This window comes from Pholcus phalangioides, unplaced genomic scaffold (assembly GCF_987345545.1).
Source record: "Pholcus phalangioides strain wild (caught in Gottingen) unplaced genomic scaffold, Ppha-v1.0 ptg000042l_1, whole genome shotgun sequence".
NCBI lineage: Eukaryota > Metazoa > Arthropoda > Arachnida > Araneae > Pholcidae > Pholcus > Pholcus phalangioides.
In genome coordinates this window covers 37,333,680-37,387,149 of record NW_028301628.1, presented here as the reverse complement: position 1 = coordinate 37,387,149, position 53,470 = coordinate 37,333,680, and the positions used below count along the sequence as shown (strand labels likewise).

At 36.7% G+C, this 53,470-nt stretch overlaps 4 protein-coding genes across 4 annotated transcripts; 3 read left to right on the top strand and 1 right to left on the bottom strand.

Moving 5' to 3' along the window:
- The first annotated feature begins 826 nt into the window (after positions 1-826).
- On the top strand, positions 827-3,691 carry LOC149064986 (uncharacterized). The gene has a single exon (XM_089254855.1). The coding sequence runs from the start codon at positions 1,107-1,109 to the stop codon at positions 3,171-3,173; it is 2,067 nt and encodes a 688-aa protein (XP_089110981.1). The 5' UTR covers positions 827-1,106; the 3' UTR covers positions 3,174-3,691.
- A 333-nt stretch (positions 3,692-4,024) lies between these two features.
- On the top strand, positions 4,025-9,254 carry LOC149064985 (uncharacterized). Its single transcript, XM_089254937.1, has 2 exons — positions 4,025-5,108; positions 5,861-9,254. Exons 1-2 carry the CDS (start codon positions 4,164-4,166, stop codon positions 6,128-6,130), a joined length of 1,215 nt encoding a protein of 404 aa, XP_089111063.1. The 5' UTR covers positions 4,025-4,163; the 3' UTR covers positions 6,131-9,254.
- A 9,896-nt stretch (positions 9,255-19,150) lies between these two features.
- On the bottom strand, positions 19,151-30,115 carry CysRS-m (cysteine--tRNA ligase-like protein, mitochondrial). The gene is made up of 5 exons (XM_089255180.1): positions 29,831-30,115; positions 26,015-26,065; positions 23,510-23,627; positions 22,023-22,200; positions 19,151-20,718 (listed from the first exon to the last, which is right to left on the bottom strand). Exons 1-5 carry the CDS (start codon positions 30,037-30,039, stop codon positions 19,364-19,366), a joined length of 1,911 nt encoding a protein of 636 aa, XP_089111306.1. The 5' UTR covers positions 30,040-30,115; the 3' UTR covers positions 19,151-19,363.
- Positions 30,116-30,679: 564 nt separating this feature from the next.
- Positions 30,680-52,484, top strand: LOC149064983 (ELMO domain-containing protein 2). The gene is made up of 7 exons (XM_089254912.1): positions 30,680-31,024; positions 33,197-33,365; positions 41,801-41,930; positions 47,484-47,617; positions 47,827-47,895; positions 50,705-50,838; positions 52,078-52,484. Exons 1-7 carry the CDS (start codon positions 30,874-30,876, stop codon positions 52,236-52,238), a joined length of 948 nt encoding a protein of 315 aa, XP_089111038.1. The 5' UTR covers positions 30,680-30,873; the 3' UTR covers positions 52,239-52,484.
- The last annotated feature ends 986 nt before the right edge of the window (positions 52,485-53,470 follow it).

The window sequence follows — 53,470 nt, the reverse complement described above, 5'->3', positions numbered from 1 at the left end:
CTAATAGCGAAGTGTTTTAAGCAAGACATTCGCACTTCGCGATATAGTAATATCCGTAACTGACGGGGTGACCATACGTCCCGTATTTCCCGGGACATTTCCGTAGTTTTGACGCGATTCTGACGCTTCCGATTTTTCACGTATTTTTAGGGAATACTAGAATTTTTATTATTTATTGAAATTATTTTTCAATTCAAATTATATTTCGGAAATTACAACTATAAGAATATTCATCTCACAAATTTGTCATGGTTAAAGTTTTGTTCATGGAATTCCATTGCAATTTGCAGTAATGCGCAATTCTTTGTCAGTAGCAATTTTGAAAGTAATTTATGCAATATTTGCAACATTGCTTACCTTTAGCATCATTTTTGGCGGTAATTGGCGATGTCCACATTTGAATCCCAATTTCTTGTATTTTTCTTAAGTAAATGTGGCCAGCCTAGTAATTGCAAGTCAAAAATGTTCTGGAGGTGAGAGTGAACAAGGCTGCAACTAGGGAAAGACTGGATTCTGGTGTCCCGGGCGCTAGACCAGAAGGGGCGCCACATGTACTTTTTCCATTCAAAATAATGGGGGAAGAGGGGGGGTGAAAAAAAATGATACTAACTCCACGTTACAGTGAATTTCCATTTCTAGTTGCGGCACTGAGGGTGAACGTTAACCCCTACCCTTGGCTGTGAAAGTCACTAGATTTTATGCTTCTTTTTTTCCTCTCGAAAATATACTGTGGGAGCAATTGTTCCTTTCCGCCTTCCCCCCTGGTTCTGGCCATGTGCTTGCAGATTATATGTTTAGATACATTTCATTCAGTTAATGTATAACTCTTTTTAAAAGAGCATATTCTCAAATGTTGTATTTATGTTGCAGGAAGAAGCACAGAGTTTAATCCTTCTGTGCTGGATGAGATTGACAGTAATGGGGACTGTATTCGCAGCTGGTGTTTGGCTGGATTCAAGCCCGGAGAAGCACAGTGCAGGATTTGTAATGTCATAATAAGTTGCAAACAACATGGCATATCTGCTGTAAAACGTCATGCACTTGGAAAGAGACATGTTGAGCTGTGTAGTAAGGCGAGGGGTGACAATGGTAAACTCAAGATTTGTATGCAGCAGCAACAACTCTCTGTGAATTCATGGAATAACTTGAAAAATCCGAATCAAGGCAAAGATGATGTAATTGCTGCAGAAACCAGATTCGCTATCATGATTGCACAGAAAGACCTTCCATATAGTCTTGGGGATGTAGCAAGTGATACTTTCTATAAAATGTTCCCCGATTCTAAAATTGCAAAAGAATTCTCTTGCAGTAAAAAGAAAGTTTCGTACATGATTTCTGATGGAATTGGACCTTATCTGAAAGAGGAAATGATAACAGATATATCAAAATCTGAAGCCTTTTATTCTATTCAAATAGATGAGACACCTGTATCTGAAAAGAGAATTCAGCAGCTTGATATTCTTATCCGCTACTTTAGTGAGAAGTGTCAGCGAATTGTTGTTGATCATCTAGAATCATTTCATATTGGACATGCCACATCGCAAAATATGTTGGACTGTATTGTTGAAGCCCTAACAAAGCTTCCATCTGAAAAACTTCTAGCCTTTTATAGCGATGGGCCAAATGTCATGAAGTCGTTGAAGGCCAAGTTGAAGAAAGTGAATCCTAATTTGTTAGACATTGGGGAATGTTCACTCCATAAAGTCCACAATGCTTTTGCTGCTGGATTGAATTCATTTGGCAGTGATATTGAATTGTTAGTAATGGACATTTATTACTTTTTCAAAAGATCACCAGCACAAAGTGATGACTTCAAAAATTTGCAATCTGAGATGGACATTGCTCAACACATCTTTACGAGGCATGTAAATAGTAGATGGTTGACCTTGAGTCAATCCCTTTGCAGGATTATAGAACAATTCCCTGTATTGGAAGCATTTTTTAATAAAGAATTTAAAAAATGTAATGCTCGTGATACCCAGCGATGGAGTAGACTTTGTCAGGCATTTGCAGATAAGACGATGTATGCAAAGGCATTATTTTTGCAAAATATATCTAATTTGTTCACAGGTTTTTTATTATTGTTCCAGAAAGAAGAACCTTTAATTCATGTGTTATATGAAGAATTAACTTCGCTAGTGAAAAAAATTCTCGGAAGATTTATGATTAGCACAACTTTTCTAGAAAAAAATGGCAGCCAACTGCAGGAAATTGATCTGCGTAAAGGAGAAAATTGGTTGAAAAAGCCTGAAGTTGGGAGTGATACGCTCAAGGAGATGGCGAACTGGAGTAACCCAGAAAAGCACGAGTTCTTTTTAGGAGCTCGAGCTTTTTATATCTCTTGCACTGAACACCTTTTGAAATCTTTGCCACTGGGTAACAAGTTTCTGATGTGGCTTAAATGCCTGCATCCATTATTCAAGTACGAGGCGTCATCCTTAACATGCATTAGGCATTTGGTATCATCTGTACCCACTGTCGTAGAACCCAGTAGTGTATCAAGCACAGTAGATGAATGGGTCATCTATCAATCGGATCCTGAAACTAGTGAATCAAATTCTAAACGAATTGATGAATATTGGTCAGAAATATTCAGTCATAAAGATTCATTAGGTAATGCCAAATACAAACATTTGCCAATTTTAATTAAAGCGCTGTTAACATTGGCCCATGGAAATGCAGATTGTGAGCGAGGTTTTAGTCTGAATAACAACAGCTTGCAATCCAGAAGCAGCCTTAGTATTGCCAGCATTAATGGCATTAGAAAAATCAAATCTGCGGCTAAGAAGTGTGGGGAAATTTCCTTGAACGCAAATCTTCTGACTGCTGTGAAAATGTCATGGCGACGCTATGAAGAAAGAACGAAGTCTGAAGAAAACAAAGAGAAACAAAAAGAGATGGGTGAGACTGACCAAAGATTGAAAGACTTGAAGAATGAAGAAAAAGAATTGAATAGAAGGTTGCAGTCCACACAAATTTTGCTGAAAAAGGCAGAGCAATCCATAAGTGATGGACTGAAAAGAAAATCTTTTGTAGATGTAGAATGTGGAGGAGTTTTGCTATCAGATTCAAATAAAAAAATTGCAGAAATAATGTCCCGCTTAGAAAAAAACAAAAGGGAGCAAATGGGAAGCTGTGCAAAAAAGCAGAAGGTCAATAAAAGTATTGGATAAATTTGGTATTGTTTTTTTCTTTTTCTGAGTAATAGCATTTTCCTTTTTTAAGTATATACATTAGAGGATATTGTAACACAGTGGTGTACAAAATATTTCCAAAAACTAGAAACGTCTTAAGGTGTTTATCTTTTGTCACATAAATAAAAGTATTGTCAAATTCTTAGCATTCCACCTCTCTTTAACCTGGTAGTGTAAGTATTCATGTACTTACACTGTGGTCAAAAGTAAAGTGTAGAACTGATTAGTAACTGATTTTTCATGCTTCGACCCAAAATAAAATTTCCAGACGGTTTTATGACAGCCTCTCTTTCAAACAAGGTGTCCAAAATCCTGAAACACCAAAAATTAAAAACAAGATAAACATATGTTTGATAACAAAAGACAGTGCAGTTGTTTTAGTTTGAAAAGGGGTGAGAGTTACCTAAAATATTCTTGTAAGTTAATTTTGCTGCTCCAATTTATAAATAACTGCTCCGAATCCTATATTTTGCTGCTCCAAAACTGCTCCGAATCCTATATTTTGCTGCTCCGGAGCTGCTCCGAATCCTATATTTTGCTGCTCCGGAGCTGCTCCGAAATGGACTTTGCCACTTCCCACCCCTGCATTGTATGACAACACTTAACCAAACGCTATGGCTTCCCCCCCACACCACCACTTGAATTTCGCCCGTGGAATGTTTTCATGGCTTCTGGTTGAGAACCACTGGGCTAAATTTCCGGTTCGTGTTTTGTGTGATAGATGGCAGCACAGATACCAAAGTTCTATGTTACCATTTTTTTTGGCTACTTTTGAAGATGAGTTTAGCTGCTGGAAGACCTGGCAACTCTAGCGCAGACGTGTCTCCGTTGTGATCGAACTTGAACTCGATTGTTTACGCGAAATTTATGAAGTCATGCTTGTCTATATGAACCAGTGAACCTTTACAGCTTGCGTAAGAATTCCCCGCTCGTTTAAAACGTTGTGAAATCAATTTTACCAGCTAAAAAATGTCGTTACAACTTGGTTTAAGTTTCTCCGAGGATGACATAGAGGTCCAAGGTGAAATTGATTTTGATTTCTTTGACGAAGTTCCCGGAGAGGACTTGAATAGAAATAATAACGCTAGTGAAAGCTCTAAAACTAATGCTACTGCGAATGTGTTACATGCTCCAGTGATAAGAATATCCCGGGCGCTAGATGGGACAATATCTAAAAAAGTGGTCGAGACTGTAATACCAACTCCGGAGAGTTACAGGGAGTGCTACGAAAACGCACAGGCATCTTCCAACGCGAATAAAGACGGCAAGCCAAAGGCCAGCAGAGTCGTGAGTCTCATGAACGAGGAGAAGGACTTCGATGACAGCTCGGTGTCCTCTAGTCTTTCGACGACCTCGGAGTCCGAACAGTTGACGTCATTCTCCGACAAGTCTTCGGAGAAAAATGATGAGACGGATTCCATGACTGATATCAGTCCGTTACCGAGCCATTGTCATTCTCCAATGATGATGCCGGACAAGAGTTCTTCCGACGTGAATCCTGTGTCTAATAATAATGCTGGTAGGGCGCTCTCGTTGGGATGGAAAGGTAAAAGCGCTGCTTATAGCAGTCATGCTTTTCGTCGAAGCAGTTCTTGCGGCGGTAAAAGGAACTCTGTTGATGTGGACAAGCTTCTGAAGGCGATGGAGGAGTTGGAGGTCAAACAGAAACGCAAGACCTATGAGCAGAGAAGCTGTGTCGGTCCCTTTCAGTCGCAGAATGCTCGTCATCGGAAAAACATGACATTTACGAATGAGGAAGTGAGAAAAATTGACCAGGAAAACCAACGGCTGCTTAAAAGAATAATTTCTCATCAAAACCGTACAAAACCTCATTTTGGGCCTGTTTATTCCAGACCAGCATCTTCGCATATTAATAGGCAGAGGTTACAAAGACAAATAGAGCTAGATAATTTGGTATTTGGTTGTTTTTTTCTCTGCTTATCATGTTCATTTAAATCAGAACTTTTATAATGTATTTTTGGCAATGGAGTGGAGATTTTGTTCCTTGGTGAGGAAAAATACCTGAAAGCATGCCACGAAATTGCCAAGAGTGAAACAGTCATTTTTTCAAACATCTTTTCACCAAAGAAAAAAGTCTCCAAACAATCCCAGTGATGAACATAAAAAATATTTATAACAAACTTTTACTAAGTGAGAGATCAAGATAAAAAAAATACAACATTTTATTCTAGATGTGGTATAGCGTTTAAAAATGCAACATCTTGGGCTGAAATGATATCTGTGGGTTATAAATATAGTTCATAAAATACATGGTTCTAGAATGAAAACACTGGGACTCTCTTATAAATAAATAGTACAATCATCATAATATAATAAAGTGGTTGTTTCTGGACCTTTTTGGGAGCAAAACTGGAATCCTTAAAACTCGAGATATAATGACTAGTATGCAAAAAAAGTATTAAAAAATATATTAAATGTACAAGATAAATAGAAATGCTTCTAAATTGTAATTCCCAATATTTCTACAGACTTTTAGGTGATGACATCTAGGGGTGACTCTAGTACCAATTTTTCCCCCCATTTTTCAAAGCCCGGATGTTAACCTTGTGGGACAGTGAAAGGTTTTTGATGGATTTATGTGCTTAGATTAATTTTATTTATTATTTTCTCAAAATGGTTATTGATTTGCATTTGTTTCATAACAGGCTCTTCTCAAAAGATTGGAATCTGCCAAGCCATCTCAAGACTTGTGTCGAGACAGATTGTTGAATGAATACAAGCAACGTTCTGGTGTTTCTTCCCGTGCTTCCACTAGACCTACAAGTAGACTATCCTCAAATGTTGGCCATACTTCACGTAATTCGAGTAGCGTGCCTGCGAGGAGTGGTAATTCAAGTTCCCATTTGTCAAATAGATCCTCAAGACATTCACATATGAACAGATCTGCTAGTGGGTCCAGCAGAAATTCAAAATGAATACCATTATGCTTTGTGGATGGTAAAACAGAAAATATATAAGAAACAAGAATTTCTTGGGTGTCATTGGTTTAAAATTAAGATTTCTTGTCTTGTGATTTCCCTCCCCACTTTGTCATATCAAGTGTTTTTCTGTGAAATATTGTCTTGAATAACGTCTTATGTTTTAGAAAAAAAATTATTTCAGATAATCATTAAATTTCTTGTTTCAGTGTGAAAAACCTGGTAATCATCACTGTTGAATATTGCAGCTAAAAATATTTAGCAGAGCAGCATTATATAGATGGGATTTAATATTTATATATTGTTAAAACAATGATTTTTATTTTGAAAAAAACTATATAATTAAAAAAGACTAAGCGTTGATTATATTGCAACGCATTTTCACATGACAAACGTAAGCTTACCTTTGCTTTGACGTTGCATTTTCATTCCTGCTTGCAGAGCAATCCATGATTGTATTATTTTACTTCTTCTTTAGATTTACCTTATCCTGTATTGTGTTTATACATAATTTCAAGGCTTATGAAGCCCAGGTTGCTATAAAAATTAAAAAATCAATAAGTTATTTTAAGTTATTGGTGCTTAAAATTTTCTATACGACTAATAAATTGGAGCCAGAGGATGACATAAAATTTTTGGAATTTACTCTAGCCTGGGATCTCAGAACATGAAGAAGTGGTTCTTTTATAAGGAAAAATATCTGAGCTATTCTGGGAAACCATGGGTGACAAATTTTTAAGAACACTGACTTATATAGTGTATTTCTCATCTTCCCGTCTAGCTTATTTGTTCATTACTCCATTTGTTCCGTTTATTTACAGTAGCATTCAAGTCTTTTGACAACAATAAATTTATAGTTAAATTTTTTATTTACATTTTTAAATTAAAGCTGTCCTATGAAACACAAACACTGAACCTCATTACACAAACTAAAAACTGCTTATCTACACTTTGTAAAATCAGAAAAAAAAATTTAATCACTTTTATGGTGGGTCAAGTCTTGACACAAACAGACAAGAAAGCAAACTACTAATAAATGATCATATCCGATCATGTCATAGGTATTATAATGAAGTACAATAAGTCAACTGTTCATTGGAAGATCTTTGGATTGTAAAACTACTTGGCATGGACCCTAGTGTTCTTGTCCCATGGCCAATGGATATTTTCCCTCATTCTTTTTTCACACAATTGAAAAACCATTGAATTCAGATAATTCCTGGCTCTGACTCGTCTATTGAAATCGGTCCATAAATGCTTGTTGGTATTGAAGTTATGGCGGATTATTATTATCTTGGATTTTTTTGAAGGAAGATTAGAATAATTTTCAATCTCCCTTGCCCTTCCGTAATTAATTAAGAATGATTTTTTTTTCATTTGGAAGAGAGAGACAACCCCAAACAAATCCATAATGTTCAGCCAATGTTTTACAATCGATACACTCGCATCCAGTCCCTGTTTTGAATTAAATTCATCAGGATTTTTGCATAGTGGACATTTTGAAGATCTCTTTGCTTGCATTTTGATTGTTCTATCTATCCTATCCATTGTCGTGTTTGGTCGTATTGAAAAAAAAAAATTTTCACTGGTTCCCGAGATTATTAAACATGTTTCTAAAAATTATGAACTGTCTTGAAAAATTACTTGCCACGAGCTTGATTTCAACCCTTACTTAATGATTTGACCCTTGCCTTAATTGCACTTTCCTAAAAAGAATCCACCAAATATTTTTTTGTTTTCATTATGTGTTTTGCAAAATCCTACTATAAATAAAAATTAATTGCTTCCATATTTCATTAATTTACATTTGTCAAAAGACTTTAAAGTGCTACTGTAAGTATGAGTTGAGTGCATGCAGATAAAATGACGTTCTTTCAACGTTGAATTGGCATATGTCTGAAGGATAAAAAAAAAATTTTATACAGTCGACACTCATTTTTACAAACTTTGTGAAATTGAACATTTGTAAATGGGATGCATATTCAGAGGAATGGCATATTGTTTAAGACCAGAGGACTAGTTCATACAATCAAGCGTTGACTGTAGGATGTGATAATGACTGACAATGAGATCAAATTTTTTAACTGTTTGGGTGTAAATGTAGGCGATTGTGTGTGTATGTACTTTTATGTAAGTTCGAGATAGATTTATAATGTTTCATCAGTTTTGTGAAGAACATGCTTTTTTACTGTAATTGTGATTATATGTCTTTGTGAACAGGTCAGTTGAAAATGTTTATTCACTTAGTGATGTTGGTTGAAATTTTGTGATTCTTTACAACAGGAGTTCTTAACCACAGGGTCCACAGACCTCTTGGCAGGAGGGGGTGTCTCTTCCCATTGCAGAGGTTTCGGGGGAGGGGGTCTGCGAGCTTGCATTATAAAATAATTTTTTTTTGCATTATTTTATACTGGATATTATTCTGTAAAGGGGTCTATGGCCTTCATTTTAATGGCACTTTGGAAGAATGCATAGCCCCATCTCGTCGACACAAAAGGTTAATCTCTTTTTTTATGTATATAATACACAGTGATACCTCTGCTAATGTTCTGGAATCGCATTCGTTAGCTGAAACATGGTTTTTCATAGGTTTCTATGAAAATATTTTAATTTTTTCCAGGAATGGTCCAAAATTCAAACATAAGTTTCATAAAACACTAAGATGTACAGTAAAATATATAAATACTGATCGAAGGTTGACATAAATAACTCCACAATTAAATTCAAAGGAAGATGAAAAACTGAACATATCTTTTAATAGCTATAATACCCGACACTGCCTGGGTTTTCTCCATATACTTGGCAGCATTATAGAAATGTCAAACCATTGTAAAAGAATAACCATGTCAAACCATTGTAAAAGAATAACCATGTCAAACCATTGTAAAAGAATAACCATGTCAAACACATTGTTTGAGAACCATGGCAACCAAAATAAACATTCCAAAAGTCATTGCTGAGGCTCGTGTTGGGTTACCGGATTCGAAAACTGAAAAAGGAGGACATCTGCATACACACTTTTGGTAACATCACCTTTCCAATTTTCACAATAGATGGTGCCACTATTCTGACCAATAAAACTGGCCGCAATAATAATTTCCCCAATTAAACCAGAACCACTAAAAAAAACAAAAACAGAAAAAATTCTGGGACAGCTATTTGGTCAATGGGAAAAAAAAACCACTTGTATCAGTGAAAAGATATACGTTTCAAACTGTTGGACAGAGAGAAACCAGTCTTGGGTGGAACTAAAAGGTAGTCTGTTCTATATGATTAATACTTTGATGTGCACCTTTATAAAACTGAAATCTGTCTAAAAAAGAGTTATTTCAGTCTTGTGACATTTCGTTTCATACAGGTTTCACTGCATATATGTAACATTTGGTGAAGATTGGTCTATAAAATTGTAGATTTGTATGGAGAACATATATATACACACAGAAAATCAATTTTATATATAGAGATTATGCGCTATATACACTGCAGTCGAGTTTGTGAGCCATAGTAAAAGGTGTATGTGATATAGCCAGCCCATTTCTTTCTCGCACAGGCATGCAGTTGGAAAACATATGTTCTTGGAATATCCAGACTGCTCAATTTGGTATTAAGAGTCTTACTTTATGCACTGAAACTATTCAAGTCTGCTGCCTTTTTTCCAAATACATTTTCTCTTAATCATTATAGCTTAATTATTAATTTCACATTAAATGGCTCAAAATCTTTCTGAAAGACAGGTGTTTCTGAAAATTTATAAGTCAAGGCATTCATTAGCAGAGGCATCACTGTACATGTAATCTCTGCCATGAATTGAGCTTCTTTATTTGTGGAAGGAATTATGTGTAATATGTAATTATATTAAATTTTGCTTTGATAGCTTTTTACAGTAACGTCCAAAAAAGTTGGGTGTTTCTGGAAAATATGATGTGAACTAATAGTGATATGGAATTGGTAAAAATAATTTATTTAAAAAGGATTTGTAAAGGTGCATCCTTATACTCACACTGTGCTTTGTGCTTGAGTGGTTTGCTGGGATTTCCAGTCTGCGTGTATGGCTGTCACAAAATATTTCAGTGGCAACCAAACAATGCACACTAGATGACAAACTTGGAAGAGGATGGATTTGGGGGAGGAGCTAGCATTGCATCTTTGATTTCATCAATGCTGCGGTCAGAACTGGGTTGTGCATGGGGAGGGGGAGAAAAAAAAGAAAAATAGGGATAAGGTCAGAGTAAATTTGCAAAGCAAAACCACTGTGAACAGAGGTAAGGGCGAGTGAGCCTATGCAGACGCATCCTTATAGGAGGCACATTTTGAACAAGTTAGAGTTGAGTGAAAGTCCAATGTTGAAAAATCACAAAAACTGTTTTAGCAACCAGAGAAGAATTGGTTTTATCTGTTCAACCCTTTTCTTGAACAGATAAAACCAGGCATGACCTTGGCTGATTCGAATGAGATTTTAACTTGTTCCCACGAATTTTTTTTTCCCCAGTGAATAAACGAAAAATCTTCTTTCCTTTAGTAGTGAAATATTTTTATAATTTTTTTCCTTCATCCTGATGCAAGCACTATAACTGAGTTTTTTTCCCACTATTATGCAAAATGAGTATATTTCTTTTCTACTTCCTGAAGGAGAGACTTCTGTTGTCCCGAAACAACTGTATCATACATTAATAATTTATTTTGAGCTATCAAAACGCTTAACTTCCACTTGCCAGTGGTGTTCATTTTTATAAGGTTTTTTATGTTATTGAATGATTGAGATTTTATTACTGTAATCTTTGATGAGATCGATTTGAGAAACAACATTTTTGTGTTGCATGCTACTTTTACTTGATTTGACAAGGACAAACAGATTATTGATACAGTGTCAAAGATTGGGGTTTTTCTTTTTGCTGTAGCATAAATTTTATTCAAAAGGAGGAGGTATATTAAATTCTTAACAGTGTGTTATCGAAAGAAAAGTGCTGAGTTTCTATGCTATAGTGATGACTAAGTGGTGGTATATCATGTGCCTTTTTAATGGAGTGCTGATTAAGATTGCTTGTTGAAAATCTAAAAAAAAAATTTAAGTCATTTTGTGAGATTCAGCTTATTCGTGAGAGTATCTCTGTGCAAAATGTAATTTTATGATGCAATAATATTCAATGTAGTTAAATGTCTTCATCAACTGCCTTATATATACATAATAGGTGCATCCCAGATGGGGATTGATAGAAATGTTCATACACTGTGTACGATTTCAATGGGTTTTTTTTAGATTTTTTTTTTCTGCAAATAATACAAAGTAGTCGAATCGGCCCTGTAGTGCCAAATCAGTAATACTATTTGGACCCCCAAAGCAGAATATGCTGAAATTTGTGACATACATCGCAGAACAATCTGAAAGAATTTTAAGAAAAAGTGTAGAAAACACTATTATGCAGGGATTACCAGTCAACTGAGGGCTCGTTGCAGAACAATGCAAAACATTCTGCTTTGGACAATGATCAACAAAATCTGTCAAGGCTATAACTAGGGTTTGTCATTAGTGGCAACCTTGATTTCGTGGTCCCCATTTCACTGTAAAACTCTATAGTTCCATATAGGTTTTGCTTAATGTTTTCACCCCAAATCAGAATGGGTTGCAACGAACCCTGCTGATTGAAAATGTTTTACAGTAAACATTCCCAGTCTCTCCACAGAATGCAGGCAGAGCTACAACATACTGGCATAACATGGAAATTTAAGCATTTACCATCTTCACTTCAAAATATGAAAGACAGATGGCAACCACAACTCTGACAATATGAATAAGTTGCGAGCCTATATACACACAGACATGGAACACACGCTCCAGTATGTACCAATTCATTAGAAATTCCACAGAAGAATGTGTACGAGATTCGTGTATGATTAACTAGTAGTAAAAATTTCAATGATCAGGTGTTTTCTGCACTTTTCTTAAAAATTCTTCCTGAGATTCTTTTGCAACATCATAATTTTTGGCATATTCTGCTTTTGGGATTTTTCAAGACGTAACTTTTTTTAACTTTTTATCCCTAAATTTTCCTTCTCCCACAGTTTCAGCTGTACAATCTTTTACTGGTAGAGTGGAAGTGGTGGTTGTCATGGAACAAATATCCTGTTCACTGCGAAAGAAGATAAATAACATTGAGTAATTTTAGGTGTGTTGATGATTTGCATTTTTTAACTGCAAAAACTTCTGTATGGTCCATGCAATACTGTTCATGGTTTCTCTTTTGAAGCCAGCTCATGCCCTTCCCTCCATCCTAGGATTTGTATCCCTAGGCTGAGATCATCAACAGGCCTCAGAATTTTTCATGATCCCTTCTGAAGTACGTTTCTAGTGTAAGACAAAAAAAATTACAGGGCCATTCTGGGTCCCTTAGGTGTTGGAGCCTTGTCAGAGCCCCCACCCTATGTGGGGGCCATACGCATGAAATTAAAACCCAAAATTATATTGTTATATATTGATCTATATTTTGAAACTGATTTATAAAACAGTTGTGTTTGCATCAATCTTTCCTTTTATTTCATAGCAGTTGTTTTGAATGCTTTATCATTTACTTCCCTTTTTGTGCTGTAGTAGCATGATTGTGAAGTGTTTATTCATAATTAGACGATTACATAACTCAAACTATTTCTGTTAAAATGAATTCTCAAAACTTCTGAATAATCGTGGTATGACCTATGATTTATTTAATGGTGAAACTTCCATCCATGTCATAGGAGCTTTTTTATCTGAAAGCATAGGATGCATGTTTTTTCATAGTACATATATGTCGTGTACTCATATGTCTGTTTATTTCACAGCAGTTGTTTTGAATGCTTTATCACTTACTTCCCTTCTTGTGCTGTAGTAGCATGATCGTGAAGTGTTTATTCATAATTAGACGATTACATAATGGTGATTTTACATTACTCAAATTATTAAGAATGGAATTTTATATAACTCAAACTATTTCTGTTACAATGAATTCTCAAAACTTCTGAATAATCGTGGTATGACCTATGATTTATTTAATAGAGAAACTTCCATCCATGTCATAGGAGCTTTTTTATCTGAAAGCATAGGATGCATGTTTTTTCATAGTACATATATGTCAAATTCAAATGAGATAGCAAAGTAGCTTTTATATATATATATATATCTGGAAGCATTTTCTGTATAAAATATATGTATAAATATACATAATATATTTATGTATATATATACACATAAATATATATTTCAAATTCGAATGATTATTTACTGTAGGGTTTGCCATTGAGCGATGCTGCTTGAAGGGATGGCTATTCCATTTCCTGGTCTTTGCTTTGAACTATATAGAACCTCAATAACTTTCTGAGCATGTCGATTTAAGCAGATGTCAAGTTAGCAAGGTTTCATTTCCATACCCTTTTCAATCCCTCACAATTTTTAACATTTTAACATCTTACGCATACTTATAGATGATAGAATGGAATTTTTTTTTCAATTATGTATAAATTAATAAAAATTAATCTGCAATTTTCTACCGAAAGTTTCCAAATAATCCTGAATTATGATGAAAAAAAATGAGCAGAGCAATAGCCAACAGATAGGAAAATGTTCATTTTTTTCCTTAAAAATTTTGATTTAGAAAAGGCTTTTTTTAGCTTTTTCAACCATCTTTTGCTCAGAAATTTCAGATATCACTTATTTGTGACTTTCGTGGTCGTTTCCAGACTCCAGAAAATAAAAGGTGACCCCCCCCCCCCAGGTATTTTTGACCAACAAATGACAGAGTAATGAAATGAAGAATTGTTTAAATATATGACTGGAAAGTCCTGAAAATTTATTAACTGGGCAAATCCAAAGGCAATTTCGCAAAAATTAATTGTGATAGCACATTATGAATCATAGTCGACTTAAGCAGGATTTAGCTATCTTGTATCGAGTTAAAGAGGTTTCTCCCCTATTGAATTTAGTATTATACCAACCATGAGAATAATAAATATTGAGTTATTGAGGTACTACTGTATTAACATATGTCTAAGAAGCACAAGTGCTCTCCAAGTGAAATTCGTATAAAAATAATATCAATTAGTAAGTCAGCTGTGGAAAAACCAGGGACAAAATTATGAAGCTGGATATCAAGTTTTATGTGTATATCAAAGAAGCACGACATAGAGAAATAACCATATCTATTGTCGATTATTTCATATGTATATAACTTTTTCCATTACTGTTGGTATAACCTTGATAGCACAACACATTTTACTGATATTCAGTATTCATAATAAATCTTTTTCTCTAAAAGTTAGGTTCATTCAAGCTAAGTATTAATTATATCAGTATTATTCCACTTTCAAGATGTTTTTGTGAAAATATTGGGAAAACGTAATCTCTACATTAGGGTAGCCATCGGTAATTTAATGCATAGAAGCAATGCACGTCACTAGTGCTAGATGGTAACATGTAGAAAGCAATGTTCAACCTTTTTACAGCTGTGGATCGGTGAAAATAGCTGAATGATTTCACAGACTGGCAGAAATGTGGCAAATAATTTGGGGACTGGAAAAAAATAAGTGAACAGAAAAAATAATTTTTTGATGGACAAAAATAAATACAATAGAGAGTCAAATCCAAGGCACTGAAAATTTTCATATTTCTTTCTTGATACCCTCTTTCTTCCCCCCCCCCCCCCAGGAATACTACACAGTATGTATGTATTGTGTAGTAATTCATTTTGAAGGGACTGGGCAACCCCCCCCCCTATAATGGGTAATTTGTGTGATAAAATATTAGACCATTATAACTTTTTTTTAACTTTCAGGGGTTGCTAATAGATGTGAAAGTTTGACCATTTTCTTTGTAATGGTAAACAATGTCATTGTGCTTCAATTACTTACGTAAAGTCATTGGGAAGGCAGCTGAAAGCTATGTGTCACAGCGTCGTTCGCCATCTATCCCACCCTCACTCTTCTCAATCACTCTCTCATCTTCACACATTTTTCACCTTTTGAAACACATCGTATGGCATCTATATTTTATTCAAGAATTAAAGTACAAGTATGCTAGTACCCTTTTTTTAAAGTTAAAACCAACATTTAAAGCATTTTGTATTGTTTTTCGGATAATTCAAGTTTTTCAATAAGCAGAGGTGTGGTTTCAATCCCATCCACCTTGGATTATCGAGATTACTGTAAATAGAAGAAATAATTGGCAGGCAAGCTAAAGACAAATACCATAAATATGAGAAATAATTTCAGAACCAGCAAAAAATTATGGGAGAAATAGTTCATAAATCTGCTAAGACAGAAATAAAAGCCAATATAGAGACGATGTAGTATTTAAAATAAATCTAAAATTATGTTGCTGTGCTGTATATGAATTGGTTGAAATGTTTCACATGGACTAGTGGTTGAAGAACACTGGTATAGAGCAAGTTATCTGTATTTATCCTCACCATTGAATCCCAATAATCCAGCAGTATGAAAGATGGTTTGCCCCCCCCCCCTTCTTTCTATTATTGTATTGTCTCCGCCAGAGTGAAAATTTTAAAATAATAAACTTCTCAAAGATTCTTAGGTAACTTTCTGCGCATAGATTTTGTAAAAGCTGCTCGACACTCTACATTTTATAATTGACTCGGCAACATGATTTGAAAAATATTAAGCTCGTCAGAGAAATGCTTTTTGCTCGCTGATATTGAAACTCTTATGTGGTTCTCAGCAATACTGAAGCAACAAGTAAGTGTCCAAGTAATAAATTCTTTCAAGCAATAAGATATCTTAATGGCTACATTAAGAAATGAGTTTAGCTTATTTATAGTGTTTCATTGCTTGTGTTGATTTTTTAGAGAAATTGATGATTAAATTTTTTGGAAATTTCGCTCAAGCACTCGACTGGAAAACAACCAAATGAAGCAATGTTTTATTATTATCTTGCGTTCTGCTGAATTAAAAAGTCTAAGAAGAGTCTTATGCATTAGGAGTTTGAAACATTTTAGTGATTTTTATGTCACAGGTGTGTGTGTGTGGGGGGTAAAAATTGGCCAATCTCGATATAATTTGACAGTTGTATAGTTATTTTTGTTGTATAATGGCACTAATAAGAATAATTTATCTTTTAGAATGATAATGCCCCAAAGCAGAATGTTCTGCAATAAAAATTATAATGTATTTTCTACACAAAAAAGTTCTTTTCTTAAAATTCCTCCTAAGTTCATTCTGAAGAAGCACTGATTGAGCTGTGACATACATACACGTCATAGTTTTTGGCATATTCTGCTTTGAGGGTAATGTGCCAAAATGTACATTTCAAATACTGAGATATATATTTTCTTGAAAACTATTGGACTGCATGAATGAAATGTCAGCCTCGAAATAGCTTAGAAATCGATCCCTCTCGTAAATAGAATGAAAGCATATATGTGTTACCAAGGTAATATTAGAAGCTGCTTTGTTGAAATTTCAACAGAAGTAGGCATCCACTATATGGTAGTTATTAAGTGTTTGCCTGAGCTTGGTGATCAGAGTTGCAGGACAGTAAGAATTCCCTAATCAAGGGGTTAGCACGCCAACCTGTCAAAAGACCTAAAAAAATAATACAGAATGTGCTGCCATTCGTAAGGCATCTAGAATATACTAAGCAGATTCATCGCTTTCCATCTTAGAGTGGCAAAACCAGTTTTTTGTTCAAAGTAACATCTAATTGTTTAAGAAAAACAGCAATGGGAACAGCTATTGGCTGGAGCTATAATATTGACCACACTTAGCACAAATATAGTGGACAAGCCAACTTCAAAGCGCAGGTGTGAGTCTCCCATTTGGAAAAGTTCTCTGCATAGAGCATGCACACCTTTAACATGATATTTATATAACATGAAAATTCAGGCACTTGCCATTGTCATTTCAAAATATGGAAGAAAGACGACAACATCAGTTGAACACAGAACCCACATAACTTTGACAATATAAATATGTTAGGGCCACACATTCTGGAATGTGGAAGAATGTATATGAGGTGCATGCACAGTTAAACAGTAGTATGTTCAGGTCTAATTAGCCCTTGTGTCCAGAAAAAAAGAATTGGGCAACAAAAGAGATCAAGAACTGTGCTTGATAATACAGGTAAAACAAGTGAACATTTGGGTTTTCCAGGACTATACCAGATAACTATACCAGACATGTGGATGTTAGCATACCATTCCACCAAAAATAAATAGGAACTCTTTATCTCAAATTTGTACCTATGATAATGCAGGGGTTTTGTAGAGAAGATGCCAATGCTTTCTTCCATATTTATTTTATAGCCAGAAAATTTCATTTAATTTTCTCTGCAGAGGCCAAACTATTGGTATTGTTTCTACCTATGGCTATTTCCAACTTTGAGGCAGGCATGAATGTGTGAGTCAGTATCCAATTTGAAGTCTCTCTGCAGAGAGCTGACAGACCCTCAACCATGATACTTAAATGACATGAAAATTCAAGCATACACCATCTTCACCTCAAAATATGGACAACACCAGTGAGAACACGGAATAAGCACGTCATATTCCGCTGACAACACAGATATGTTAAGGGGTTGCATATACACACATTTTGGCATGTGCTGATACGGTAGAAATTCTGCAGAGGAATGTGTACGAGGTGCTTGTAGGGTAAATAATATAATTAGCGGATGTGTTTCTTCTTGCTCACTGAGCATCACCCAGATCATTACTTTAAGAAATAGCAATGATGCGTTTGTTGAGAGGTAGATTATTTTGAGTATATAAAATATCATACTTATTAATCATCTCTATCTAGGGTAGGATAGTTATTTTCCAGACATTTCATTCATACCGACCGAATAGTTTTCTTTCTAATTCTATGAGACATGTTAGCTGATCTAACACAAGAATATTTACCCATAGAATATTCAGTTACTAGAACAGCTATGTAGCCAAATACGATATTTAAAGAGAGGCCGATTTTGTAACTATAAAACTTTACGAGTGAATATATTTTGTAATAAAATGGTTCAATGGTATTATAATCCTAATGTTCATCATATATCATTCTAATAGGTTTTTTTCAATGATTAATAATGTAAGGATTTTATTTTGATACAATTTAAAATTCTGTATGAAATTTAGAAGTGCATTTTTTTTTCAATTGACAACTTTGTTGTTCCTGTGAATTTTGTGTCGAAAATGTGATGTCTTCTATTATTTTGTTCTAACAAAATTGCATTTAGTACTTTATTTTAAGTAGCAATTTCCTTGCCGAATTTTTTTTTTTTCTTCTGAGTGATATTTTATTGAAATAAAATCAATTTTATAAAATGTTTTTCTTTTAGTGATTTGGAGGCATTCCTAGTAAACACCTTAATGGATGTGGTAGAACTTGTTATTGATTTACAGGTTGTTTGTAAATGATGTACAGGGTGGTCATCAAATAACTTTGCAGATATATGAGCCCAACAAAAAATTAATGTGGATGAAATTTGTGGCAGAGGTGTTTTTCGAAATATACACGCGAGAATGAGGAAAAAAACAAAACCATAGCTCCCACAGCTACTGTCACAACAGCAAAATTTTGAAAAATTCAAATTTTTTTTATGCACATTGCTCAGTTATTGTTGCAGCGAAAAACCGTGAATAATGTTAGAATGATACCTGTAGCATAATAAACAGTGGCACAGAACGCAGTAAGTAAATGCGGCAGTAATGTGATGTGGATTAGTTTCCACATGATTTTTTTGTATCTGTATCTAGCGCCAGCGTTTATCATTCTACAGGCAGAGGTCTTAGGCATGGGTACAAAAGAAATGGCTACCACAAGGAGTCCCACACCTAGGGGGATCCACATCAACCTCTGTGAGTATAAAAAGGCTGCTGTTTGAAATTGCAATAAATTGTAGGTCCTGGTCAAATTAGCCCTTCTGTGTACAGAAAATTACATACTGTAACAAAAATGATTAAAGCTAATATTCAGATTCGTTACATTCATTGAGAAAATCAGGTGCCATCATTTCCACTTTCCCAGAAGGCCGAAAACAGCACTGGACGCTAACAGTGCAACATTTATTAGAAAAATGTGGTACAAACAAAGATGAAAAATGGCAGAATATCAAAAGCAGAAATTAAGTTTGGGTAAAGTCTGATAGGCAGAAGTGTTCCAGATTAGAGAGGTTCTATTATACAACAATCACAGGTCTATCACAAAAGTTCGAACGTTGCAATAAACCAAACAAAATAAGTAATTTTTTTTACAAGACATTTAAAGACACGTCACCATTTCTTCAAAATGATTCTCAATGGGATACCAAACAGAGTCTCGACCAACATCATTGATTCCAATACCATTATATCGTAGCTTATCCCTGAACTTGTCAGTTGCTTCTAGAATAGCACATAGACAAGAATTATATTCAGATATTTCTCTATCGTCAGGTGTTTTTTTTTCTGTTGTGGAACGAATGTTCAGAATGAAAGATGTCAATTCATGGAGAATGTTTTCAACATGTGCATATTGTAAGATAGAATGATAGAACGTGACCCTGTTTCTAGAATCCATTGTGATACCTAAAATGGATAATTTATTTTTGGCATCCTCACATAATGATGTTATGTCTGGTTTGGATATTTCCACATGGCTGTACTTTTCAGTTTTATCACATTGATTAGGTGATGCTTTTGTTTTTTTGTGAAGATAAGACAAACTGGTGAGAGAGCATTGTCTGACTGAATGACGAAAACCAATTATAATGTCAATAAAACAGACAAATTTGACAGGGAGTTTTTTCTTTGTTATGATGTGAACACCTAAAATCTCCATGGTCCTATCTATGTATGAAGCAACTTCGGAAACAATACATAACTTGGCGACTGAAGAGGTTTTTGGCATTCTCTGTAAACTTTTTGGAGCATCTCCCACTAATCTTCCTAAGCATGCCATAGCATAATTGGTACAGAAATCATCTGCGAAGGCTAAGTTTACTTTTTCCTTTGTTCTTTTAAGTCTTTTCTGAAGATTACTGGCATCAAAATCAGGGCATTCTGAATCTCCACAGGCAATCATCTCAATGTCATTAAGAAACATGTGGAACTTGCTGTGCAAGCCATGAGCCAGTGTCATAGCAGCCTCGGAGAATTCCATGTCATTTCGGTAATGAGACATAAGACACATGATGCGAAAGACATTCGATGAACTTTCTGACAGGAAATCTTTGATCGTGACAAAATTCCGGAGAGATTTGGACATTTTTTCATTCTCACCAACATGCACAAGTCCTGAGTGAAGCCAGTAACTCACCCACTGCTCGCAGTCGTGGTATGCTGTGGATTGCGAATTTTCATTAGCGTGATGAGGAAATATAAGATCAGCACCACCTGAATGTATGTCTACATGACTGCCAAATGTACAGCTGGCCATAGTCGAGCACTCAATGTGCCATCCGGGCCGACCATTACCCCAGGGAGAATTCCAATACGGCTCATCAGGCTTGGATGCTTTCCATAGAGCAAAATCTCTCATGTCCTTCTTAAGTGGGTCATGGTCAATCGTGTGATACTCGTTAACTGCACTTGTATCAGAATCACTGATTGTCTTTGACACAGAAAAATAGACATTGCCTAAGGAAAAAAACCACAAAAACAATTTAATACAAGTTCAATTAGGAAATCCAATGATCAAAAATAGCCTCAATATTTTGTATAACTTTCTTGCATATGCAATTTGAATTTTGAAACAGACCCATCGTTTTTAATCTTAGCAAGAATATAAGAAGTGCCCTTCACTCTTTTTCAATTTCAATATTAAATGGATAAGAATCAGCATTTCTTGCTCACTTGATACTCATCCCGAGTGCAGTTCTCGCATAGAGAAATTTTGTACTCCATGTAAGCTCCCTTTCTCAAACTATTTCACTCATTTTGTCATCTTCCATGTTTTTTTTTTTTGGTTGACAGAAAGCAAAAAAAAAAAAATTATTTGTTCTATAAAATAATTCACAGGCTGATGTTTTACATTGAAAGCCTGAAAAAAACAATACTCTGAAGGCCAAGAAAAAATAATTTCAAAGAGAAGGGGGTGCACAACTTTTTTTCAGCCTGCGAGCTAAGTGTGGCCTGTCAATGGGTTTTCGTATAGAAGCATCAATACATATTAACACTATGAATATCTAAGCCGGACCCATTTCCTTCATAAAAATATCACAAATCAGGACATAGTCAGTTATAGTCAAAAGCAAGTAAAGTTTCCAACTATAGCTAAAGTCGGGGCCAGACCTAGAGGGGTAGGCAGCAGCCCCGGGTGGCAAAATTTAGGGGACAATTTTGGGGACATCAATTTTTGATGGGAACAAAGCACACAGTTATAAAATTATCAAATTTTTAAGTTTTGGGGACGGCCAAATTCCTAGTCACGTCTCTGGCTGAAGTTGCTAAAAAATTGCTAATGGCAGAAAATAGAGGGCTACTGCAAGTTGAAATGGATTAAAATGTAATTCACCAAGAAAAAATTATGTGTGAGATCTATATCTGAGGTGGTTCCTTTTTATCAAAGTTATAAGCAAAGTTCATTAACATTATTCTCTATAGAAATCAGCCTCAATTAGTGATGTTATAACCGAGTTATCATTATAACTGAGTTAGACTGTAAGTGTAGAAGTTTTGAAGTCCCTTAAAAATATTGTGGCATCAGACTATTTAGGCAATTCTGAGCAAAATTTGAAAAAAAAAAAAAAAATGTAGGATTTATCGTTGCATCAAGTATTGTTGTAGCAAAGGTTTACCTTCATTATGTTTGAATAACATCACAAAAAATAATATTAATTGGCATCTTTCTTTTATCTTCTGATCTAGGAACTTAAATAAATTCAACGTGTTGTTTGCTTAATCTATTTTTTTAAATTGGAAACTTGTGCAGAAGTTAATACCTTTATCAGTGACGTAGGCGAAATCCCTCTCAATAAGCACTTGGCAGAAGGATATGATCTGTGGAATGAATTCAGTTACTCGAGTAACAAGAGTTGGTTCATTTACATTCAGTAACTTGAGGTCCTGGAAAAACTCTCTCTCAAATTTCCTTGCAATATCATTGATGGTTGAATTTTGCTGAAAAAAAAATTAAAAACTTATCAACAAAAGACTTGAAATGATGACAAATGCCTAATAAAATAATAAGCCACTGGCTTAGTAGGAGTACTTAGTACTGGTTAACTAAGGAGTTATTACTCTGGCAAAACACACACGCTGAGCAACTGATAAAGTTGTTTTTGGCAGTTGTGTTTGCATAGCTACTGGCATCATCAGAAGGTGCCTAGGGCCAAACACTAGTGATTGAGAATGTGTTTGTACCAGTGACAGCCCATTACGCTCTGAAAAATAATATTTGCAAGAGATTTATTTTATATTTTTTTGTTTTTTTAATCTGGTGACATAGGGTTGGGTTTTTGACGTCAGTTTAAACCGTCAGAAACCTGGTGACACACAAAAGTTGTCTTTCTTTGAAAAGGGTTGAAATTGTGACTGAAAAGTGTATAGCACCAAACACTAGTTATGGATAATGAACTTTATTCACTGAGCGACCATTACTTAGAGACTCACTAAAAGTGGTTTTTTTTTGTGGTTCTCTAATCTGGCATTGCAAATACAAGCTCAAAATAGAGGTAAACAAGGCATCATTTTGGGCCTGACCCTTCTGGAGAACTTTGCGTATGTTAAAAATGTCCTTTACAACTGGAAGGAAAGTACAATTTTTGACAATCAGCATTCTAGGCGGCCAATCGGTTGCCATAGTCGTCGCGAATCCCAGAGCCACCACTAGAAATCGTGCAGTGTGAAATCGCTGCCACTGTGCGGTCGTGTGGGCATCGTGCTGGACTCTCATCCTGGGGATCGAGGTTCAAACCCTGTTGACGGCACAGTGGTGGCCAGTTGAAGTTGGTTTTCTGAGGTTTTCCAGCTTCAAGGCACAAATGTGAACCGGTCTCCCATTTGAAAAAGTCTTTCCGCAGCGAGCAGGCAGGCCTACAACATGATACTGACAAAACATGAAAATCCAAGCATTTCCATCTTTACTTCAGAAAATGGAAGCCAGATGGCAGCATGAACATGAAACAAGCAAAACTCGACAACATAAATACCTTAGGGCCAAGCATAGACTCAGAACACACATCCCGGCATGTGCAGATTCATTAGCAATTCTGTAGAGAAATTTGTATGAGGTGCATGTTCAGTTAAGTAGTACTATGAAATCGCTAATTTGAATATGTGGTAGTTTTGCATTGATTTATCATAGCAGCAGAATTTAAGTTCTGAAAAATTTATTATAAATAAATTCTCTTATTTTCACTCATTAGAAAAATGAAAATCTAAATGTTACGCCACACATTTAAAATGCAAATAGTACTGAAATTCTTACTTCTTTAGCTTTCTTTATTATTTTGTCATCTACATCTGTTATTCCCATAAGTGTGGAAACTTCTATGCAGAAAACCTTCTCCATAATCCTTCTTATAATGTCAAATTTCACGTAACAACTGTAACATTAAAAAATAAATTATATTCCTGATTACCATAATCTATTGTTAAGTTTTACAAAAAAATCATGATATAAAAATCAAAAGAGAAAAAACAAAATTTTAAAATTGGATTTGACTTTTTAAAACACTCAAAAATCAGGTAAATGTATAATTTTTTTTTGTGAACTGAACTAACTGCTACTAAACCACACATGCACCTCGTCCACATTCCTCTGTGAAACTAATAATGAACTGGTACATGTTAGAATGTGCATGCATGTATAGTGAACTTGAAGTGAGGTTTGTTTCTGTGTAATGCTTGTTATGTGTAGTGCCGTCATCTGCCATCAGTTTTTCTAACTATGACTGAAGTGTAATGTAGTGAACTGAACTATACTGTAATTTTTTCAGAGGTGGATACACAAATTTTACCATCCTTCTCATATTCTAATCCAATCTTCTTGACCACCCATTCCTTGAATTCGCTGCTTTTGCTTGCTCGTGCAAAAATGTGCTACTGTTTCTAAGTTTTTTTTTGGTCATGCACATTCTATGCCAGTGTTTCTCAAATGCTGGGTGCATATATGTTGGAAAGGCGTGTGATGATGATAATGTCCACTCATATATATATGGACCAGTCATGCATCAGTCAAACTGGCCGTAAGTGATTCACTTTTTACCCATTTATTTTCCAGTAACCATTTTTATGACCGGAGCTTCTACTCACAAAAAAAGAAATGATGCGGGCAGCGAGCTTCCAAAGGCTGAGGAACCACTGGCTCTAGGCCACTCTATTGGTCACCTACCAACATAGTTCCCTCATTTTCAGCATTTCGCAACTTTTTTGATGTTGCATACCCCCTACAGTTGAAATGAATGCTCCCCTGACCTTCTGTAAAGTTGAAAAGTCTAATTTATAGAAATCACCTTGAACTGCTACGCTTACAAGTGATTGGCAAGAAATTTGGATGATCACTGTTTGAGGAATCAGCAATGAATAGAATAACCTTGTTCTAACGTAATGGCACGTTAGAAAAATTAAGGAAAGAAAAGAAGAAAAAGCAGTATATTACTCAACTCTTTCTTATCTGTAATAATTTATAGATAAGAGATAGCAGGTATCAAGTATATTTCTCTTTTCACCCTCACCTACCTGTTCTCTTTCCACTCTTATGTACATGTATATATAGTAGAATCCCATTATAACAAACTCCAAGAAACCGGAGAAATCACTTCGTTAAAATGAAATTTAGTTATAAATCAATTTTAGGTTGTTTGCATTGTTCCTATGTAAACTTCTTTGAGGGACTAGAAAAGTGTTCGTTAAAGATTTTTGCTATAATGGCATTCATTAAAACAGGATTTGACTGTAGTATAACCTATTTAAGTAGAACCTTAGAGTAGAAGCTTTTTACCCCCTCATCATGGGGGTAGAAAAAGAACAACTTTTTCTTCATAGGGTTGCAACAAAGTTTTGTAGTGACGAGGAAAGAAAATGAATAGACTTGTTTGAATTTGTTCCATTGACATTTGGATGCAATATTACGTCCTTGATTGTAAAGTGATTAAATTCACTATAGTGGGTTTTAATAAATCTGATCAGGGTTCCACTTAAGATCCGATTCGATTCCTTTCGATTCTTCAACATGAATCGAAAGGAGGAGACGATGAAGGTGCATCCCACTTGGGTCCCGGTACTTCAGCGCCGCAGAGAGTTGAGATGTGCCCCCGATGAATGCCAGAGAGAAAATGACCTCGACAGCCAATCGGCGCACAACACATCCACACAAGCCAACCAATGCAGTTCTTCTGCGGCCGATCAAGTCTCAGAAATGCATATAGAGAACAAGTCGGTGACAGTAGATGTACGAAGCCTTTCTCGCTTACCGCGGAGATTTGCGTCCAAATAACCTCAGATGATGTCTGCCACAGATGTGGGCGAAACGTCAGGAAGAAAATCTAGACCATGGCCTAATAACCCGGAAACCGTTTGCAAGTCAATAATTTCTCTATATATAATAAAAATATGCATCGCAAACCCCTAATTAATGATCACCTCTCTTTTAGGGAAGAGTTTTTTTGTCTCACTGGTGTCCGTAAGAGATGTTTTACTGCATAAAATAGAGTACATTTATATTCACATATGATATTTAAAAGTTGTGAGGTAGCGATCAAATGAAACCTTGCCAACTTGGCATCTTTGTCAATACTTTTGTTTTGTCTAGTTATCAAGGTTCTACTGTATATAGGCTATATTATGAACAGGTCTACAAAACATTTAATTTTTCCTATACTTTTCCATTCCTATCGCATCGATTTTTTTGAGATTCGATTTGTGAAATAAGAAAATATGCAGAGTGGGGTTTAATTACCATTTGAAGCAAACTTAATGGAAATATAACTACCTGCCATGACCAATATGTGCATCATCATAAACTGTTGGGCCACACATATACCTGAAAAATAGATAGCATACTTGGATTATTCTTATCTCGCAAAATCTAATGTAAATCATTGATTTAACAGACTAATAGAGGGAGTGGCACCAGAAATACGGTGGATTTTGGGTGCTCTACTTGAGCTTCATTACGAGATTTTTTGAATGAATTCTCAAAGAGCTCTGGCATAATACTGTCATACAAGCAATACACCATTGGCATCACATGCACCAACGCCCTTAGCATCACATGCACCAACGCCCTTGGCTCAGATGCCACTGGGCAGAGGGTTGTCAGCTAAATGAAAAGTTTGTTAAATCATAATTGAAAAAAAAAAATACACAATATAACGGAACCTCTCCACAACAGACATGTCGATAGGGCCTCAATGTATATCTCACAGACTTCTGTGTCCATTAATGTGAAGTATTTTCTCATGTTATGTAAGTATTGAGTTAAAAGTCTGCCGTTTCTCTCGGACTTTTTTAAATGGAAGATTGGCTTGCATTTGTGAATCAAAGTTGGGAAATTGCTGAAAATCAACCTCAGCCAACCACTGCTGTACTGCCAACAGGGGTTTGAACCCGGATCTTTGTGATGAGAGCCCATCATAATGCCCATACAACTGCACAAGTGCAAGCTATTCTTTCCTTTGAAAAAAAACTCCAAACTTTACAGCATACTTAGAATATTCATTCATTGGAAGTTTTGTCATCAGAAAATAGATGGCAGCACCTGAGCACATACATGTGCCGTGGGACACTTCTAACACGTGTTTTATAAAACATTACACTGCACTAAACATGTGCTATGTTCAGCAGTGAAATTTTTTTTACCTGGAAAGAAACAAGAATAATAATTCAGGAAGCCAAAAAAAGACTACGCTCCCATAAGCGAGGTTGCAGCTAAATTGTCTGGTTCTTTTATCTTTGCTAATAACATACCTTGGCGCTTCTGCTAGTTTCACAGATGATTATTCTCTGATATGATGAGAAAATAGTTTGATTTTTTAACAAAAGTCTATCTCATGCCGTCGAAAAAGAGTCAAGTTTCTTGCCCAAAAAGTGCTACTAAAATGATTTTTATAAAACAAGCGACACAAAGCATTTGGTTGGTGTTGATTGGTTTTCGATGCTATTTTTTTGCATTTTAAGTTATTGAAAAAAAATTTCGGAGTGTTTGAATGTCGCATCACTTTTTTGGCACTCATCTTTAATTGCTGCAATATTGAAAATGCTTGGTGAACAAAAAATTCTTGGTAGCTAAGGAGCCAGAACCTCAACACAATCGCAAATCGTCAATTTGGTGGCAACCTTGCTTATGTAACCTTAGCTCCTAAAAATGAGGACAAAAAGAAACTTCCAAAACATGAGGATGCTTAAAATGATGTCAAAAATGAGGACACATCTTCGTAAATAAGGATGTCTGGATTTTACATGCATTAAAAAAAACGAGTTTGATGCAAAAGAAAGCTTTATTATACTAAAACAGAAATAAATAACTTTGAGAGTACAGTGGATTCCGTTTATAATGTTTTTCCGCTTGGTAAAACTTATTTTAGTGGTCCCAACTCTCACTAATACTCATCCAAATTTCCCGCTTATAAGGTTTCTCATGATTTTTTGAAAAAAATGAAAAGCGGGATACATTGTATTTGAAATATACTTTTTCATAAATGCGATCAAACCAGAGTCATTAATTTCATTATCACATGCAAAATCGTTTTCGTCTCAATATCAATGGGACCTTTACACCAATGAAAGGCAAATAAACTTTGATACTGGAATATGACAATAGGGCTTCCGCCAGCTAAGTTTACTGCAATATACCTGCACCGTATATCTCTATAAATTTCATGTAATTGAACAGCTTTAGATACTTGGAAACATTGAATAGATGATTGGGAATTTTACTATAAACCATTCTGTCAACAAGGTGTGCTAAAATATCTGTGTGTTAACAAACAAAGCAGATTTCTTCAAGTAATAAGGAGCACTTTCAGAGCCGGCTCGAGCTCACCTGCTGCTCAGGTGCGAAACTTCATGTGCCGCCCCCCCTAAAGATGACCCTGTTGGGAGAAAGGCTCTAGACTAGGATACTCCCAAAACTATAAACTAATCTTTACCCAACAAAGTAACCTTGACCATAAGTCCCGCTTTTAAAGAAATTATGTTTGTTTTTTTTCCCAGGATCATGCCATCGCTTAATTATTTCGGATAACTTTCTCCACATTGTAGCTCTTATTGATGAGCTGTCATATTTTTCTTCCTTTTAAAGTTGATTTTTTTCAATTAATTGCAAATCTCCAACATAAGAGTTGAACTTTGTTATTGCCAAAAAATACCTACTCTAAGGCTTCCATGGTAGAAACTAGGGATGTGCAAGGGGTTTCTGCTTTCCCAGGCCTTATAGAAATGAGAATCCAAATTCTTTCGTCGCCTTTATTTGACCATACCTGAAAAATTATTGGGTGGGGGGGCACCCAAAACGCGAACTGACCCTGTGTGATAGAATTCATCCTTGTTTCTAGTATTACGGCCATAAGCAAATACCTCCTACATAGCTTATACATAACATCTCAGAGTTATTGCCCAGGCTTTCGCAGTTTCCTTAACATCTTCATTGCCAAGGTATGGCTCAAAAAAGAGTGACAGCGCATTGTATTTTGTGAATTTTTATTACAACAAAATTTTAGAAACTTATGTCTCTAAAAAAAAGTTTAGACTGTCACCTGGATGCACAACACCCCTTGCTTAAGATGCCCCTGAGCACTTTAACCTAGAACTCGATAGGTTTGCTAATGCGCGAGATTTTCTCTTACATTTATTACTTTTGCCAATATTAAAGTGCTACCTAACTAGCTGTGACGAACGACCCTTCCCCACTACCAGCTGAACAAGAGCGGAAACTCAGACCCTTCTTAGTTTTGAGCGGAAAGCCAAATATTTCATGGTGTGAGAGAAAAATCAGAACAGCTTTCGTATAAGGGACACGCCAAATTGGCGACTTTTTTCCGGCGATAAGTTGCCATCGCTGACGCACTCTGGTTTGGTGTTGTTCTGCTGGGTTGTCGTTGTTCTGGAAAATTCTGCCAGGCGGCATTAGTTGTTTAGCGCGTCTTTTCAAACAGCCGTACAGCTATTTTGTCGTTTGTGCTTGTCCCGAGTGTTTGGATTACATTTTCGTTGCTGGTCAGGTTGTATTGTTCCCTTTTTTTCCCCTTTATTTAAACAGTGCCCGTATTTTATTTATACCCTGATCGCTTTATTATTTAAACAACGGTCCGGGCTTTATTTAAACCCAGATCGATTTATTATTTAAACAACGGTCCAGGCTTTATTTTAAACAATGCCCGGGCTTTATTTAAACCTTGATTGATTTATTATTCAAACAACGGTCCGGGGCTTTATTTAAACCCACATCGATTTATTATTTAAACAACGGTCCGGGTTTTATTTAAACCCTGACCGATTTATTATTTAAACAATGCCCTGGTTTTATTTAAACCCTGATTGATTTATTTTTATCCACAGTTTTATTTTTTAAACAATCCAGAGCTTATTTTTGTTTATACCATTTGTTTTTATTGTTTTTTACTGTTTTCTATGCTGGCGATTTTTTTTTCTGGCGCACGTAGTGTCTGGCGGCTTTTCCTCGGACCGTCGGACATATTTGGCGTCGGAAAAAAAAGTCGCCAACCTGTCCCTTATACCAAAGCTGTTCCAGTATTTGAAACATATTTTAACATGAATGCAGTAAAACCATAGTTATTTATTTCATTACCACGTGGCAAAGCTTTTTCGTCTCAATATCAACGGGACCTTTTCATCAATGAAAGGCACATAAACTTTGATTCCGGAATCGTGGCCATCGGGCTTCTGCCATCTGAGTTTATGGCAATGCCTGTATATCTGGATACATTTCATATGATTGAGTTGCTTTAGATACTTGGGAACATTGAACAGATGGCTGGGAATTTTACGGCAAATCATTCTGTCAGCGAAGTGTGCTGAAATAGCGGTTTGTTTACAAACAAACTAGCTCATGTCAAATACTAAGGAGCACCCTACTATCTATAACTTTGAATTTTTTAGTAAATTCTGATTTTTTTTTTCAGATTATTTAAAAAAAACAATAAATCCGCAATACTTTTATCAAAATGAAAGTTTGAAATAATTTTTAAAAATGAATCAGTGGTTTCTAATAATCAATTTTATTTAATATTGGAAATTTGAAAAAATAAATAAAATTCAATTATTTTGAAATGAAGCTCGTTGAATGGAATGAAATTATCAAAAAAATAACAAAAGACTAAACATTTAGTTTCTGTATCTTAATTTTAAAAAAATTATTAAGAAATTAAAATGAAAAATTCTTGCTTTCTTAACGTGACCATATTTTAACAAAACGGGATGGACAATTTGCCCAAAATAATGAACTCGAGATTTAAAATATATGCTAATTTTAATATATGCTAAACAAAGCAGATTTGAAAAATTTAACACTTTCATTTGAACGAAGAGTTTGCCAAATACTATTTTAAAAAGATTCTGTCTCAGGAAATACAGGACTTATGGTAAATAGTATTTTCCACTAATTTTGCTAATGTGGCAACAGCAAAATCTTGAATTTGTAAACAAACAATATGGAAAAATACCGCCGTGCCTTCACATAGGCTGAAACTTGTGAGTCGATGTCCAAAATATTCCGTGTAGTTTGATTGATAAACCACCAGCTGTATTAGACATCGAGCTGTACTTTTTGACATCGCATTCAATTGTCGCTGTTATGGTAGTTTTCTTGTGATTTTTGTTAACGGGGAAAAAATGATTGATTGGATTTACAGGTTTTTCAATTACGTGTATTGGTGCTTTAGGCCATTGGTGAAATGGTTTTTGAGGAAAACTACCCGGTTATGCGAGTTGCAGCGCATTTGTTACGGTGAAGAAAGAGGTTATAACAGGACAAGCAAAGTCGGTAAATATGTGGTATATTTCATTGTGTGAATAATTAATTATATTTAGATGGCCAATCATAGCCCATCATATGATGATGCCCCCCCCCACTTCCCACAAGGGTGGGGCTGACAGGGACCTAGCTATTACGATTTTTATCATTTTTTTGACTTTATCATTTTGTGTGGTCATAAAAACTCTGGCTTGGGGGTGCCCACCAAAGATAACTGCCTAGGGTACCTTACTGCTGGATGTGAGGGCCGTGCTCATGATTGGCGGAAAGCTGGTCACGGAGTGACGTCATGTTTTTCTTTGTTTATTTTTTTTGTTTCAAAAAATCTATCAGCTAAAAGCCCTGGATTGCAGGGGGCTGCTGAAGTAGCTTAGTCATTGCCATAATTACACTTTTTGTGGGGTGGGGGGGGGGCAAACATGATTTTTCCGCCCCTACCAGTTTCTTTCAAACCGAGTACAACTCAAGTATATCACCATCTATGGAAGATTTACTACCTAGTGAGTTGTGCTGTGAAGTGTAACTGTGTGTACGTGGTATGTAGTGTTGTGTTTGATTTTTCAGTGCTGTCATCTATATTTCAGAAGTGAAGTGAGTGATGTGTTATGATTGAATTACATTTGTACTGTTTGTAAGTCTGTTGCTTTCTGTGGCGAGACTTTTTAAAGGGGGGGGGATCAGCTCGCAATCCTGCCTTGAAGTTGGGAACCACAGAAAACCAACTTCAGCCAACCACTGCTGTAGCGATGGTGGGGTTGGAACTTGGGACCTCGCATTGTGAGTCTGTCAAGCCCATACCACTACAAAAGTGGATGATTTTGTTTTGGTATTTTTGTTTTTTCGTAGAAATTGCCGCCCCTTAAAGTTACGCACCTAGGACTGTTGCCCCCCCCCCCCTTCCAGTTCTGGGGGTTAGTGCAGGACTTGACAAACCGAGAATTTTGCACTGTAAAATCATTGCCCAAGCACCTTAATAATCATTTCATTGATTATGTTAGGGGTGTTCAAGCTTCTGTATGTTGCGGGCCACTTGAGTAATTTGGTAACAAATAGCCTTTTGAATAATTCGTAACATGTCGCAGGCCACTTTCCTGCAAAGTAAGGAAGATCTCCCAACGATTCTGTGAAGCTGTTCATCAGAGGTTGGTGACTTTTTGTGGGCCACTTGAGTGATTTGATGTTCTGTTGTGGATAAGTGGGGATTGGAGTCCTCTCATCAAATTTGAATGATGGGATTGTTGTTCAAAAGCATTTCTTTCTGGACCGTCTTGATCTTGGTTTTTTGTATTGTTGGGTGCAATGTTCCACCCAAATGCGGTCCTTCTTCCTTCCTATCGAAACTTCTCTTATAGTCAAACATAGAGAGAATTTCAATAGGAAGGAAGAAGGTCTGCATTTGAGTAAAACATGGCATTCGGCAATACAATAAACCAAGATTGAGATAGAAATTTGAAAGCATTTCTTTCCAAACCATCCCTCATTCAAATTTGAAAACTCTGACCCCCCACTCGCCCAATCAGAAACCACCACGTCACACCAGCATTGACATGTTGCAACAGTCGAAGTTGATTCTTCCTCATCTTAAGCCAAAGTGTTGATAGATCAGGGTCTTTCAAGGAGGTTGTTGCGTCTCCTTGCTTGCCGCAACCTGCACGATAATGTGCACCCCCGTAGTAGATAAAATGTCGGCTTATAAAAAGCCTCAAACACGGCATAACAGACGAAAAGTATGGGTACTATTATAAAATTTTTCTTAATTTTCATTTTTTTTTAATTTTAAATAGCATATGGAAATTTTGAAAATAAAAACCCATGGTCCTCTTTTTACCCAGGACTTATCTAGGTTGAAGTTTGATGAAATTTTTACCCAATGTCTATTCATACCTTCGTGGGATACCTATAATAGAAGAGCCTAATGTAGGCCCAACTGCCGTTTAATCACCATCACGTAGAAATAGAGCGGCATAGCACTTGTGAGTAGAATGATTCAGTTCGTTTTCACAAGTGACTAAAATTAAAACAAAGTCGCAGGCCACATCAGGGGACTCTGAGGGCCACATTGGGCCATGGGTTGAGCATGTATGATCTGTGTGGTTTAACTTTTGTTTTTAATGACTGTTACTGTATTAAAACTTCATATATTCATGAAACTGGAAATAATTTCTTTTTTCTTTTCCACAGAAATGTCGCTCAACTGTACTCGATCAGATTTACTGAAAAGAATTATTCAGCAGCTGAACAGTTTATCCAGCGAGGGTAGATTCTATGGAAACACGAGCAGCATGTGTGTCGAGAACGGTATGAGAGTTCTTCTGAAAGTGAAAAACATCAATCCAGATGTTCATAGTCCGTAAGTAAGAAGTAATTTGATTAATTATTATTATTATTTTCTAAAAAAGGGGTGCATATCACTGTAATCAATTTACCCCCAGGGTTGTATCAGTTTTGACCAGGGGGTGGTTTTAACTGACCCTCCAAAATCAGTTTTGGTCAATTTCAACCACCTCAACTGTTCAAGACCCAAATTAAATTTTTCCCATTGATTCTTAGAAAGTAGTTTCATGAGACTGTCTTAATAACCAAGTCTAATTAACCACCGAAGAAATAAAGTAAGAATATTTAAATGTATATTATTTATTTAAATAATATACATTTAAATATGTATTTCCTAAAATATCATAAACAGTTTGTCCATTTTAATGATCATAACTCCCCATCCATTCCCTGGGACTTCTCAAGGATCGGTCCTATTTTTTTCAATTTACATCAATGACTTCCCAGAATTCCTCAACTGCACCACTAGATTATTTGCTGATGACTGTGTAATTTACCGTATTGTTCACCATGAATCTGATCAAGAACTTCTCCAACATAACCTGGTTTCGTCACGGACTGGTGTTCTTTATGGCAAATGCCAATCAATATCTCAAAAACAGCTCGCATTAAAGTTACCCGTAAATTACTTCCTCTTGAATATTTGTACTCCATCAATAATTTAACGTTATCCCAAGTTTCTCAAATCAAATTCCTCTGTGTCATAATCTCAGCCGACCTACTTTGGAACATGTTGACTACGTTTACCAGAAGTGTCTTAACAAACTTTTCTTCCTCCACTGCAACCTTAAATATTTCACTCGGGATAACACATTACTGTTGCCAAATTTATATCTCCCCATTCTTTCTTACGCCGCTGAAATCTGGGACCCCTACACCTCCAGTAATATAGACAAACTCGAATCAATCCAAAATAAATCCACCCGATTTGCTCATGACTGCTGGTCATCTTTCGTTTCCGTGTCCGAACTTAAAAACAAACTTCATCTCCTCCCTCTTCGTCTCATTTCTCGATTAAGATTGTTTTATAAAATTTTCCATGGTCAATTCAACATAGATACTTCTGGTATCCTAGCCAAACCATCCTACATCTCTCGAAGACTCAACCATTCCCTTAAATGAAAACCTATTTTTGCTTCCACTGACTTCTTTAAATACAGTTTCTTTCCTCATACCATTGGTGAATGGAACAAACACCCAAGCTCTATTGTCGAATTTCCCACTATCACAATTTTTTTGTCCAATATCAAACAATATCTTTGTCATTTTCAATCGTATCCTCATGTATAGGCCTCATGACCAACAATATTGTATAAATAAATAAATATTTTATTCGAGTAAAGGACTTATGCGTAACTTGAATAAAATTGAATTGAAATCAGTAAAAAACAGTTGAAAATCAACGAATCATCAATAGAAATTAGTTTTGGCATAATAATAATAAAAAAACAGACTATTTACCAATGTTTTTATCATATTGTCCAACCGGACTTGACAAATCCCAGTTGCTAGGTCACCATGGCAACTGAAAAAATCGGTATTGGCACCTAAAATGTTCTATATTGTGATTGCTAAATTAGAGTCCAAGGCAGGGCCGTCTAAAGGGCATCGTGAACCCCTGGGCATAGTGATTTTTTCGATACCCTACCTTGCAATTGAAGTGTTTATTTCAGAGGAAACCCCCATAAATGCAGAATTTCTAATTGTGAGATAATCGAGGAAAACATTCTACCTTGACTAAAAGCAGGTCTCTGAATGTGAAGAATGGTTCTATACATGAAATATAGATGTGATATATTTATTAAAGTTCAGGGGGAGAGAGATAAAAAAAATTCCAGTCTTCTGCAGTTTTGTGGGGTTTCCGCAATAAAATAAATTTGCGTCACTTCTTTTTACTATTTTATGATATTAGTGAGTTCAGCTACGGGTAAAAAAAACAGACTTTTTAATAACATTGAATTTTATTTTGGTAAATTACACAGATTTTCGTACAAATAAAATAATCATATATGTGTGGCGATGCTGTCGGCAAGAGTGTGTAGGTGTTGGTTTCGAATAGCATAAATCTGCCAACACCTCGTTATGTGTGCGCGCCTTTTCTTGGCCTCTCTTCCGCTGTTTGGGAGAGAAGGCTTTGGTTTCTTGCAGAGTAGAGATGTCTTTTAACTGTGTGTCCGTGTATTCTTATTTCGTATATATGTGTTAACGTGCCGTGTGTTTCTTCTAATTAATAAACCGTATATTTAACCGTATCTAGAATTGAACAGTCTTAGTGGAGTCAAATAAAATTTAACTATGGATAAATAGCTACTTCAATTTAAATGTCATTATCACCTCCGGCAACCACATTTGGTGCCCACAAACTGGTGACTCAGGACTATCGGATATTACCTTCTGAAACCACTGTTCCAGTTCAGCCTCGTACGTTACAACGAATCATGAATACCTCTCTGCAACGTGGATTTTAATTTCAGTTTCGTGGTGAGTGACTATTTCTCTCTTTCGTAGGACTATTGCCGTCTTCATTCTTTCGCTATGGCAAATCCGCAAGCAACTGCTAGTCAGACTGAACTTTCCCTTTCGGGAACCGAAGTCTCACGTGTTTCATTCCGTGCGCCTCCATTTTGGGAAGCCGACGTTGATTTATGGTTCCTTCAAGTGGAATCCCAGTTTATCACGGCAGGCATTACCGCGGATAAGACGAAGTTTCATTCGGTGATTTCCGTTCTCGACACAAAAATCTTGTCTTACGTGAGTGATTTAGTACGTAATCCTCCCACACACGATTTATATGAGACTCTAAAGAAACGTATTCTTTCTCGATTTGCTCAATCTGAAACTGCTCGCTTGAAATCTCTTTTTCATGAGTGCGAGCTAGGCGACAAAAAACCGTCCCAGCTACTTTGTGAGATGCGAAACTTGTCGAATAACACAATCAGTGATGATGTTTTGAGCACATTATGGCAGCAAAGATTACCCGTCAGTGTTCAACAAATTTTGTCGATTTGTCGGGATCCTCTTGACTCTTTAGCTCAGATAGCTGATCGCATATTAGAAGCTTCGAGTTTCAACGCTGTCGTTTCTCAGGTGTCTCAACCTCCTCTGCCTTCTTCAGAGTTGCATGAGCTTAAAAAAGAAATTGCATCGCTCGCTACACGAGTCGAAGAGCTCTCTCGTTCTCGAAACCAATACAGAGGTCGGTCGCGAAACAATTCGAAAACTCGTGAGCGGAAAAAATCTTCAGATCGCTCCGATCGACGCAAATTGTGCTGGTATCATGCTCGATATGGTGAAAAAGCACATCGTTGCATTTCACCTTGCCAACACTCGGAAAACTAGTGGGCAATCCTGTTACAGCGGCGGCCGGAGATTGCCACTTTCAAAGTCGCTTATTCATTTGTGATAGAAAATCGAAAATTCGTTTTCTTGTTGACAGTGGTGCAGCTGTGAGCTGTTTTCCTAAATCACTTGCCAAAGTTTCCAAGCCTGACGACCTTTCGTTATATGCGGCTAATGGCACTAAAATTCACACATATGGAACTAAGCATTTTGAACTTGATCTCGGACTGAGGAGAATATTCTCATTCAATTTCTTAGTGGCCGACGTCACAAGTCCTATTTTGGGTGCCGATTTCTTGGAGAGATTCGGTTTACTTGTTGATGTCAAGAATCGCCGGTTGGTTGATAATTTGACAACTCTATACTCTCTTGGTGTCGTTACCACTGGTCCTTCTCTCGGTCTAACTACAGTTTCTGGTGCCACTACATACCATAAAATTTTGACCAAGTTCCCAAATCTCACTGGTTCGGTCTTAAATTCTCAACCCAAACCACATGCCATTATCCACTTCATCGAAACATCAGGGCCTCCCGTCTTCGCAAAGGCTAGACGTCTTTCTCCTGAAAAACTTATTGCCGTCAAGAAAGAATTTAACTTACTTTTGAAGCAAGGCATCATTCGTCCTAGCAAAAGCCCTTGGGCTAGTCCTATCCACCTAGTCCCAAAAAAGACAGGTGGTTGGCGCATATGTGGTGATTTTCGTCGGTTGAATGCCGTAACTACTCCTGATCGTTATCCTATTCCCAATATTCAAGACTTTTCTTTCGGTCTGGCTGGAAAAAGAATATTTTCTAAACTCGATCTTGTAAAGGCATACCACCAGATTCCTGTGAAAGAAAGTGATATTCCCAAGACGGCTGTGATTACACCGCACGGTCTCTTTGAGTATGTTTTCATGACCTTTGGGCTCAGGAACGCCGCACAAACATTTCAACGATTCGTTGACAGCATCCTCTCGGATCTCGACTTCTGCTATGTTTACTTAGACGACATTCTTGTTGCGTCAGCTGATGAGAAGTCGCATGAACAAGATCTCGATGTGTTGTTCAAGAGACTAAGCGAATACGGTTTAGTTCTCAATCCTGACAAATGCCAATTTGGACTCAAAGAAATTCAGTTTTTAGGTCATCTTGTGTCAGAAAAGGGCATTTCCCCGTTGCCGGATCGTGTTACCGCACTTTTGGACTATCCATTGCCCAACACAATCGATGAGCTGCGACGTTTTCTGGCACTAATAAATTTTTATCATCGTTTCATGAAAAACGCTGCCTCTACGCAAGCATGTTTGCATGATCTAGTTAAAGGCAAACAAAAACGGGATAAAACAAAAATCGTCTGGTCTGAGGAAGCAAAATCTGCATTCGAGTCATGCAAGGAAATGATTTCCAATGCTGCTCTATTGGCTCATCCTATTTCAAGTGCGCATCTCCTTCTAGCTGTCGACGCGTCTGATTTCGCGATTGGCGGAGTTTTGAATCAAGCAGTTAATGATCAAACTCAGCCATTAGGATTCTTCTCGCGTAAGCTAACTTCAGCTGAACGCAGATACAGTGCGTACGATCGAGAATTGCTAGCGATATATTCAGCAATTAAATATTTTCGACATATGCTGGAGGGATCTGACTTCGAAATTCTCACAGACCACAAACCATTGGTCTATGCATTTTCCCAAAAAAGTGAAAAATGTTCACCTAGGCAGATTCGTCATCTAGAATTCATTAGTCAATTTTCAACCCGTATCAAGCACATTTCAGGCGATCGAAATGCAGTAGCCGATGCATTTTCAAGAATATCGGAAATTGAAATACCTCCTAGTATCGATTTCGCCGAGATGGCTCGCGCTCAGGATGAGGAAGAATTGCGATTACTTCGTGAAATGGACTCAGGTCTCGAGTTAAAACCAATGACTTTCGGTTCTCCTGAAGTCACTCTACAGTGTGATGTTTCCACTGGTTCAATTAGACTTTACGTACCGTCAACGTTTCGCCGCGCTATTTTTGATGCAGTGCACAACCTCTCCCACCCTGGTGCCAAAGCTACTACTGAAATGGTTCGCAGACGATTCATCTGGAAATTTTTAGAAAGGGACTGCAAAGAGTGGTGCAAAACTTGCATCCATTGCCAGCGATCCAAAGTTGGTCGTCACACACATTCTCCTATTGGTGCATTCGGATTACCTTCCGCAAGGTTCTCGCATGTCCATATTGACATCGTGGGTCCACTTCCACCAAGTAAAGGAAATCGCTACGTTGTGACTTGCAGTGACCGATTCACCAGATGGCCGGAAGCTATTCCTGTACCCGATCAGACTGCTGAAACTGTGGCATTCGCTTTCCTGTCGAATTGGATCTCCCGTTTTGGCGTTCCAGAACGCATTACTACGGACAGGGGTTCTCAGTTTGAATCTGAACTCTTCCGATCTCTTGCGAAGTTGCTGGGTGTGGACAGGGTGCGTACTACCGCTTACCACCCACAAAGCAATGGAGCCATCGAGAGATTCCACAGGGACTTGAAAGCTGCCATCATGTGTCACGCCACTGAAAGATGGGTTGACGTTCTTCCTACCATTCTACTCGGGATACGCTCAAGTTTCAAACCTGATTTTGGTGCTACGCCGGCGGACATGGTCTACGGAACATCTCTGAGGTTACCAGGAGACTTCTTCAAAGATTCCGGTAAGCACACCTCAAAATCTGATTATGTCACGAACTTGCGTATGACTATGTCAAAGCTTCGTCCTTCGCCTTTGTCCAATCATTCCTCAAAAAACATTTTTGTGCACAAGGACTTGGCCAGATCCACACACGTTTTTGTGAGGGTTGACACTATAAGGCGTTCGCTACAGCAGCCTTACCAAGGACCTTATGAAGTTTTGAATAGGACTGATAAATTTTTTACTTTGCGTATCAATAATGAATCTAAGTGTATTTCTATTGATCGTTTAAAACCTGCATTTTTGTTTAATTCTCTCGAATGCAAAGAATCTAATGTTTGCAAATCATCTATATGTAATGCCCCAGCCTCGCCACAGGGCTTCGTCACGAGGTTCGGACGGAAAGTCCGTTTTGTAACACCTTATCAAGCTTAACGTCCTTTGCACTCGTGGGGGAGTACTGTGGCGATGCTGTCGGCAAGAGTGTGTAGGTGTTGGTTTCGAATAGCATAAATCTGCCAACACCTCGTTATGTGTGCGCGCCTTTTCTTGGCCTCTCTTCCGCTGTTTGGGAGAGAAGGCTTTGGTTTCTTGCAGAGTAGAGATGTCTTTTAACTGTGTGTCCGTGTATTCTTATTTCGTATATATGTGTTAACGTGCCGTGTGTTTCTTCTAATTAATAAACCGTATATTTAACCGTATCTAGAATTGAACAGTCTTAGTGGAGTCAAATAAAATTTAACTATGGATAAATAGCTACTTCAATTTAAATGTCATTATCACCTCCGGCAACCACATTTGGTGCCCACATATGCGATATGATTCTCTATTCTGCGTAGTCGAAATCTTCTCTTATTTTAACTTCAGATGGTGGCTAACTCACAATCATGTAGAATTGAACATATGAACATAGTCTGTGACGACAGCAAGCTTTTTTGTGGGTTATCTTTTTCTTTTCTTTTTCCTTGTTGATTAGAATTTTTCCAGCCAGGTAGGCTTCTGTAGTTGGCGGTTCTAGGTCTTTCTCCAAACAAATGTTCATGTGGTCAAGCCATTAATAAACGTATTGGCTTTCACTTTGCCCATGGTGCTAAGAACTTCTTGGGTGCCAAGTTTTAAATACTTGGCAGAACATTTGCAATTGATTTTGTCAGGAAGAGTTTTTCCAAGTGATTGTCTTACCTTTGTAAGTGGCACATTCTTAGCTCCTCTCCTAAACTCGTGATTTGTATACTATATTGCTTTTGTAAGTGCTTGGATTAATGACACCTTTTCTCTTTTTTTTCTGAGTTTCCATGCCTGATTGCTAGGCACTTTTTCAAACTTAGAAAATAGAGAATGGAAAATAATCACTAGACCCCTCACAACAAACTTTCAAAATGACCTGTTTAACCCCATTTAGGTCTCATAAAACCCGCTAAATGGTGTCAGTGCTGCTAAATGTTACAAGTTTTTAGCACAGAAATCCCATAAGTGATTGGGTTTTCTGCACTAAACGAATATTTCAGGGAAGCAAAATGGGGGTATAAAAAATGTTTTTTCAGTGGGTTTCTGCACAAACAAAGCGTTAAAATAAGAAAAATTTTGAATATTTTTCTTGTTTTCTCAGTGATCAGATTCCAGCACAGATTTCTTTTAATATCAGATGTCTCTTCAATCAAATGTCCTTGTTTGCAGTTTCAGTTTTGATGAATACTTTCCTCTGATTTTTCACAAATTATTTGAGATTAATGAAACACACAAGACTTTCGTGGCCATCATGTGAAGTAAAATTCAAAGTTTTCCTAGTTTACTGGCTGACATGTTTTTATCTTCTGATGTTTCATTCACACTGGCTACTTGAATCTCACTGCTTTGTCAGGATTGGTCCATTGAGCAAGATGTTCTCCATTGGCTGAAGTTGTTCCCAAGGGCTCTGGATAGTGCATTGGTGTCAATCTCATCATCTTTAAGATGGGAAACCAAGCACTGTTGTGATCTTCGTCTTCGGTCTTCCTTCCTATTCGAAGTAGTTTGTGTGCTTTTGAATGTTTATTGCTTCTCTAGAAATGCATGGAGAATATCTCATGTCGCTTTTTTAGAGAAGCAATGAAGATTCAAAAGTACGAGAACTGCTTCAACAGAAAGGAAGAGAGGATGAAGATATCAACAGTCTTTGGTTCCCATTTTAAAGATGATGAGATTGACACACCCACACAACTCTTGGGAACAACTTCAGCCAATGGGGAAATCTTGCTTAATGGACCAATCCAGACAAAGCAGTGAGACTCAAGCAGGGAAAAGGTATAAGTATTAGCCTTTTCCCACAGTTATGTACGATTTTATTTCTTGAAAATGTTCGCCATCAGTGGAAACGAAACATTGAGAGATAGACTTTCTGTCACATCAGACAAAAAACCAGAAAACTTTGAATTTTACTTTATTTGTGACTAATCAATTTTTTTTTCTCTATTTTTAGCTTCATACATGCTATTAGTTCGTGTTTTTTCCAAATATATGGGTACAGGCAGCTTGTCCATGATGTTGAAGTTCTGCGGCAAATCTCATACTCATCTGAAAATTCTGATCATGAGAACAAGTTATTATGGGTTTGTATGCATACTAAAAGCATTTTTTCCCCTTTACTTTTTTCCACACCAGTAAGTTCCCATAGGTTGTTCTCGATTTAAAACTAAGTCACTGCTCGATTTTACAAACTAATTCTCAGGTCCCAAGTAATATGCCTTGTCTTTGAATTTCTTATTAACAAACTGTTTTTTTCTGAGTTCATTTATGAGCTTCGACTGTAGTATTGTGGAAAAATGCTGCTATTTTTAGACCAACTTGGCTTGCTGGGATTGGTTGTTTTTTCCCCCATATGCAGTGATATACCCGCTGCCGAACGCCTTCACTTACAAATTTTTCAGCTAATTAAGATTTTTTTCATGATTTTCCTGCCTCAGCTAACAACCATTTTCATTGATATGGATGCACACGCTAACATAGAAGAGCCACATTGTGAGCTAAACTTTAATGCCAGTCATCATCAGAAAGACCATCTGGTAAGCGCCAAATCCATTTTTTTCATAATCAACATATAAGGCTTTAATTTTACATTGTTAATCCAATACTTTCTGTATTGGATTAACTTCATGTGACGAGAGAAAAAAAAAGAAATTTGAGAGGAAAAACTATTTATGTACTAATATACAGTGAATCTTATAAGATGAATCTTATAAGGCTATAAGATGTATGAAAAAAGGCAAATGCCCAGGTGAAGATGGGATTTCAATAGACATTATTAAAGAAGCAGGAGATGAATTTGCCAGTATACTAGCTGCCTTGTTCAAAAATTGTCTCACAAAATCAGATGTGCCTGAAGATTGGAATAACGCAATGATGGTTCTTCTTTACAAAAAAGGTGAAAAAGAGGATATCAAGAACTATCGACCAATCAGTCTCCTATCAGTAATTTCTAAAATCTTCACCAAAGTGCTGACATATAGGCTTGGATCCAAATTGGACGAAGCTCAACCAAAAGAACAGGCAGTATTTCGAAGTGGTTTTAGTACAATGGATCACATCCAAACAATCAGGGAACTTATAGAGAGACATAAGGAATACAAATTACCATTGTGTATGGCCTTCATTGATTTTGAGAAAGCGTTTGACTCTGTCTTCACATCTGCTGTTGTTAAAGCTCTAGATGTAATTGGGGGTAGAGAAGACTTACATCAATATCATTGAGAAAATATATGACAAAGCAACTGCAATGATTCGTTTGGATAAAGGAAAAGCAAAAATTAAACTTGGAAAAGGAGTCAGACAGGGTGATACTATCTCACCAAAACTCTTTACCGCTGCTTTAGAAGAAGTATTCAGAAAACTATAGTCTGTTTCAGGTTAACTTTGCAGCGAAGAGAAAGGTAGAGAGTGTATTCCTTCGCCGCAAAATATAGTTCTCATATATCGGAGGTTTAAGATGAACCTTTATACATAATATTTCAATTTTTTCTACGATTTTGAAAAAAACTACTGAAAAAAAGTCGTTTTGAACCGATGTTTACTTGTTTAAAATTTTTAAATTATAAAAAACATTGGTTACCATTATTAAAAATCCATAGCAACGGCAACGACACTCTGGCGCGATATCCTAGAAATTTTCCCCGCCAAAATCACTGTCGTGTTTTTTTTCGTTACACAATTATATACTGTATATATACATTTTTTTTTTTCGTTATTTGGTTGAATTTTCCATAACGATACAATTTTTCATTCAGTTTTACATGCAGTTGTAGGCTTACATAAAAACGAATATTCAATCAGTTTTATTTTCTCCTAAAAATAGGCTTCAGTGAGTTCAGATATTCACTCAGATTACAAGAAGTGTTTCTCTTCCAGGAGAGTGCCGATACTATTGTGACTTGTGAGAGGCCCTCTATGGGTGCAGAAGTTTTGGTTATAGATCCTCCTTTTTTTAATTATTTATTTTTTGCCATGTTTATGGGATAGTTTTAGTTTCCGATCACGGAGAGTGTTGACAGAGTCGCGACTTCCACTCACACGAACGGATGCGATCTTCCACCCACCTGTTTCTCCTGTTGCCCCTTGCCTTTAGTGTCTCTTCAGATAAAATAAATGAGGGGGGGGGGGTCCACAGTGGTCTGGGCTTTCATCTTTTATGTGACAGTTGCGTCTTTATTTTCACCAGAGATAGCCACGCTAAAGTTCTCTGCTCTTCCATTCCTGAATACTATATTTTTGGTTTTTGAATACTCGCTGTAAACAAAACTCTATAAGAATCATCCGTAATAACCATGAGCACCACATCAACCGTAACAAAAGACTAAAGCTGTCGTGAAAACAAGTGGCATCGACGTATACCGTTCGGGGAAGGGGGGAGGTCGAGCGACGGAAATTTCGGCAAGAAAAGTGAGTAGAAAAATTCTAAACTTTTCCGTATCATTATTATTATTTGGTGCTGTTCCTGCATTTACACGTGAAAACAGAGTTAACCTGCTTCTTCTTAATTTATTTAACATTAATTTTTTCCATATAAATTGAAGAAAAATTAAAAATCCCCAAGTTTTTGAGAGCCATGGTTAATATACAGTATTTTAAAATTATACGTTGCTTTCATAATATTGTTTGGATTTTTTTTTTGTAAATAAATTTCAGCTGAGGGAAGGGAAATATTGAAGAAAAATATTACTATGTTTTTTGAAATTTTTAGTGTTACTTACGGCACATCAATGAAGAGTAAGTGACACGCTGATAGAAGATAATTATTTTTTTCTAAATTTTAAAACATTTTCTAATCAAAAAACAAAACAAATGATTTCAAAAAGCTCACTTTAATTTCTGAAAGTATCGGCAATGGTTTTCTTTTAATTCTATAATTATTACTAATTTAACTGTGTAATTACGTTACACGTAAAAAATATTTTTCTCAGTGAGATTGGCGAGAATCGGCCATACCTTACCGAGGCTGCGCATCGATACATTGGTTAAGAGGCTTTCGTTCCCATAGCAACGAGTGATGCGGTTCCCTCGTAGCTTCCCCTTCACTGCAAAGTTAACCTGAAACGGACTATAGATTGGGATGAAAAAGGAATTAAAATAAATGGAGAGTTTCTCAACCATTTGCGTTTGGCAGATGACATTGTTGTTATCAGCAGTAATCCAGACGAACTAGAAGAAATGATACAAGAATTGGCAAAGGCAAGTATTCAGGTGAGCTTGAAAATGAATTTGCAAAAGACTAAAGTTATGTTCAACCCCTTTGCGTTGAAGAGGACAATCTTGCTCAACAACACAGAGATAGAGGAAGTAGAAAGCTATATATACCTGGGACAAGAAATTACCATGGACAATGGAATCATTAATGAAATAAACAGAAGGATCAGGATTGGATGGAGCACTTTTAGCAAAAACTGTGTAATTCTGAAGAGTCACATGCCATTATGTCTGAAAAGAAAAGTTTTTAACCAGTTTCTACCAGCACTGACTTATGGAGCTGAAACATGGACACTCACAAGCAAGACGATACAAAGGCTACAGACAATGCAAAGGAGCATCGAAACATGTATGTTAAGCATCACAAGAAGAGACAGAAAACGAATCACTTAGATAAGGAACCACACAAAGATATATGATATCATGGAAAGAATCAAACGTTTGAAAAGGAAATGGGCTGGACATATTGTAAGAAGACAGGACAACAGATGGACCACAAGTATTCTAGAGTGGTACCCCTGTGGTGTTAAATGTCCTAGAAGGCATCCCCATGCAAGATGGATTGACGAGATCAGGAAAGTGGCAGGAGTCAACTGGATGGCTAAAGCATCAGACAGAGCAGAATGGAAAAATTTAGAGGAGACCTTCATCTAGCAGTGGATTGAAAATGGTTGTTGATGATGATGACACAGTGAATCGTGTCTAAGATGGACACTGTACGAGACGGAAACCTCTCTTAAACAGAATCAAAATATAGTCTGTTCAGTGATTAATGCTTTGCTTTGGACCTTCATAAAATGGAAATTTGTCCAAAACGAAATATTATTTCAGTCTCTTGACATTCCGTTTCATACAGGTTTCAGTGTATGTAGTTTTTCCTGTCAAATTTAGAAAAAAATTTATTGCTGCGATATATGATGAGTTGCCATAGCCAACGTGGACATAATTATCATGAAAAAATATGCCAACTTAGCAATAACCCTGAATCATGCCTTTTCTCTTTGGATTTTTACTAAGGATTTCCAGCCACTTCGCGAACTGGCTGGCCAAAGCCTGAAATTTGAACATTGGCTCGATCAATTTACAATGAAATTCGCCAATTCACGAACTGTTTGATTTCAGGCTTTGGCCATAGCATATCTACCACTTTACCACACACCAATTCCAGTCATATATCACCAAATGGAAATTTCCAATTGCGGAGTTAGCTGGAAAATGAAGACGTCATCTATCGGTGGTTGCCCCAGGCTCAGTAGGCAAAGAACTTGTTTCTGAGATGTTCTTTTGGCCAGATTCAAACCAGTGGACCTTGACGGTGACCTTAATAGTGGAAGGCGAGCGTCTTACCACTGCACCACTCAGGTGCATTGGGAATACCAAGGATGAAGCATCTATCTTGTTCGTCAACAGCAAATCTACTGTCACTGAAGCCTGATTAACTCTTGTCCACTTCTGAATCTTTTTCCATATATACCTCAATTTCTCTTTCAGAAAGTTTTTGAATCATTTCATATAAAATGAAAGATCCAGCTATGAAGGGATAACGTCACTCTCTGCTACCATACGAAGGTTTTTAACATCTGGCTGTTGCGAAGATGAAGTTTTTTTGGAAAGAGAAAATTGAACTACCTTTACGAGGAATTGAACCCATGTCCTTTCACTTTCTGGGTGAATGCCCTAGACCACTAAACTACAAAGGCAATGAATTTCTCAATTTTTCCTTGAAGCTTGTGTGCACTTAAAGAGACCGTACATGGATGGGCCAGTTCATAAGTCGTCATCTGGTGGCAGTGTCGGCAGTTTTGAGCTTGACCTGAGTCAGGTCCGGCCTTCCATGTACGGCCCCTTTTAGTGCACACGAGCTCCAAGGAAAAATTGAGGGATTCGTTGCCTTTGTAATCTAGTGGTCACATGGAAAGTGAAAGGATGTGGATTTGATTTCCTGCAAAGGCAGTTGAATTTTCTCTCTTTCCAAAAAAAAATTCATCTCTGTAACAGCCAATTGTTAAAAACCTTCATAAGATCCAGCTAATAGAAAACACATTGAAAAAAAAAAGCCTGTTGTTACAGAGCACACATAGTGCAAGCCCCTTAGCATCAAACTGAACAGTATAAACATTCTTGGAGCTTATCTTTTCCATCTGCATGTACGAGACACAGAAATGAGCTGACCAAATCACAGATTGGTGGAGACACCTTCAAACTCAACTGGGTTGTGTCAAAAAACACCAGCTACTAAGTCAGTGGTTTGGAAAATAATGATAATTTACGGGACGAGATGACGTAGAGATGATTGATTTAAGTTTAGGCATATTTCTATTGTATTCTATTGTTCATTTGTTTCTATTGTACATATGTCATGAAACTAAAGCTTATTCCGCAATGATAATTAATCAATAATATTTATCAATTCTTTCGTGATTCAGTTGTGGAAATTGTTGAAACCAGAAGAAAATCTGGCAAGTCGGATCTCAAAGCAATGGACGGGCATCGGTTTTCAAGGCGATGATCCGAAGACTGACTTCAGAGGGATGGGCGTTTTAGGCCTGGAAAACCTATTGCAAGTTCTCTCTCTATTATATATTTATAACTATCCAAAACAAGTTTGTTGTAAATTAGTGTTGTTTTAATGAAAGGGAGCCTTTACACATTAATAAGTTTCATCATTTAAGAATTACATTTAATAAGTTTTATCTATTATTTCCTATAAACTCTGTTATAATGCCTTTATGATTATTTTGTGCATAATGTTTTTTTTTTTCATCCTAGGTACTTTGCAAGAGAATATAATTCTGCTGCCAGGCATGTTCTTCAACATTCCAATCATCCAACATACGGGTAAGTACGCTAATCAAAGGCAGATCAAGCACAGAAAGCCCCTCTTTCACAGTGCGAGCAATTTTCCTCCCAATTTCTTTTATAGTGGAACTTCCAATAATGTTTGCCTATTAGTAATATTTGTGAGTCCCGTTGAATAGGATTTTAATGTACTATATTTCATTCAAATTTTTGCAGACAGTCCCCTTTACAAATGAAACTTTCAGTTCTGTGGGGATTTACTGCAGTGTTTCTCAAAGCAGGCGTTGCGGCTTCTAGGGGTGTTGCCAACCTTTGTCAGGGAGTGCCACTATGGTGGTTGAGTGGTCATAGTGACATACTTGCATTGCTAGATGCTCGTCTTCCATTATGAAGGTTACCATCAAGGTCCATGTGTTCGAATCCGGGCATAGAACATCAGAAGCAAGTTCTTTATCTACCGAGCCTAGGGCGACCACCGATGGATGGAGCCTTCATTTCCCCCCCCCCCCCAACTCCACTGGTTGAAAATTGCAGTATAGCGATATATGACTGGAGTTGGTGTGTGGTAAAGTAGTAGACTTGCATTGCAAGGAGCCAGGTTCGAACCCCACCGTTGCTACAGTGGCAGTCGGCAGAAGTTCGTTTTCTGTGGTTCTCAGCTTTGAGGTGCGAATGCGAGCCGATCTCCCCATTAAAAAGTCTTGCCACAGAGCAACAGGCCTGCAATGGTGAGATCTTTAATATCATTACACTTCACTCATAGTTAGAAAAATTGATGGCAGCACTACACATAACAAGCATTACACAAAACAACCTCTACATTAGGTTCATAACATGGATCCCCTTGACCAGAATTTTACAATCACCCCCTTTATTTATAGCTTTATGAATTTATAGCATGAAAAACAAAGAGGGGGAGAATCATCCCAGGCCGTGGGGCTGGAATCCTGTTAGCCCTACCCTTGTGGAGGGTCATGGTACTAGCCCAATTTCTTAGGAGAAAGTACGGTATTTTGCTCAAGAAAGATGGGCCTAAATAATTGTTTTTTTACTTTCCCCCCATGTTAGTAGGCATAGCATAATGAAATCAGAAATTTTTTGTCACCCTTAGACTCCAATTTAACAACCACATTTAGAAAATTTTAGGCTCCGATACCAATTTTCTAGTTGCCATGGTGACCCGGCACTTGGAATTTGTCGAGCCCTGTATATGAGAACTATTCCTCAAGATAGTTTACATATTTGGGTTGTCTGTCAAGTGTCACAGGATCATAACTAAGTTGATGGTTCTTTTCCTCACAGGCAAGACTATCTTAACCAGTTCAGGGGCCATTTCCAAGCATTTTTGGGGGAATCCTCTCATCATTTCAATGGAAGGCTTAATTTTATTTGAAAAAACTATGCATGATATGCATGTTAATAGTTCAATGTCCCAAATAGTTCAGGGATATTTTTTTTAACTTCGGCCCCTTCCCAGACCCTGTGGGTCCATTCATTAGGATGCCACTGACTACAAGAGCGTTATTTATAGCACAAAGCCGATATAAGAGTGTCTCATCCTCTTGTGTGTTGATGCATGTAGGGACTTTGAAGTTAAGAACCTGCTCTCCTGAATCATACTGAAAATGTTCCAACTATTTATATTTCATAAGTAAAACTAGAATAATATAAAATAAAAATCAACCAGCTCTTTACCTTTGAAAATCGTAGCTAAGTTGAGGAAGACAGCTGTGGAACGAATCATTTTGAATTTTTATTATTTCTGATGGAGGAGTTTGCTTTTGATACACAAATGTTTTGAATTACTAGTGCATCTATATATGGAACAAATTATGCTCATAAACTGAAGTGCCTCTGTACTTTATATCTAGGAAGAAAAGATATTCACTGAGCTCTCTATCTCTTTGGGCTCTCATTTGCAAACCAAATCATCGGGTCTGTTGCTCTTGTCTGATACGTAAGATCTTAGTTCAGATTTGTGGCTTCCATCATGTTAGATAGAGGTATTAATGCAAATTACCCCTTTAATGATCATGGACAAGATATGTTGTCCAAACGCAGAAATTCATTCCAACTCTCTCTGGTTTTTTAACCACTTTTCTAATCACATAGCTTCATTGTAACCCTATGAATGAAAGTAGTTTTTCCCCCTCCATGTTGTTTCTGTACTCTTGTGTGTCTAGTGATTCCCCCCCCCCCCCAACATATAATGTATCTTTCTACTGTGCATATAAAAGCGAAAGAGGAGGGTGAGAAAAGAGAAGGTGAAGGCAAAAAGAGAAACCTACATAACTCTTATCTCCTGTAGTGTTTTGTCCCTTCTATTATTTTTCCTCCTTTCTTCTATTTCTTTGTTTCCCATCCTTCTTTCTTTTTCTAAAATACAAACGAGGAAAAAATCAGTTCTATCGCTGATACTTCAAGTAGAGGTCATTCAAATTTATTGCCAAAAAGCCTGTGCATGAAAAAGAGGATTAACAGCTGATACAAGTAAGCATTGGCATACTCAAGGGGAGAAGTTTAACTCCACTTGAGAAGAGATTAAGAGTCTTATTTTGCAGTAAAAAATTTAATCCTCTCCCCTTGGAATAAAAGAAAATCATGAGCGCCCCCCCCCCATCCCCCTCTTAGAGAAGATCATGCACGCACCTATGTGAGTAAGAGTTATGCTCCTAAATAAGACGTCTGTCTAATGTTTGCTCCCAGTTCAAATAAGGCGGTTTTATTGTGTTAAGTAGAGATATTAATGCAAATGAACAGCTGATATGTGTAAGAGTTATACTCCTTGACCAATGTACTTCTGAGTTGTGTTTGCTCTGTTAATCCAAAAGTTTTCATTGTGTTTCAGGTATTCATTTGCGATTGTCGGGATAAACCTCACAAGCATGGCATATCATTTATTGAAGAATGGCAATCTGAAGGTTCATTTCTACAACTCGCTAAGATATCGGCCATCATTACGGAATTTTCACCACGTTTATTGTAAGTATTGTGATCTGTAATTAAGTTGCCAAAGCTTATAGGTTTTAAAAAAATAATTTTTGACTCGTACCAATTCTAAATGGTTAAAAGATAGTTTTTAAAATCATCAATTTTTACAGTAAGACTCCCTTTGGACCACATTTTTTTCTCATGGCCCCTACCCTCATCTGAGATAGTTTCTACCCATTGAATTGAATTCTGTCAGAACTACATTTTATGAATACAATCGATCTCTGGAACCCTGGGCCCAGCACAGATCTGCATTGGGAAGTGAAGAGGAGGGGGGTGTCATCCTATGCAATAGTCAAACTATGAGTCTCTGTAAAATATGGAATGAACCAATGAACCTATGCAATAAATCATTCCTCCCAACCCGATAGGTCTTCACGCTGGATCCATACCTACCCTGGGCTCAAATTCAGTGAGCTTCCTTCATGTGTGTTTTATGCATAGCAGTCTCAACATCATTCTCCCCAGGCAGAGTGATGTTCTGGGACCCCATACTTAGCTGGCACTAACAGCTTACATATTTGCATTCTTACAATTGAAGATCATAGCGCCAGATCTCATCATGCAGGCCCTATGGACATGAAGCCCTGGGCTATTGACACATGAGGTTAAGATTGCCTTAGTACCATGGACAGCTCTGCTAGATTCTGAAAGAAGTCAAATTTTTTCCCACCATATTTCACTTGGAAGCTTTATTTCTTCACAGTTCTCTATAACCCCACTTGTTGTGGCTCCCCTTTCATCTGATTTTCTACCCATGGTCCCCCTAGAACGTCACAGGATACCACAAGGGGGAATATGGCATTCAAGTTGAGAAACAATGATCTACTTCATAAAAATTCATGGTTTGGTTAATTTGTATTTTGTGAAGGGACCTAAATCCCGACTAGACAGACCTCTGGTGTCTGTTTACAAAACTGATCTCTGGGGGTGCAGTAAGTCAAAAACAAATAATTTAATTGAGGTTTGTTAAATCAGTGTCCTGCCATACGTTCTTTTTGAATTTGTCTCAAATACTTTAAATTTGCGTCTTTCATTTTCAAACAAGCAATTGAGGGCTAGTGACGTTCTCTACACGTCCGATTGAAGCTGATGGAATTTTACACAGGTGGCTTTGGTAATTTTTAATATTAGCATAATTGAATATAAATGATAGTACAATTGCAACACATTATTGTGCTTCTTCAGTCATTTTTGGTGATTGCTTTTATTTGTCTCATTTCTTTCCAGGTTATTTGTTTTACGAATTTGATAGGCTGTGGTTATCCGAAAAGCCCAGGGACATAATGGAGTTCAATCGAATCAGAGACAAATTCGAGCAGCTTTTGTCAAAGAAGCTAGAAAATCCAAAAACAGCACTGAAACTTAATTTTGCCATCGAGACACTCTGACGAAACATATTTCATAGTCAATCAATTTCATTTTTAAAATTTTTGCCGTTATTCACCACAGATAAATATGTGCACTTTATTGTTGCGTGTGTATGAGAATTTCATTCAATGTTTGTTTCATGTTTTGTATTTTGCACTTCAGTGTTGATTACTGTAAGTAAATATATATACATAAAGTATAACCTCTATTATGTTATGTTATTCAAGTGAGAGAGCCCATGTCAATAAATCAAAATTTCTACATAAGCGATCTAAAAGTAGTAGGAATTAATTACTGTAGACACCTGTTGTTGGGTTTACCATAAATGCACCCAACAACAGGCATGAAGACAATATTGTCATTATCTGCTTTATAGCTATATCGCTATAGCAATGCATTTGCTGCTAAATGATTTTTTCAAAGCAGAGATGTCCAACCTTTTTGGTTTTCTGGGCCGTATTAGAAGACAAAAAAATGTTTCCGGCCACATCGCAAGAGAAAAAAAGCTGTTTTGTGCTGCTCTTGAAATGCAAATGATACCTGAAGATAGCATTTTAAAGCCAAATTTAATAAACGAAAAAAATGAGCCCAGCTTTTTCCTTTTTCTTTCTTTTTGAATATGTTTGAAATCTACCCAAAACAGTATTTATGAATTAGAACTATGTATACTTATTTATGTAATTTTGAAAGTGCTTCTTGGTATACATTAATATCTGATCTGGGCAACATGTTGGACATGGGACCATCTTAAGAGCATCACGGGCACCTTGGCCAAGGGATTTTTCTGAGGCCCTAATTGGCAAATTCTTGAAAATTTCAACCAGTTATATATCATTTTTGAAAGGCCAATCAGGCTGTGCGCGGGTAGGCCCTAGCATTAAGAAGGCACTGGTTGGACATCTGCTGCTCTAAATTATAGTTATGGCAGTTTTATTAAAAAATATCATTGTTGCTTGCAAAGTCTTTTTACCTTCGCATTATCTCCATTTTCATTGGTACGAGAATTTTAGAACTTTAGCAATTATTTCTACATTGCTCAAGAAACAGCACAAAAAGCTAAACATAGATATACACCTATGTGTATATTTATATATGCAGGTTATTTTTCTTTGAAGTGGCAACACCTGGTGTGGATTAAAAAAAAACACGAATGACTGGTAAATTAGTCTCTTGCTATTGAAATAACATTTCTTGAGGGTATGTGTGTGCTATTTAAAGACCTTATATCATGATAATGTGAACGATATGTAGA

Excerpts from the sequence above, each read along its gene's own strand:
- LOC149064986 (XM_089254855.1), top strand. The coding sequence starts at position 1,107 with ATGCAGCAGCAACAACTCTCTGTGAATTCATGGAATAACTTGAAAAAT.
- LOC149064985 (XM_089254937.1), top strand. The coding sequence starts at position 4,164 with ATGTCGTTACAACTTGGTTTAAGTTTCTCCGAGGATGACATAGAGGTC. Across the intron at positions 5,109-5,860 it reads AAATAGAGCTAGATAATTTG|GCTCTTCTCAAAAGATTGGA; the intron begins GTATTTGGTTGT and ends GTTTCATAACAG.
- CysRS-m (XM_089255180.1), bottom strand. The coding sequence starts at position 30,039 with ATGATTTGCCGTAAAATTCCCAGCCATCTGTTCAATGTTCCCAAGTAT. Across the intron at positions 26,066-29,830 it reads CGAAAAAGCTTTGCCACGTG|GTATATGTGTGGCCCAACAG; the intron begins GTAATGAAATAA and ends TCTATTTTTCAG. Across the intron at positions 20,719-22,022 it reads CGCCTACGTCACTGATAAAG|GCAATGTCTATTTTTCTGTG; the intron begins GTATTAACTTCT and ends TTTTTTCCTTAG.
- LOC149064983 (XM_089254912.1), top strand. The coding sequence starts at position 30,874 with ATGATTGATTGGATTTACAGGTTTTTCAATTACGTGTATTGGTGCTTT. Across the intron at positions 31,025-33,196 it reads TAACAGGACAAGCAAAGTCG|AAATGTCGCTCAACTGTACT; the intron begins GTAAATATGTGG and ends TCTTTTCCACAG. Across the intron at positions 41,931-47,483 it reads ATGAGAACAAGTTATTATGG|TTGTGGAAATTGTTGAAACC; the intron begins GTTTGTATGCAT and ends TTCGTGATTCAG.